The following is a 69,743-nucleotide window of genomic DNA, read 5'->3' as shown; positions in this document are numbered from 1 at the left end:
TGGTGATAATGTGTGGTGGTGGTGATATTGTGTGTTGTTGGTGATATTGTGTGGTGATGATATTGTGTGGTGGTGATAATGTGTGGTGGTGTTGTTGGCCTGTTGCAGGTTGTTCGGGGGCTCTGGCCAGGGAGCTGTCCAAGGCCTACCCCTCCTCCTCTGTCACTGTGCTGGACCTTCCTACAGTCATCCAGACAGCCAGACAGCACTTCTCTGAACAGGATGATACCTTCGTGTTTCAGGAGGGTGAGCATCGTTAACCCTCCTAACCTCAACACCTCAGATCATCAGTCTGTATAAATGAATGATGGTGTTTTGTAGGAGACTTCTTTGGTGGAGACATCCCTCCAGCTGATCTGTACATCTTGGCCAGAATCCTCCATGACTGGAAGGAAGAGAAATGTGTTCAGCTGCTGAAGAAGATCCATGCATGTTGTCAACCAGGTGAGTGTTTTATGTTGTCAACCAGGTGAGTGTTTTATGTTGTCAACCAGGTGAGTGTTTTATGTTGTCAACCAGGTGAGTGTTTTATGTTGTCAACCAGGCGAGTGTTTTATGTTGTCAACCAGGCGAGTGTTTTATGTTGTCAACCAGGTGAGTGTTTTATGTTGTCAACCAGGTGAGTGTTTCATAATGTCAACCAGGTGAGTTCCATGTTCAAATAAAATAAAATTCATATCAAATTGTATTGGTCACATACACATGGGTAGCAGATTTTAATGCGAGTGTAGCGAAATGCTTGTGCTTCTGGTTCCGACAGCGCAGAAATATCTAACAACAATTCCCCAACAACTACCTAATACACACAAATCTAAAAAGGGGGAATGAAAATATGTACATATAAATATATGGATGAGCGATGTCCGAGTGGCATAGGCAAGATGCAACAAGATGGTATAGAGTACAGTATTTACATATGAGATGAGTAATGTAAGATATGTAAACATTATTAAAGTGGTATTATTTAAAGTGGCTAGTGATCCATTTGTTAAAGTGGCCAGTGTTTGGGTCTCCATGTAGGCAGCAGCCTCTCTGAGTTAGTGATGGCTGTTTAACAGTCTGATGGCCTTGAGATAGAAGCTGTTTCTCAATCTCTCGGTCCCAGCTTTGATGCACTTGTACTGACCTCGCCTTCTGGATGATAGCGCTGTGAACAGGCAGTGGTTTGAGTGGTTGTTGTCCTTGATGATCTTTTCGGCCGTTCTGTGACATCGGGTGCTGTAGGTGTCATGGAGGGCAGGTAGTTTGTTCTCAAATTTGCTTTATTAAAATCTCCAGCTATGATAAATGCAGCCTCAGGATATATGGTTTCCAGTTTACATAGAGTCCAGTGAAGTTACTTTAGGGCCATCTTGGTGTCTGCTTTAGGGGGAATGTACACAGCTGTGATTATAAATTACGAGAATTCTCTTAGAAGGTAATATGGCCGGCATTTGATTGTGAGGAATTCGAGGCCGGGTGAGCAGAAGAACTTGAATTCCTGTCTGTTGTTATGATTACACCATGAGTTGTTTAGCATGGACAGGAAGGGGAACTCTGTTGTCCTGGAAAGGAATAGCAAGAGGGCCATGCGACATGTTTCTTTTGTGAAACTGTGGATACAACCACAGTCAGGACAATGGACTATAAATGACAGACACTGACCTGGCAAAGCCTGACACACTGCCTAGAACCTGACGAGGCCATTCAACCACAGCCTCGACCTCTAGAGACTCAGACAACAAGTTGTGCATCTGAAGGACTATGTTAGATAGACGTGTTGCCATAATGGATCAGAATAATCTTCGGCACAGTCTGAATCTCAGGGCAGTCTACCCCATCACAGAAACGTTCCAGAAATGTAACCAGTGTTATCAAATCAAATTATATTGGTCACATACACATATTTAGCAGATGTTATTTAGCAGGTGTATTGAAATGCTTGTGTTCATAGCTCCAACAGTGCAGTAGTATCTAAAAATTCACAACAACACACATCTAAAAATAAAAGAATGGAATGAAGAAATTTATAAATATTAGGAGGAGCAATGTCGGAATGGCATTGACTAAAATGCAGTAGATTAGAACACAGTATATACATGTGAAATGAGTAAAGCAGTATGTAAACATTTTTAAAGTGGCCAGTGATTCCATGTATACTGGGCAGCAGCCTCTCCAGTGCAGGATTGAGTAAACCCAGCTTTGATGTCCCTGTACTGACCTCGCCTTCTCGTCTAGTACTTCCGGGTTGGAGCGAGCGGTCGCATCCGCACTTTGCTCCGCAGGTAGTATAACTTTTCATTACATTTCATTACATTTCATTATAGTACAACGGTTTGATTTGTCTAATCTTAGCAATTTCTTCTTAGCTAGCTACATAGCCGTCTTTGTATCAAAGATAATTGCGTAATTATCGTATTTCGTCGTCCTAACGTAGTCTACACTGCTATCTGCCCAGCAGCTAGCCAGCTAGCAAACGTCCACCGTCTACCGAATAGCAGCACTGTAGAAACTATTACACTCAACTGAACAACTTGATTAGTGTAGTGTTAGCTAGCTACATAGTTGTCTTTGCTGTCTTCGTATCCAAGATAATTGTGTAGTTTAGAGTGTGTAGTCTTAGAGTGATTATCTTAATTTACCGAGGTTAGCTAGCCAGCTATTTGTCGTCCTTAACGTAGGAGACACTGCTAGCTAGCCAACAGCTAGCCAACGTCTACCGAATAGAACTTCCGCACTCAACAATCCGGTCGCATTCCGCTTCGCTCCACAGGTAGTATCACATTTTCATTTCATTTCATTACAGCACAACGGTTTGATTTGTTTGATCGTAGCTAGCTACATAGCTAGCTACATAGCCGTCTTTGTATCAATAGCTAGCCAGCTATTGTCGTTCTTTTAACGCAACGTAACGTAATCAACACAACATAGCTAGCCAGCTAGCCCACGAATAGCAGCACTGTAGAAACTATTACACTCAACGGAACGACTTGATTAGTGTAGTGTCAACAATGCAGCCACTGCCAGCTAGCCTGCAAAGTCAACAACGCAGCCACTGCCAGCTAGCCTACTTCAGCAGTACTGTATCATTTTAATCATTTTAGTCAATAAGATTCTTGCTACGTAAGCTTAACTTTCTGAACATTCGAGACGTGTAGTCCACTTGTCATTCCAATCTCCTTGCATTAGCGTAGCCTCTTCTGTAGCCTGTCAACTATGTGTCTGTCTATCCCAGTTCTCTCCTCTCTGCACAGACCATACCAACGCTCCACACCGCGTGGCCGCGGCCACCCTAATCTGGTGGTCCCAGCGCGCACGACCCACGTGGAGCTCCAGGTCTCCGGTAGCCTCTGGAACTGCCGATCTGCGGCCAACAAGGCAGAGTTCATCTCAGCCTATGCCTCCCTCCAGTCCCTCGACTTCTTGGCACTGACGGAAACATGGATCACCACAGATAACACTGCTACTCCTACTGCTCTCTCTTCGTCCGCCCACGTGTTCTCGCACACCCCGAGAGCTTCTGGTCAGCGTGGTTGGTGGCACCGGGATCCTCATCTCTCCCAAGTGGTCATTCTCTCTCTTTCTCCTTACCCATCTGTCTATCGCCCTCCTTGAATTCCATGCTGTCACAGTTACCAGCCCTTTCGCTTAACATCCTTATCATTTATCGCCCTCCAGGTCCCCGGAGAGTTCATCAATGAGCTTGATGCCTTGATTAGCTCCTCCTGAGGACGGCTCACCTCTCACACAGTTCTGGGCGACTTTAACCTCCCCCCGTCTACCTTTGACTCATTCCTCTCTGCCTCTTCTTTTCCACTCCTCTCCTCTTTTGACTCACCCTCTACACTTCCCCCCCTACTCACAAGGCAGGCAATACGCTCGACCTCATCTTTACTAGATGCTGTTCTTCCACTAACCTCATTGCAACTCCCCTCCAAGTCTCCGACCACTACCTTGTATCCTTTTCCCTCTCGCTCTCATCCAACACTTCCCACACTGCCCTACTCGGATGGTATCGCGCCGTCCCAACCTTCGCTCTCTCTCCCCGCTTCTCCCTCTTCCATCCTATCATCTCTTCCCTCTGCTCAAACCTTCTCCAACCCTATCTCCTGATTCTGCCTCCTCAACCCTCCTCTCCTCCCCTTTCTGCATCCTTTGACTCTCTATGTCCCTATCCTCCAGGCCGGCTCGGTCCTCCCCTCCCGCTCCGGGCTCGGGACGACTCCACAGCAGCTCACAGAACAGGGCTCCGGGCAGCCGGCGGAAATGGAGGAAAATCCGCCTCCCTGCGGACCTGGCATCCTTTCACTCCTCCCCTCTCTACATTTTCCTCCTCTGTCTCTGCTGCTTAAGCCACTTTCTACCACTCTAAATTCCAAGCATCTGCCTCTAACCCTAGGAAGCTCTTTTGCCACCTTCTCTCCCTCCTGAATCCTCCTCCCCCTCCCTCCTCCCTCTCTGCAGATGACTTCGTCAACCATTTTGAAAAGAAGGTCGACGACATCCGATCCTCGTTTGCTAAGTCAAACGACACCGCTGGTTCTGCTCACACTGCCCTATGCTCTGACCTCTTTCTCCCTCTCTCTCCAGATGAAATCTCGCGTTTTGTGACGGCCGTCGCCCCAACAACCTGCCCGCTTGACCCTATCCCTCCTCTCTTCTCCAGACCATTTGCGGAGACCTCTCCCTACCTCACCTCGCTCATCAACTCATCCCCTGACCGCTGGCTACGTCTCTTCCGTCTTCAAGAGCGAGAGTTGCACCCCTTCTGAAAAAAACCTACACTCGATCCCTCCGATGTCAACAACTACAGACCAGTATCCCTTCTTTCTTTTCTCTCCAAAACTCTTGAACGTGCCGTCCTTGGCCAGCTCTCCCCGCTATCTCTCTCTGAATGACCTTCTTGATCCAAATCAGTCAGGTTTCAAGACTAGTCATTCAACTGAAACTGCTCTTCTCTGTATCACGGAGGCGCTCCGCACTGCTAAAGCTAACTCTCTCTCTCTGCTCTCATCCTTCTAGACCTATCGGCTGCCTTCGATACTGTGAACCATCAGATCCTCCTCTCCCACCCTCTCCGAGTTGGGCATCTCCGGCGCGGCCCACGCTTGGTTGCGTCCTACCTGACAGGTCGCTCCTACCAGGTGGCGTGGCGAGATCTGTCTCCTCACCACGCGCTCTCACCACTGGTGTCCCCCAGGGCTCTGTTCTAGGCCCTCTCCTATTCTCGCTATACACCAAGTCACTTGGCTCTGTCATAACCTCACATGGTCTCTCCTATCATTGCTATGCAGACGACACACAATTAATCTTCTCCTTTCCCCCTTCTGATGACCAGGTGGCGAATCGCATCTCTGCATGTCTGGCAGACATATCAGTGTGGATGACGGATCACCACCTCAAGCTGAACCTCGGCAAGACGGAGCTGCTCTTCCTCCCGGGGGAAGGACTCCCCGTTCCATGATCTCGCCATCACGGTTGACAACTCCATTGTGTCCTCCTCCCAGAGCGCTAAGAACCTTGGCGTGATCCTGGACAACACCCTGTCGTTCTCAACTAACATCAAGGCGGTGGCCCGTTCCTGTAGGTTCATGCTCTACAACATCCGCAGAGTGCGACCCTGCCTCACACAGGAAGCGGCGCAGGTCCTAATCCAGGCACTTGTCATCTCCCGTCTGGTTACTGCAACTCGCTCTTGGCTGGGCTCCCTGCCTGTGCCATTAAACCCCTACAACTCATCCAGAACGCTGCAGCCCGTCTGGTGTTCAACCTTCCCAAGTTCTCTCACGTCACCCCGCTCCTCCGCTCTCTCCACTGGCTTCCAGTTGGCTTCTCGCATCCGCTACAAGACCATGGTGCTTGCCTACGGAGCTGTGAGGGAACGGCACCTCAGTACCTCCAGGCTCTGATCCAGGCCCTACACCCAAACAAGGGCACTGCGTTCATCCACCTCTGGCCTGCTCGCCTCCCTACCACTGAGGAAGTACAGTTCCCGCTCAGCCCAGTCAAAACTGTTCGCTGCTCTGGCCCCCAATGGTGGAACAAACGCCCTCACGACGCCAGGACAGCGGAGTCAATCACCACCTTCCCGGAGACACCTGAAACCCCACCTCTTTAAGGAATACCTAGGATAGGATAAGTAATCCTTCTCACCCCCCTAAAAGATTTAGATGCACTATTGTAAAGTGGCTGTTCCACTGGATGTCATAAGGTGAATGCACCAATTTGTAAGTCGCTCTGGATAAGAGCGTCTGCTAAATGACTTAAATGTAAATGTATTTGATTTGTATCTGCTTCTTAAATTCCATTTGTTTGGCAGCGCTCTCCTTCTTTTTGTGTGAGGCATGTTGGGTTATGTGGCCCCTCAGGCAGACCTTGAAAGCCTCCCAGGCCACTCCAGATGATGGGGGGAAGGGTAGATTTTCTTTGTACAAGTCAATTTGAGCATTCAAAGAACCTGAAGTAAACATCCAATAATTAACTGCAATTAAGGATCCTCCTACGAAAATTACTTAATTTACTAAAGGGGACAAAGCAGAGATTCACATCAGACCTCAGATATCAGATTCACATCAGATATCAGTATGCTCCCAATTGTGCATGAGAGGGGGGAGACACCACAAGTTGTTGACAGGGCGCACAACAATCAAAACCCCAAAATGCACAACCGGTAGCAATGTTAATCAATCTCTCTCTCTCTCTCTCTCTCTCTCTCTCTCTCTCTCTCTCTCTCTCTGTCTCTGTCTCTCTCTCTCTCTCTCTCTCTCTCTGTCTCTCTCTCTCTCTCTCTCTGTCTCTGTCTCTCTCTCTCTCTCTCTGTCTCTCTGTCTCTGTCTCTGTCTCTCTGTCTCTCTGTCTCTCTCTCTCTCTCTCTCTCTCTCTCTCTCTCTCTCTCTCTCTGTCTCTCTCTCTCTCTCTCTCTCTCTCTCTCTCTCTCTCTCTCTCTGTCTCTCTGTCTCTCTCTCTCTCTCTCTCTCTCTCTCTCTCTCTCTCTCTCTCTGTCTCTGTCTCTGTCTCTCTCTCTGTCTCTCTCTCTCAATTCAATTTAAATTCAATTCAATGACTTTATTGGCATGGGAAACATGTGTTAACATTGCCAAAGCAAGTGAGGTAGATAATATATAAATTGAATATATAAAGTGAAATAAACAATAAAAATTAACAGTAAACATTACACATACAGAAGTTTCAAAACAATAAAGACATTACAAATGTCATATTATATATAAACAGTGTTTTAACAATGTACAAATGGTTAAAGGACACAAGATAAAATAAATAAGCATAAATATGGGTTGTATTCACAATGGTGTTTGTTCTTCACTGGTTGCCCTTTTCTCATGTGTGGGCAGTGAGCACATAGATATGCAAAATCTTTGTTTTCGAATTCTTTGTGGATCTGCCTGAAATATGTCTCTCTAATATGGTCATACATTGGGCAGGAGGTTAAGAAGTGCAAAACAGTTTCCACCTCATGTGTGGGCTGAGAGCCTGTTTTCTCTTGAGCCATGTCTGCCTACGGCGGCCTTTCTCAATAGCAAGGCTATGCTCACTGAGTCTGTACATAGTCAAAGCTTTCCTTAATTTTGGGTCAGTCACAGTGGTCAGGTATTCTGCCGCTCTGTACTCTCTGTGTAGGGCCAAATAGCATTCTAGTTTGCTCTGTTTTTTTGTTAATTCTTTCCAATGTGTCAAGTAATTATCTTTTGTTTTCTCATGATTTGGTTGGGTCTAATTGTACTGCTGTCCTGGGGCTCTGTAGGCCCTACACCCAAACAAGTGTGTTTGTGAACAGAGCCCCAGGACCAGCTCCCTGCTTAGGGACTCTTCTCCAGGTTCATCTCTCTGTAGGTGATGGCTTTGTTATGGAAGGTTTGGGAATCGCTTCCTTTTAGGTGGTTATAGAATTTAACGGCTCTTTTCTGGATTTTGATAATTAGTGGGTATCGGTCTAATTCTGCTCTGCATGCATTATTTGGTGTTCTACGTTGTACACAGAGGATATTTTTGCAGAATTCTGCATGCAGAGTCTCAATTTGGTGTTTGTCCCATTTTGTGAAGTCTTGGTTGGTGAGCGGACCCCAGACCTCACAACCATAAAGGGCAATGGGCTCTATGACTGATTCAAGTATTTTTTGCCAAATCCTAATTGGTATGTTGAAATTTCTGTTCCTTTTGATGGCATAGAATGCCCTTCTTGCCTTGTCTCTCAGATTGTTCACAGCTTTGTGGAAGTTACCTGTGGCACTGATGTTTAGGCCAAGGTATGTATAGTTTTTTTGTGTGCTCTAGGGCAACAGTGTCTAGATGAAATTTGTATTTGTGGCCCTGGTGACTGGACCTTTTTTGGAACACCATTATTTTGGTCTTACTGAGATTTACTGCCAGGGCCCAGGTCTGACAGAATCTGTGCATAAGATCTAGGTGCTGCTGTAGGCCCTCCTTGGTTGGTGACAGAAGCACCAGATCATCAGCAAACAACAGACATTTGACTTGATTCTAGTAGGGTGAGGCCGGGTGCTGCAGACTTTTCTAGTGCCCCGCCAATTCGTTGATATATATGTTGAAGAGGGTGGGGCTTAAGCTGCATCCCTGTTTCACCCCACGACCCTGTGTGAAGAAATGTGTGTTTTTTGCCCATTTTAACCGCACACTTGTTGTTTGTGTACATGGATTTTATAATATCGTATGTTTTACCCCCAACACCACTTTCCATCAGTTTGTATAGCAGACCCTCATGCCAAATTGAGTCAAATGCTTTTTTAAAAATCAACAAAGCATGAGAAGACTTTGCCTTTGTTTTGGTTTGTTTGGTTGTCAATTAGGGTGCGCAGGGTGAATACATGGTCTGTTGTACGGTAATTTGGTAAAAAGCCAATTTGACATTTGTTCAGTACATTGTTTGGAAATGCAGAGTCTGCTGTTAATAATAATGCAGAGGATTTTCCCAAGGTTACTGTTGACTATATTCCACGGTAGTTATTGGGGTCAAATTTGTCTCCCACTTTTGTGGATTGGGGTGATCAGTCCTTGGTTCCAAATATTGGGGAAGTTGCCAGAGCTGTATTTGATCATGTATGATGTTAAAAGAGTTTTAATCTTCTCCTTTCCCCCTTCTGTATAGCCAATTGGAATTTGTTGTCTGTATATTTGATCATTTCATTGAGGATACCATCAACACCACAGGCCTTTTGGGTTGGAGGGTTTTATTTTGTCCTGTAACTCATTCATTGTAATTGGAGCTACAAGACCATCCAGTGGGTTCTGGTAGTCTTTAATAGTTGATTCTAAGATCTGTATTTGATCATGTATATGTTTTTGCTCTTTATTTTTTGTTATAGAGCCAAAAAGATTGGAGAAGTGGTTTACCCATACATCTCCATTTTGGATAGATCATTCTTTGTGTTGTTGTTTGTTTAGTGTTTTCCAATTTTCCCAGAAGTGGTTAGAGTCTATGGATTCTTCAATTACATTGAGCTGATTTCTGACATGCTGTTCCTTCTTTTTCCGTAGTGTATTTCTGTATTGTTTTAGTGATTCACCATAGTGAATGCGTAGACTCAGGTTTTCCGGGTCTCTATGTTTTTGGTTGGACAGGTTTCTCCATTTCTTTCTTAGATTTTTGCATTCTTCATCAAACCATTTGTCATTATTGTTAATTTTCTTCGGTTCTCTATTTGAGATTTTTAGATTTGATAGGGAAGCTGAGAGGTCAAATATACTGTTAAGATGTTCTACTGCCAAGATTACACCTTCACTCTCTCTCTCTCTCTCTCTCTCTCTCTCTCTCTCTCTCTGTCTCTCTCGCTCTCGCTCTCTCTCTCTCTCTGTCTCTCTCGCTCTCTCTCTATAGGTGGTGGGGTTCTGTTAGTGGAGGCTCTACTGTTTGAGAACCGTCGAGGTCCGGTCATGGCTCAGATCTTCTCCCTCAACATGTTGGTCCAGACGGAGGGAAAGGAGCATCCTCCCTCTCAGTACTCTAACATGCTCTCCTTCGCTGGTTTCCACAACGTCCAGGTCTGTCGGACAGGGAAATCCTACGATGCCATCCTGGCCATCAAATGAACCTGTCAGGCTGTTTAGACCATGAAATATCTATGGTTTTAGACAATGACATCTCTATGGTTCAGACTGGATATCTTAGGAAGTATCTATCTTGTGTGAAGCCTCCATATTAGCAGTCTGTCTGCATGAACCTCACCCTTCAGATGCAGCCGACCCGATAGTCTCCTGGTGACTCTGTTATTGGCTAGCTAAGATGACATCACAGTGTTATTCTTTTTATTATTTTTTTTCAGGGTCATGTCTTCTCCCTCAAATGCAAATATTTTGTTTTTCCGTGCATAGAGTCTGTATATTATCTGAGATGTGATAGTGATGTTATTCTCACTTCAAAGACGAGGGAAAATGTGGGCATAACTGTAATGTTCGACCTGTAACCTGTTAGTAATATCCTATTAAAGGAGTTTCCTCAGCAACAACCCATCGTACAGTTATGTTTCTACGGGATACAGTGAGTACACTGGTACCAGAGGTCTGATCCACACACTAGACACAGATGTCAGAATGTCTATTCCACGTTGATTCAACCAGTGTGTGGCCTGTGGGCAGTCTCTGCTGTTGCTCTCTTAACAGCTCTCCTGCTCTATCTAGTGTCACATCTGTGCATCTATTCCTGAAGAACAATTATTTAAGTAGGGTACTGTTCAATGTCCAGGGAGAAGAGAAGGAGTTTTTGCAAGTTAAAAAATATATATTTCCGGACCCATATCTAACCCCCTTTTTTTCTGTGTCGGCACAAAACTACCTCCATACTTCCATTGATTTTTTAAAACCGGTGACACTTGTGGGGGTCGTAGTGAGAGTCTCGTGTTCATGAAAGTAGTTTGATGGCCAAACCGTTCGGGCGCTACAGCCATATTCGTGAGAAGACCGATTTCCGTGATGTCTCATGCTCTGACCAACACAGCTGTAGCTCGGCCTCCTTCCACAGCAGATGTATATATATATATGCTACAGACGGATGTGGTGGATTGTATTGTAAACAATGTATACGAAATGCTTCAGTCTGGTTGTAGACCCCATCATAGCACTGAGACTGCACTTGTGAAGGTGGTAAATGACCTTTTAATGGCATCAGACCGAGGCTCTGCATCTGTCCTCGTGCTCCTTGACCTTAGTGCTGCTTTTGATACCATCGATCACTACATTCTTTTGGAGAGATTGGAAACTCAAATTGGTCTACACGGACAAGTTCTGGCCTGGTTTAGATCTTATCTGTCGGAAAGATATCAGTTTGTCTCTGTGAATGGTTTGTCCTCTGACAAATCAACTGTAAATTTCGGTGTTCCTCAAGGTTCCATTTTAGGACCACTATTGTTTTCAATTATATATTTTACCTCTTGGGGATGTCATTCGAAAACATAATGTTAACTTTCACTGCTATGCGGATGACACACAGCTGTACATTTCAATGAAACATGGTGAAGCCCCAAAATTGCCCTCGCTAGAAGCATGTGTTTCAGACATAAGGAAGTGGATGGCTGTAAACGTTCTACTTTTAAACTCGGACAAAACAGAGATGCTTGTTCTAGGTCCCAAGAAACAAAGAGATCTTCTGTTGAATCTGACAATTAATCTTAATGGTTGTACAGTCGTCTCAAATAAAACTGGTAAGGACCTCGGCGTTACTCTGGACCCTGATCTCTCTTTTGAAGAACATATCAGGACCATTTCAAGGACAGCTTTTTTCCATCTACGTAACATTGCAAAAATCAGAAACTTTCTGTCCAAAAATGATGCAGAAAAATTAATCCATGCTTTTGTCACTTCTAAGTTAGACTACTGCAATGCTCTACTCTACCGGCTACCCGGATAAAGCACTAAATAAACTTCAGTTAGTGCTAAATACGGCTGCTAGAATCCTGACTAGAACCCAAAAATTTGATCATATTACTCCAGTGCTAGCCTCCCTACACTGGCTTCCTGTCAAAGCAAGGGCTGATTTCAAGGTTTTACTGCTAACCTACAAAGCATTACATGGGCTTGCTCCTACCTATCTCTCTGATTTGGTCCTGCCGTACATACCTACATGTACGCTAAGGTCACAAGACGCAGGCCTCCTAATTGTCCCTAGAATTTCTCAGCAAACAGCTGGAGGCAGGGCTTTCTCCCATAGAGCTACATTTTTATGGAAAGGTCTGCCTACCCATGTCAGAGACGCAAACTCGGTCTCAACCTTTACAGTTTTTCTCAGTGCATTTCTTAGATCAAAAGTGCAATTCTTGATACTACTTGTACAAATTCCAAATCATCTAGTCACTTGTGCACATCATTAAAGCAATTTCTTATTCCTTTTGAGCAAATTGCAATTGATAATGTACAAGTGTCAGCTTTTTTCCACATTATCAATTGCTCATGTCATGTTGATCAAAATGTAGTAGATGGTTCTCTGTTGAATAGTCTTACCCCTCAAAACATCTAGGCATTAGTTCCTTGCATAAGCCATTACATGCAAAATTGTTGAACTATTTGTCATAAACTGTCAAGCATAGTTTTACACATTTCTATTAGACCTTTTGTACAAAAACATGAATTGATGAATCGTGCAGGTGAAATTGACCCTCACTCATGAAGGAATGTAAAGTGTTAGTTCAACCAACAATCAACCAGTTGTCTAAATTTCTCAAAAGTGCATCTCATGAAGAATCAATTGGCAAGCATACATAGACAGACCACAACACAGAGTTGCAATTTTCCAATAATGGATGGACCAGGAAATGAACAGGGTCAACAGCCAAGAGGAGGAGGAAGAAGAGGAGCAAGGATGCATGGTGGAAGGCAAAACAGAGGCTCCACCCGGCACAGCCAGAAAAGGACTAGCCATCCCTCATAGCCTGGTTCCTCTCTAGGTTTCTTCCTAGGTATTGGCCTTTCTAGGGAGTTTTTCCTAGCCACCGTGCTTCTACACCTGCATTGCTTGCTGTTTGGGGTTTAAGGCTGGGTTTCTGTACAGCACTTTGAGATATCAGCTGATGTACGAAGGGCTATATTAATACATTTGATTTGATTTGATGAATAATTTCAAATTCCTTATATTAGGCAAATACAGATTGCCAGAGATAGACTTCTACACAATTTACAAACAAAACACTTGTGTTTAGTGAGTCTGCCAGATCAGATGCAGTAGGGATGACCAGGGATTTTCTCTTAGGTAAAAATACTTTAAAGTACTACTGAAGTACTTTACTCCACTGTGTGTGCATGTCTTTTGGGGGGTAAAAAGCATGAACGTGGCATTGCTAGCTGGCTTCTGACTTAACCAACCTACTTTACTAGCAAACTGTATCAGGCAGCTTTAGATGCGAGTGGAAAACAAATGTTCTTGCTGGCTATCTATCTGATTTGATAAAGTAGCAAGCTAGCTAGCTAAGTGGACTGTAGCTATGTTTCTAGAAAAATAACTATATATATACTAGTTATATATTATTTTATTTTTGAGACTTAGATTTTTTGGTTTTGGTCAATATTTTCAAAGTGTAATTAAGAGACTTTACAATAATAGTAACAGCTCTGTTAAATTATCCCATAGAACTTCACAGATTCAACATTAGACGCTGAATTAAACAAAGATGCCCAATTTCTCATTTTTTGGGGGGGGCTCGGCTAACCGGATGTTCGTTCCTGATTCGGCCCGGCCTCAGGTCCTGGAATGGGCTTACTCCTTCTATAAGGGCTCAGGGCCAGTCCCAGATGCAGACACGGGAGGCGGATGGTTTGAGCATTTGATATTTATTAGTTCCAAAAGGGGTAGGCAAAGAATAGTGGTGGACAGGCAGAAGGTCAAAACCAGATCAGAGTTCAGGAGGTACAGAGTGGCAGGCAGGCTTGAGGTCAGGGCAGGCAGACTGGTCAGCAGGCAGGTACAGAGTGGCAGGCAGGCTTGAGGTCAGGGCAGGCAGACTGGTCAGCAGGCAGGTACAGAGTGGCAGACAGGCTTGAGATCAGGGCAGGCAGACTGGTCAGCAGGCAGGTACAGAGTGGCAGGCAGGCTTGAGGTCAGGGCAGGCAGACTGGTCAGCAGGCAGGTACAGAGTGGCAGACAGGCTTGAGGTCAGGGCAGGCAGACTGGTCAGCAGGCAGGTACAGAGTGGCAGACAGGCTTGAGGTCAGGGCAGGCAGACTGGTCAGCAGGCAGGTACAGAGTGGCAGGCAGGCTTGAGGTCAGGGCAGGCAGACTGGTCAGCAGGCAGGTACAGAGTGGCAGGCAGGCTTGAGGTCAGGGCAGGCAGACTGGTCAGCAGGCAGGTACAGAGTGGCAGACAGGCTTGAGGTCAGGGCAGGCAGACTGGTCAGCAGGCAGGTACAGAGTGGCAGACAGGCTTGAGGTCAGGGCAGGCAGACTGATCAGCAGGCAGGTACAGAGTGGCAGGCAGGCTTGAGGTCAGGGCAGGCAGACTGGTCAGCAGGCAGGTACAGAGTGGCAGGCAGGCTTGAGGTCAGGGCAGGCAGACTGGTCAGCAGGCAGGTACAGAGTGGCAGACAGGCTTGAGGTCAGGGCAGGCAGACTGGTCAGCAGGCAGGTACAGAGTGGCAGGCAGGCTTGAGGTCAGGGCAGGCAGACTGGTGAGCAGGCAGGTACAGAGTCCAGAAAACAGGCAAGGGTCAAAACTGGGAGAGAGAGAGAATATGGGCCTAGAAACCAAAGACAGAGGACTGTGAGACAAGGGCTTAATCCTGGACACATGAAAAGTGGGGTGAACATGGAGGGTACGGGGCAACAACAGACGAACAGCAGTGGGACTATGGACTCTAGAAATGGGGAAAGGACCAATGCAACGGGGGGAGAGTTTACCGGATTCTACCCGGAGGGTCCCGAGTGGATAACACCCTCTGCCCGACCCGATAGTGAGGAGCCAGAGTCCGGTGGCATTCCGCTTGTTGACGATACCTGGAGAACCACCCGAGCAATTCTCCAGGTAACCTAACCAATGATATGATGATAACTACAGGTCAATGTAGCAGTAGGTCTATAACTCAGAGATAACCTATAGACCAATGTAGCAGTAGGTCTATAACTCAGAGATAGCCTATAGGTCAATGTAGCAGTAGGTCTATAACTCAGAGATAACCCATAGACCAATGTAGCAGTAGGTATATAACTCAGAGATAGCCTATAGGTCAATGTAGCAGTAGATCTATAACTCAGAGATAACCTATATACCAATGTAGCAGTAGGTCTATAACTCAGAGATAGCCTATAGGTCAATGTAGCAGTAGGTCTATAACTCAGAGATAACCTATAGACCAATGTAGCAGTAGGTCTATAACTCAGAGATAGCCTATAGGTCAATGTAGCAGTAGATCTATAACTCAGAGATAGTCTATAGACCAATGCAACAGTAGGTCTATAACTCAGAGATAACCTATATACCAATGTAGCAGTAGGTCTATAACTCAGAGATAGCCTATAGGTCAATGTAGCAGTAGGTCTATAACTCAGAGATAGCCTATAGGTCAATGTAGCAGTAGGTCTATAACTCAGAGATAGCCTATAGGGCAATGCAGCAGTAGGTCTATAACTCCAAGACCAAAGAGCTGTCAAAGGACACTAGAAACAAAATTGTAGACCTGCACCAGGCTGGGAAGACTGAATCTGCAATAGGTAAGCAGCTTGGTTTGAAGAAATCAACTGTGGGAGCAATTATTAGGAAATGGAAGACATACAAGACCACTGATAATCTCCCTCGATCTGGGGCTCCACGCAAGATCTCACCCCGTGGGGTCAAAATGATCACAAGAACAGTGAGCAAAAATCCCAGAACCACACGGGGGGACCTAGTGAATGACCTGCAGAGAGCTGGGACCAAAGTAACAAAGCCTACCATCAGTGACACACTCCGCCACCAGGGACTCAAATCCTGCAGTGCCAGACGTGTCCCCCTGCTTAAGCCAGTACATGTCCAGGCCCGTCTGAAGTTTGCTAGAAAGCATTTGGATGATCCAGAAGAAGATTGGGAGAATGTCATATGGTCAGATGAAACCAAAATATAAGTTTTTGGTAAAAACTCAACTCGTCGTGTTTGGATGACAAAGAATGCTGAGTTGCATCCAAAGAACACCATACCTACTGTGAAGCATGGGGGTGGAAACATCATGCTTTGGGGCTGTTTTTCTGCAAAGGGACCAGGACGACTGATCCGTGTAAAGGAAAGAATGAATGGGGCCATGTATCGTGAGATTTTGAGTGAAAACCTCCTTCCATCAGCAAGGGCATTGAAGATGAAACGTGGCTGGGTCTTTCAGCATGACAATGATCCCAAACACAAGAAGCATTTCAAGGTCCTGGAGTGGCCTAGCCAGTCTCCAGATCTCAACCCCATAGAAAATCTTTGGAGGGAGTTGAAAGTCCGTGTTGCCCAGCAACAGCCCCAAAACATCACTGTTCCAGAGGAGATCTGCATGGAGGAATGGGCCAAAATACCAGCAACAGTGTGTGAAAACCTTGTGAAGACTTACAGAAAAAGTTTGACCTCTGTCATTGCCAACAAAGGGTACAAAGTATTGAGAAACTTTTGTTATTGACCAAATACTTATTTTCCACCATAATTTGCATTTTTTAAAATTAAAAGTCCTACAATGTGATTTTCTGGATTTTTTTTCTCATTTTGTCTGTCATAGTTTAAGTGTACCTATGATGAAAATTACAGGCCTCTCTCATCTTTTTAAGTGGGAGAACTTGCACAATTGGTGGCTGACTAAATACTTTTTTGCCCCACTGTATATACAGCAGTATGTGGACACCTCTTCAAATCACTGAATTCAGCTATTTCAGTCACACCCGTTGCTGACAGGTGTATAAAATTAAGCACACCGCCATATAATCTCCATAGACAAACATTGGCAGTAGAATTGCCTTAATGAAGAGCTCAGTGACTTTCAACTTGGCACCGTCACAGGATGCCACCTTTCCAACAAGTCATTTCACCAAATTTCAGTCAACTGTAAGTGCTGTCATTGTGAAGTGGAAACATCGAGAAGAAACAATTGCTCAGCCACGAAGTGGTAGGCCACACAATTACACAGAATGGGACCACCGAGTGCTGAAGTGAGTATAAATTGTCTGTCCTCGGTTGCAACACTCACTACTGAGTTCCAAACTGCCTCTGGAAGCAACATCAGCACGATAACTGTTCATCGGGAGCTTCCTGAAATGGGTTTCCATGGTCGAGCAGCCACACACAAGTCCAAGATCACCATGCACAATGCCAAGCATCGGCTGGAGTGGTGTAAAGCTTGCCGCCATTGGACTCTGGAGCAGTGGAAACGTGTTCTCTGGAGTGATGAATCACGCTTCATCATCTGTCAGTCCGATGGATGAATCTGGGTTTGCCGGATGCCAGGAGAACGTTACCTGCCCGAATGCAAAGTGGAACTAACGCTACAGCAATGACTTTGTAGACGATTCTGTGCTTCCAACTTTTAGGGAAAGTCCTTTCCTGTTTCAGCATGACAATACCCCTGTGCTAAAAAGCGAGGTCCTGACCACAACCCCATCGAACACATTTGGGATGAACTGGAACACCGACTGTGAGCCAGGCCTAATCACCCAACATCAATGCCCGACCTCACAAATGCTCTTGTGGCTGAATGGAAGTAAGTCCCTGCAGTAATGTACCAACATCTAGTGGAAAGCCTACCCAAAATATAGCAGCAAATGTGGGAACCAACTCCATGTTAATGCCCATGATACTGGAATGAGATGCTCGACCAGCAGGTGTCCACATACTTTTGTTCATGTGTTTGCAATGGGGAATTGATAACAAATAAACCTTCAAAGGGCAAACAATTGACATGAAACAATGAATGAGCAGGAATTCTGGAGAGACACACCATATCTTCACCACACCCCTCCCCATTCTGGAGACACACACCATATCTTCCCCACCCCTCCCCATTCTGGAGAGATGCACCATATCTTCACCACACCCCTCCCCATTCTGGAGAGACACCCCATATCTTCACCACACCCCTCCCCATTCTGGAGAGACACACCATATCTTCACCCCATTCTGGACACCCCACCCCTCCCCATTCTGGAGAGACACACCATATCTTCACCACACCCCTCCCCATTCTGGAGAGACACACCATATCTTCACCACACCCCTCCCCATTCTGGAGAGACACACCATATCTTCACCACACCCCTCCCCATTCTGGAGAGACACACCATATCTTCACCACACCCCTCCCCATTCTGGAGAGACGCACCATATCTTCACCACACCCCTCCCCATTCTGGAGAGACACACCATATCTTCACCACACCCCTCCCCATTCTGGAGAGACGCACCATATCTTCACCACACCCCTCCCCATTCTGCACACCCATATCTTCCCCACCCCTCCCCATTCTGGAGAGACACATATCTTCACCACACCCCTCCCCATTCTGGAGAGACACACCATATCTTCACCACACCCTCCCCATTCTGGAGAGACACATATCTTCACCACACCCCTCCCCATTCTGGAGAGACACACCATATCTTCACCACACCCCTCCCCATTCTGGAGAGACACACCATATCTTCACCACACCCCTCCCCATTCTGGAGAGACACACCATATCTTCACCACCCCTCCCCATTCCCCTCCCCATCCCCATCTGGAGAGACGCACCATATCTTCACCACACCCCTCCCCATTCTGGAGTGATGCACCATATCTTCACCACACCCCTCCCCATTCTGGAGAGACGCCATATCTTCACCACACCCCTCCCCATTCTGGAGAGACGCACCATATCTTCACCACACACCCCTCCCCTTCTTCTTGTCTCAACATTTTAAATTATACTCTAGACACATTATCTTCATATTTTAGATGCTTTTCACTGACAGCAGCAACTCAATCAGCTAGACATATTGCCACGCATGCTGGCCAAATTGTGGGATTCCCAAATAGGCATAGGCGTACAAGCTTGTGATTGAAACAATCCACAGCTATTTCTAAAAGGAAGCTAATGATCCTCTTTGGCTGAGTCATGCTCTCTGGTGAAGTATTTTTTATGTTTTTATTTAGACAGGAGTAAGTATATATAATTTTGGCAAAACATGTGTATTTGTATTTACTATGGATCCCCATTAGTTCCTGCCAGGGACGCAGCTACTCGTCATGGGGTTTACTATGGATCCCCATTAGTTCCTGCCAAGGCAGCAGCTACTCTTCCAAGGGTTTATTATGGATCCTCATTGGTTCCTGCCAAGGCAGCAGCTACTCTTCCTGGGGTTTATTATGGATCCCCATTAGTTCCTGCCAAGGCAGCAGCTACTCTTCCTGGGGGTTTATTATGGATCCCCATTAGTTCCTGCCAGGGAAGCAGCTACTCTTCCTGGGGTTTATTATGGATCTCCATTAGTTCCTGCCAAGGCAGCAGCTACTCTTCCTGGGGTTTATTATGGATCTCCATTAGTTCCTGCCAAGGCAGCAGCTACTCTTCCTGGGGGTTTATTATGGATCCCCATTAGTTCCTGCCAAGGCAGCAGCTACTCTTCCTGGGGTTTATTATGGATCCCCATTCGTTCCTGCCAAGGCAGCAGCTATTCTTCATGGGGTCCAATTTTATTTTATTTTACCTTTATTTAACTAGGCAAGTCAGTTAAGAACAAATTCTTATTTTCAATGACTGCCTAGGAACAGTGGGTTAACTGCCTGTTCAGGGGCAGAACGACAGATTTGTACCTTGTCAGCTCGGGGATTTGAACTTGCAACCTTTCGGTTACTAGTCCAACGCTCTAACCACTAGGCTACCCTGCCGCCCCGATATGAAAGAAGCTTGTTCTTGCTGTATTTTTCTTTATGCGGATGACTCTACACTTCTGTTGTCTCACAACAGTAATACTATGTTGGAGAGCATACTTAGCACATGGTTTACTAAAGTTAGCAAATGGCTTGGAGATAATAAGCTATGTCTGCACTTAGGGAAAACTGAAGCAAATATTTTTGGATCCAGACCTAAATTGTGTAGGTCGTCTGAAATCAGAGTGGAGTTAGGAGGTGAGGTGCTGACTACTAAAACCTCTGTTAGCTACTTGGGATGTATCCTTGATGGAAGCTTGGGAGGTGTGAGCATGGCAAATAAGGTGCTAGGGAAGGTTAATGCCAGGACTAAGTTTTTGGCTAGAAAGTCCAAGCTGCTTGATAAGGACTCCATGAAAGTGCTAGCTACTGCCCTCATTCAATGCCATTTTGACTATGCTAGTACTTCCTGGTTTGGGGGCTTATCTAAATGTATGAAGGGGAAGCTGCAGATAGCCCCGAATAAGCTGATCATGGTAGTATTGAAGGTGAGTCCACATACTCACATAGGCAGGAGCTGCTATCAGGAACTAAACTGGTTGCCTGTTGAGGCTACGGTGTCCCAGATTAGACTATGTTTGGTTTACAGGAGTATTTATGGTCCTGCGCCTAGATATCTAAGTGATTACTTTCCTCGTGTTAGGGATGCACACAATCACAGCACCAGATCAGGTGTTGTTGATGTGTGCTTACAGGTTCAGGAGTAATACTGGGAAAGGTACTTTCTTGTATACTGGAGCCTCAGAAAGGAATGAGTTGCCTCTGCCTATAAAAACAACGTGCTCTCTGGGCAGCTTTAAAAATAAAGTAAAAATATGTTTGATGTCCTCTGAGCCCATATGATAATAATAATAATAATATATGCCATTTAGCAGACGCTTTTATCCAAAGCGACTTACAGTCATGTGTGCATACATTCTACGTATGGGTGGTCCCGGGGATCGAACCCACTACCCTGGCGTTACAAGCGCCATGCTCTACCAACTGAGCTACAGAAGGAATGAATAATGATGTAACTGGAATGATGAGATAGATGTTCTTCTTCTATGTTATTGTTTGAATATTTAACTGCCATACTGTGTTCCATCTTGTCTAGCCATCTTGTGTCAAGAGGACCACAATGGAAATAAGTCCCAGACTTTATTATGTGTTATCCTCAATGATTTTAATCATGTGCAAGTATGAATTTTAAGTTTTATGTGTGCTTGTTTTTGTACATTTTCTAAATAATAAATAAATAATAAATAATAAATTAAACTAAACTAAACTTTTGCTGAGAGCTCAGATAAAGACAGTCCTAGATTGCGTAGCAGAGAAGATACGGTGGGATTCAAAATGGTCGGTGATCTGTTTTTTAACTTGGCTTTCGAAGACCTTAGAAAGGCAGGGTAGGATAGATATAGGTCTGTAGCAGTTTGGGTCTAGAGTGTCTCCCCCTTTGAAGAGGGGGATGACCGCGGCAGCTTTCCAATCTTTGGGGATCTCAGACGATATGAAAGAGGTTGAACAGGCTAGTAATAGGGGTTGCAACAATTTCGGTGGATCATTTTAGAAAGAGAGGGTCCAGATTGTCTAGCCCGGCTGATTTGTAGGGGGGTGCAGAGGTGTTGACCGGGGTAGGGGTAGCCAGGTGGAAAGCATTGCCAGCTGGAAAAAAAATGCTTATTGAAATTCTCAATTATAGTGGATTTATCGGTGGTGACAGTGTTTCCTTGCTTCAGTGCAGTGGGCAGCTGGGAGGGGGTGTTCTTATTCTCCATGGACTTTACAGTGTCCCAGAACGTTTTGGAGTTTGTGCCACAGGAATCAAATTTCTGCTTGAAAAAATCTAGCATTTGCCTTCCTAACTGCCTGTGTATATTGGTTCCTAACTTCCCTGAAAAGTTGCATATTGTGGGGGCTATTCGATGCTAATTCAGTACGCCACAGGATATTTTTTTGCTGGTCAAGGGCAGTCAGGTCTGGAGTGAACCAATGGCTATATCTGTTCCTGGTTCTACATTTTTTGAATGGAGCATGCTTATTTAAGATGGTGAGGAAAGGACTTTTAAAGAATAACCAGGCATCCTCAACTGACGGAATGAGGTCAATATCCTGCCAGGATACCCAGGCCAGGTCGACTAGAAAGTCCTACTTGCTGAAGTGTTTTAGGGAGTGTTTGACTGTGATGAGGGGTGGTCGTTTGACCGCAGACCCATTACAGACGCAGTCAATGAGGCAGTGATCACTGAGATCCTGGTTGAAGACAGCAGAGGTGTATTTGGAGGGTACGTTGGTTCGGAAGATATCTATGAGGGTGCCTGTGTTTACGGATTTTGGGTTGTACCTGGTAGGTTCATTGGTAATTTGTGTGAGATTGAGAGCATCAAGCTTAGATTGTAGGATGGCCAGGGTGTTAAGCATGTCCCAGTTTAGGTCACCTAACAGCATGAGCTTTGAAGATAGATGGGGGGGAAATAAATTCCCTTATCGTGTCCAGGGCACAGCTGGGGTCAGAAAGTGGTCTATAGCAAGCAGTAACGGCGAGAGACTTGTTTCTGGAAAGGTGGATTTTTAAAAGTAGAAGCTCAAATTGTTTGTCTCAGACCAGGATAGTATGACTGCAGGCTATCTCTGCAGTAGATTGCAACTCCGCCCCCTTTGGCAGTTCTATTTTTTTGTAAAATGTTATAGTTAGGGATGGCAATTTCAGGGTTTTTGGTGATCTTCCTAAGCCAGGATTCAGACACGGCTAGGACATCCGGGTTGGCAGAGTTTGCTAAAGCATTGAAAAAAGCAAACTTAGGAAAAAAGCAAACTTAGGAAGGAGGCTTCTAATGCATGTATGAAACCAAGGCTTTTACGGTTACAGAAGTCAACAAATGAGAGCACCTGTGGAAGGGGAGTGGAGCTAGGCACTGCAGGGCCTGGGTTAACCTCTACATCACCAGAGGGACAGAAGAGGAGTAGGATAAGGGTACGGCTAAAGGCTATAAGAACTGGTCATCTAGTACGTTCGGAACAGAGAGTAAAAGGAGCAGGTTTCTGGGCACGTTAGAACAGACTTCAAGAGATAATGTACAGACAAAGGTATGGTAGGATGTGAATACAGTGGAGGTATACCTATGTATTGAGTGACGATGAGAGAGATTTTGTCTCTATAAACATAATTTAAACCAGGTGAGGTGACCGCATGTGTGGGAGGTGGAACTAAAGGGTTAGCTAAGGCGTATTGAGCAGGGCTAGAGGCTGTACAATGAGATAAGGCAAAAAATACTAACCAAAACAGCAATGGACAAGGCATATTGACATTAGGGAGAGGCATGCGTAGCTGAGTGATTATTGGGTCCAGTGAGTAGCTGGGCGAGCTGGAGACACGGCGATTCAGACAGCTACCGGGGCGGGGCTAGCAGTCTAGCAGAAGGGCCTTAGAGGGACGTCGCAACGGAAGAAATCAGTTGTAGCCCCTTCGTGCGGTTAGATTAGTTGTGATGGATCAGCAGGGCTCCATGTAGTAAAAGGATCCCCCAAGTAACCCCCAAAAATTGGCTGATGGACATCTTCAGCTAACTGGCCGGTGTGCTCTAGACAGCTAGCGGGCCGTGGCTAGCAGGCTAGCAGATGGGCATTCAGGGGAGGTCGCGATGGGGGAGCCAGTTGAAAAAAACCCTCGGGCGGATTACGTCGGTAGTCCAGTCGTGAAGGATCGGCGGGGTTCTGCATCAGCAGTAAAAGGGGTCCAGGCCAATTGACAAAATAAGAATTGTAGCGCATGGAGTTGCTGATGGACATCTTCAGCTAGCCGGGAGATGGGCCTAGCATAGGTTAGCTCCAGGCTAATTGGTGTTTGCTTCGGGACAGAGACGCTAGCCAGGAGAAGCCAATCAGATAGCAGCTAGCTAGCTGCGATGATCCAGGTGAAGAGGTTCAGAGCTTGCGTTAGGAATCCGGGGATGAGGAGAAGAAGAAGTCCGGCACTCTCTGGGTTGAATCACGTTGTGCAGACTGGCAGGAGTTGTTCTGGCTAAAGGTTAGCTGATGACCACTAGCAGTGGTTAGCTGACTAGTAGCTAGTTAGCTGGCTAGCTTCTGTAGGGGGTTCCGGTACAGAAGTAAAACAAATAGCATATACATACCACATTGGGTGATGCGTGTTGCAGGACAGTATGTTGAAGTTGGGGTTAAGAAAAATATACAAAATATGTGAAGGAAAAATATATATACACGACAAGACGAAGACAAAAATATCTACTAGGCTTGAGGTGGCTTCCTTGATCACGCAGACACTGGGGAGAACGCAGAGTGGAATGTTTACTCGTTTGTCGTTATCTGACTTGCTGGTGTTGCCTGGAGCTACCCCATCTGATAGAGGAGTCGAAGGAGCTCAACAAGAGGAGCATGGTGTCATGACTTTGCCCTGTTGGTGAGGTTTATGACCCCCATAAATACCTGTCCCCCTTTTCTCTCGCCACTCTACAGATTTCACTATTGGAAAAACCTTTGTTGACATAGAGAGAGTCTGGTAACATCAAAAGGTTGGGAACGGTGCCATATTTCAGGAAATCCAACCAGTTGAAAATATCCGTTGGTACTTAAAGAATATGATGTCAGATCAGTTGTTGTCTGAGACATTATTACCGATGATAGGATGACAGTCTTCACTCCCAACGAGAGGCCAAGAGCGGATACAAACAACTAATAGTTTTGCCGTCCTGTGGTCTGATCTTCCTGCACCTTCGTCGCTGGGGGTACCTGTATTTGCGGCCTCAGTGCCTACTCCTACGATTTAGAAGTTGACGTCGGCAACCTTCTGTCCCTGCTCTGGATCGAGCGGGGCTTCTCCATCTGTCAGAGGCACCTGGAGCAACAGGCTTAAGTTGTCCTGTCTCTCACCCGTCCATAAAGGGTTCTCCGAATCCTGTGAAGCATGGGGGTGGGCAGATATCCTCGTCCTTCTTGCCAGCTGTGATTTTGGGCAGCTCCATTGTAAGAAATGTGACCTATCCCGGAGCTCGAGTAAATTACATTACTAAGCTGCTCCCGTATGTACTACGTCAGGACATGGAAATCAATTCTATCCTAGTCCATGTGGGGTTTAATGGCATTATGAAGGGCAGCTCTGAACAGTTGAAACTGGATTTTAAAGAGCTGATTGACGCTCTGCTAAACACTAATAAAAGACCCATCATATCTGTCCCTGTGTCCTCTCTGAAGTGTGGCATTGAACGCTTATTTCTCTTCACAACTGGCTACGTGATTATTGCAGCTCAATAGGTGTAACTTTTGTTGGCAATTTCGACACCTTTCGGAAACAAAACAGGTTTTATAAGGAGATTTTAGGATGGGATCCACCCAAATAATTTGGGTCCCTGGATCCTTTAACATTATTATAAGGATGGACTCCCGAGTGGCACAGCAGTCTAAGGCACTGCTTGTGGAAGTTGTCATTAATTACTGTAATTACTGTGTAAGTCCATGGAAGGGGTGAGAACCATGAGTCCCCTAGATTTTGTATTGAAGCCAATGTACTCAGAGGAGCACGGAAGATGTCCTCCGGCTACAGTATGGTGCTACTCTACAGAGTGCTGTTGAGGCTACTGTAGACATTCTTTGCAAAATAGTGTGTTTTAATCAACTATTTGGTGACGTGATTATATTTAGTATAGCAAAGCAAAAGTAATTCCGCTCCACTTTAGTGCGGCTTTTGACATTATTGATAGTCTGCTGCTGGAAAACCTTGTTATGGCTTTACACACCCTGCTATACTGTGAATAAAGAGTTACCTGTCTAATAGAACACAGAGGGTGTCCAGCATAATGCAGGGAGAATCGGGCATTCCCCGGGGCATCTGTCTAGGCCCCTTACCCCTTTTCAATCTTTACTAATGACATGAGTAAAGCCAGTGTGGCTATGTATGCGGATCGGATGACACAACACTATAAACGTCAGCTACTACAGCGACTGAAATGACTGCAACACTTAAAACTTCTTCAGGATTGGTGGGTCCCTTGCGGGACGGTTGAGATAACATTGGCTAATGCAATTAGCATGAGGTTGTAAGTATCATGACGTTGCCCTCTTTGGGTGTGGCGAGCCCCATCCCCCTCTCCCTGCCTCCCCCTTTCCTCCTTCAACTAGGCTGCTGTGGTCAGAGAGACATCGTAAATTCCTGAGGATCTCCTCATGAACACACAGTATAGAGAGAGTAAATGTTCCCCTATCCACATCGATGGGACAGCAGTGGAGAAGGTGGAAAGTTTTAAGATCCTCAGCGTACACATCACTGACAAACTGAAATGGTCCACCCACACAGACAGCATGGTGAGGAAGGCGCAACAGCTCTTCAACCTCAGGAGACTGAAGAAATTTAAAACACTCACAAACTTTTACAGATGCACAATCGAGAGCATCCTGTCGGGATGTATCACTGCCTGGTATGGCAATTGCACCGCCCGCAACCGTAAGGCTCTCCAGACGGTAATGTGGTCTGCACAACGCATCACCGGGGCAAACTACCTGCACTCCAGGACACCTACAACACCTGATGTCACAGGATGGCCAAAAATATCATCAAGGACAACAACCACCCGAGCCACTGCCTGTTCACCCCGCTATCATCCAGAAGGCGAGGTCAGTACAGGTGCATCAAAGCTGGGACCGAGAGACTGAAAAACAGATTCTATCTCAAGGCCATCAGACTGTTAAACAGCCATCACTAACATTGAGTGTCTGCTGCCAACATACTGACTCAAATCTCCATCCACTTTAATCATAAAAAATTGGTTGTAATAAATGTATCACTAGTCACTTTAAACAATGCCACATAATGTATAATGTTTACATACCCAACATTACTCATCTCATATGTAAATACTGTCCTCTATACCATCTACTGCATCTTGCCTATGCCACACGGCCATCGCTCATCCATATATTTATATGTACATATTCTTATTCATTCCTTTACACTTGAGTGTATACAGTAGTTGTTGTGAAATTGTTAGATTACATGTTAGATATTACTGCCTGGTCAGAACTAGAAGCACAAGCATTTCGCTACACTCGCATTAACATCTGCTAACCATGTGTATGTGACCAATAACATTTGTTTTGATTTGATGAGCGTGTCGAATTTGCTCTTCCAAAAAATGTACGAGTTTATTTGATCGAATAGAAGTTTCCTAATGCTTAAGTTGTTACGAGAGTACTGATATAAGTAGGACACGTGACATCCGGGCAACTTTGAGGAAAAACACTTTATATTGGAGTTGTCTCGAGATGGCTATGTATATTCATGTCATGAGGCTAGTAGTAGTGGAACCGATGTGAATTGGCTAGCTAGTTAGCGAGGTGCACGGTAATAGTGTTTCAATCGGTGACATCACTCGCTCTGAGACCTTGAAGTAGTTGATCCCCTTGCTCTACAAGGGCTGTGGCTTTTGTAGAGCAATGGGTAACAATGCTTTGAGAGTGGCTGTTGTCGATGTGTGCAGAGAGTCCCTGGTTCGGGGGGGGCGAGGAGAGGGACAGAAGCTATACTATTACAGTAGCATAGCATTTCTCTCCATTGAATACCGGAAGTTGATGTCAACAACCCTCATCGAATATTCAAAAATAGATTACAATAATGAGATGTATCCACCAATCCAAAGAAATTATAGGTGGGAGCTAGAAAGCCCGCCGTGCCGCTTTGCGGACAATTACTCCCATTGTCAGGGCGGAGACGTGTATCTTATCAGTATGTCCATAATCTTTGGTTGTACTCTACGTATGTTGTAGACTGTAGAGCATGAACCTGCAGGAGCAAGTCACTTCTTTGAAGTTTGCAGAAAACGTCATGTTGTTGTCCAGGGTCAGCCAAGGTTCTTTGCACTCTGGGAGGGGGACAACATGGAGTTGTCAACCATGATGGAGAGGTCTTTGAGTGGCAGGCCTTACCCGTGAGGAAGAGCATCTTGTCAAGGTTGAGCTTGAGGTGGTGGGCTAACATCCAAGCTGAGATATTTGCCAGGCACCCAGAGATGCGTGTGGCCACCTGGGTGTCAGACGGGGAAAGGAGAAAAATGGTTGTCATCCGCATAACAATGATAGGAGAGACCATGTATCCAATAGTACCAGATTTGAAACGATCCCATGTTTTAGTGGATGTGTAAAGTAAAGTAATGGGTTTGTGCTACGATTGACCCATATTATTAGGCGAATTGACCAGGAATTATTGTTCGTGAGAAAGATTCTCAGCATATGCACCTTATTAAAGGCCATGGGCACAAACTGGGCTATTGTTGTCATATTATTTCACAATAACTTAATCCTTACTCTAAATGGCTATGCCGTTAAGAAACCGCGCATTGCTTTCTCCGTGCAACTAATCTCTGGCCGAGAAACACACGACTTTTCGCTATCATTTCAACAAAAGCCCATTGTTGTCTTGCTGGTGTTATTGTGCTGCTCCTTGAATGATTGACTCCGGCCAATCATATGTGACGAGGAGCCCCAGGTGGGCGGGTCTTTGTGTTCGGCTCTATCGACAGTATGGCGGACGACGGCGACAGGTCGACTGGAGCTGTTGATACTAGTGGCGGGCAGACAACTTCAGATGAGTCGGACGGGTTCAGTCTTGGCGGGATGTTGTTAAATTTAAGTATTTTAGTTGTAGTGGTTACCATCTGCTATGTTATTTATCGGCGATGGGGTAAACGGATTGGTGCTGACGAGGCCCAGGGAAGCGAGGCCTCGTCTCTGCCGAAGATGAGAAGACGTGATTTCACTTTGGAGCAACTTGGGGAATACGATGGACTGCAAAACCCCCGGATCATGATGGCAGTCAATATGAAAGTGTTCGATGTTACCACCGGAAAAAAGTTTTATGGTCGAGGTAGGAATCGGTGAATGGGAAAGAGCACACTAGTTAGCGAGGCATTGTAGCTTAGCAACTGTGTCTGGCACCAGTCTAGACCAACACACATGACGATGGCATCGGTTATTTGGGCGCAATAGCCAGCTTCGGCTAGCTAACTAACTCAGTTACAGCAAGTTATTTTAGTGATTTAATTTTGCACGGTAGTTAATCTGGCACTTTTCATTTACATGGTTTTTGTCTGTGCAAGCAGTGTCTTCTAGTTTGTAGCAGTATGTTAACGTTAGACACGCTTGTTTACAAGGTGGTTAAGCTAACTAGCTATCTACGCTACCTGTTATGTAGTTACATCTAAACTAGGTTGTTAGCTAGACAGACTGATCGGCGTTAGCTGAAGTGGGGACCACGAAAACAAGCTAGTTAACTAGTTATCCCCAAAGGCGTGCGGAAAAACCAAGCCCCTGTGCTAGATAGCGCTAAACCACGTCCGTTTTTAAAGCCAGGTTGCTAGGTAGCAAACAACTTTGCCAGTTAGCTAAATTATTATACTGCTAAATATCAGAACTGTTTTTGAGATCATATCAAGTTACACAGCTAGTTAACTAACGTTGTTAGGTTGTCCTATACGAGCCATATTCTGAAGATTAATGCTGTGGACTAGGCCTAGCTGATCAGCTGTAGAAGATTGCTAGCTAACATTAGCTCGGCTCGTAGCTGTTGGCCACTGAAGGACCCTTTAACTTGGCTGGCGGACCCACCCATCAACCCCACTTATGTAATCATGATCATAAATCCATTTACATCATCCATCTAGCGAGCTAGTCTCGTAGGAGTGGAAAGGTAACCAAACATGTATCTAACAATGCAGTTTTAAGAAAAATAAGTGTTATGGTCGATAACAAATAATTAAAGAGCAGCAGAAAAATAACAAAAGTGAGGCTTTATACAGGGGTAACAGCACAGAATCAATGTGCGGGGCACTGGTTAGTCGAGGTAATTGAGGTTATATGTACATGAAGCTAGAGTTATAGTGACTGTATAGCTTCCGTCCCTCTCCTCACCCCTACCTGGGCTTGAACCAGGGACCCTCTGCACACATCAACAACTGACACCCTCAAAGCATCGTTACCTATCTATCGCTCCACAAAACTTGCTGAGCTAAGAACAAATTCTTATTTTCAATGACGGCCTAGGAACAGTGGGTTAACTGCCTGTTCAGGGGCAGAACGACAGATTTGTACCTTGTCAGCTCGGGGGTTTGAACTCGCAACCTTCCGGTTACTAGTCCAAAGCTCTAACCACTAGGCTACGCTGCCGCCCCATGAGTGTGCTGTCTTTCATCCCTCTAGCCTGGTGCAGTGGGACAATTCTTGTTCAGCCTCATAGTAGCATGTTTATGGATAGTTCAACTCCTGTAAATAGTGAACATATTTTTTTTGATGTCCATGGGACAGTTTTCCAACCGTAACATTGTAAAACACTCACAGTCAGTGGGCTATGAGCTTTTCCAACTTGAGACCCTCCTTTAGGAAAATGTGGTGCCGGACAATGTGACCGGGAAGATTTTAATTTACCAGCCATTTGAGAAATTTACCGGACTCCTATGCATTGGCTGTGTAACCAAATCAGGTTACTCTGAGCACCATGGGTGGACGCCAGAGTAACCCATTAGGGTGTGTAACCAATGGTGCTCAGAGTAACCCATTAGGGCGTGTAACCAATGGTGCTCAGAGTAACCCATTAGGGCGTGTAACCAATGGTGCTCAGAGTAACCCATTAGGGCGTGTAACCAATGGTGCTCAGAGTAACCCATTAGGGCGTGTAACCAATGGTGCTCAGAGTAACCCATTAGGCGTGAAACCAATGGTGCTCAGAGTAACCTGATTAGGGCGTCCATCCATGGTGCTCAGAGTAACCTGATTAGGGCGTCCACCCATGGTGCTCAGAGTAACCTGATTAGGGCGTCCACCCATGGTGCTCAGAGTAACCTGATTAGGGCGTCCACCCATGGTGCTCAGAGTAACCTGATTAGGGCGTCCACCCATGGTGCTCAGAGTAACCCATTAGGGCGTCCACCCATGGTGCTCAGAGTAACCCATTAGGGCGTCCACCCATGGTGCTCAGAGTAACCCATTAGGGTGTCCACCCATGGTGCTCAGAATGACAGAAATCACATCAGAGTATGAAATCAGAGTGTGAAATCAGAGTATAGTAATGTATCTTAACAGAACATGCAACTCCTGTAATGAAGCGATTCTTAATGAAAGCGATTTGAGGCAAAGCTCCATTCTAAACAGCGCATATAGTGTCTCTCCAGAATGGGGAGGGGTGTGGTGAAGATATGGTGTGTGTCTCCAGATTGGGGAGGGGTGTGGTAAAAATATGGTGCATCTCTCCAGATTGGGGAGGGGTGTGGTGAAGATATATAGTGTCTCTCCAGAATGGGGAGGGGTGTGGTGAAGATATGGTGCATCTCTCCAGAATGGGGAGGGGTGTGGTGAAGATATGGTGCGTCTCTCCAGATTGGGGAGGGGTGTGGTGAAGATATGGTGCGTCTCTCCAGATTGGGGAGGGGTGTGGTGAAGATATATTGTGTCTCTCCAGAATGGGGAGGGGTGTGGTGAAGATATGGTGCATCTCTCCAGAATGGGGAGGGGTGTGGTGAAGATATATAGTGTCTCTCCAGATTGGGGAGGGGTGTGGTGAAGATATGGTGTCTCTCCAGAATGGGGAGGGGTGTGGTGAAGATATGGTGCGTCTCTCCATATTGGGGAGGGGTGTGGTGAAGATATGGTGCGTCTCTCCAGAATGGGGAGGGGTGTGGTAAAGATATGGTGCATCTCTCCATATTGGGGAGGGGTGTGGTGAAGATATGGGGTGTCTCTCCAGAATGGGGAGGGGTGTGGTGAAGATATGGTGCATCTCTCCAGAATGGGGAGGGGTGTGGTAAAGATATGGTGCATCTCTCCATATTGGGGAGGGGTGTGGTGAAGATATGGTGTGTCTCCAGAATGGGGAGGGGTGTGGTGAAGATATGGTGCATCTCTCCAGAATGGGGAGGGGTGTGGTGAAGATATGGTGCGTCTCTCCAGATTGGGGAGGGGTGTGGTGAAGATATGGTGCGTCTCTCCATATTGGGGAGGGGTGTGGTGAAGATATGGTGCGTCTCTCCAGAATGGGGAGGGGTGTGGTGAAGATATGGTGTGTCTCTCCAGAATGGGGAGGGGTGTGGTGAAGATATGGTGTGTCTCTCCAGAATGGGGAGGGGTGTGGTGAAGATATGGTGCGTCTCTCCAGAATGGGGAGGGGTGTGGTGAAGATATGGTGTGTCTCTCCAGAATGGGGAGGGGTGTGGTGAAGATATGGTGTGTCTCTCCAGAATGGGGAGGGGTGTGGTGAAGATATGGTGCGTCTCTCCAGAATGGGGAGGGGTGTGGTGAAGATATGGTGCGTCTCTCCAGAATAGGGAGGGGTGTGGTGAAGATATGGTGTGTGTCTCCAGAATGATGGCTCAGCAGTATTTATGCGCTCATTTCTTTAGCCTCCAGTGAATCACAGTGTGTCTATATGGCAGAGGCTGATCTCACATTAGTTGATTTTTTTATCTTTTGGATTTTATTTTACTTCTGATTTTTATGATTAACCACGTGACATTGATTTTGAAAAATGATAACGTTATCATTGAAATGAAACTTCCACGAAAATGCTAATTTGAAAATCGTAACTACAGATCGATAGAAATGGTAGGATAAATTGTAAGCTTCCCCAAACTTTAAGTGTTTATAATATAATTACCTCCACGTTTCCATGGTGGGATTTGCCTATAGGCTACTTTGAAGCAAGGCAAGACATGCCTCGTAATATGAAGTAAAACATTCAGGTTTCAAACAATTAAGTAGGCCTATGTTTTTGAAATGCATACTGCCTCCAGCTCACATTGTAAAGTGGTGGGGACGCGCTGATAGCCTATTGCATTCACGTGAATGTGAGGCACACTTCAATTAGGCTACCAGTTGACAAATAGAAATAGCAGGAGTAGCTCCTTTAATTGTGCACCAAAACTGTTTTTAACACACGATTACGTTTAGCATTGTTGTGCAATGAATGGGCTGAAACAAGGAAATTGGCTCCAGCAGCAACCAGCTGAGGAGCTGCAGGAGAAATCCCTCTCAAAATAGGCTGTGTGATGTGTTAGTCATTATGTAGACTCATCAAAATACACACACGCCAAGTTAATTCCACTACATTATGCAAATCAACCTATAGACTGATAAGCGTGGCGGTGACGTCATGGACGAGTATTTCCATCAATTAATCCTTGAGTCTATTGACGCACCTAAGTAACATTTAAAAATCAATCCATCCTTTTAAACTAGAGATCTTCATGGGCTGCGTGTCAATCCACCCCATCCGCCAATGTCGGCCTTCCACATCTGTGGTGAAAGGTAGCAGAGCTAAAGCGGTGTTTGTCAGACCAAGAGACATCATTTTCTCACAAAAATGTCTGTTGCATATGAGTGGTTTGACCGACAAACTGTTGTGACCACTCTCTGGAAAGGGGAGACTCTGACGAACATGATGTTCTCTGTTTAGCTTTACGAGTGTCACGGGACCTGTATGAGGGTAACCCACACAAACTAATGGAAGTAGTTTTGTGCCAGCAAAAATAAGGGGTTAATTGTGTCTAGAAAACGCATATTTCCTGAGCTTTCCGATCTCCTATATATAGGACAGACAGTTAACCTTATTTTTTGACTCTTTTTTGCCATTTCTGAATGTGTTGTTCAATTAGTTTCTATGGGATATTGTAGTAAAGGCCAAATTCAATATGTTATATGTCGTCACTATGTTAGGTTAATTTCAGTCAATAATGGAATGAAAAGGTCTAGGTAGCCTAGCCAGCCAAGCCATTTGTGGCACACCTGTTATGTTAGTGGCGGCTGGCTTGGGTCCCACAACATCCTCTTGCAGAAACTACCTTCATATTCTCTGTGTCCTACAGCAGGACAAGTGGAGAGAAGAGCGAGAGAGGGGTGTTTCAATGTACAGGCCGTGCTGGGGGTCATGATGCCTGTGCTGAAGGGCAAGTGGGCAGACATCGCCACAGACACCTACAGGAGCTTCTGATGTTAAGTCAAACCAAACCACCTCTGGCACTACTTCTTGCAGTACTTGAAGAAAACCTATAGACATTCCCTTCCTGAACCAGACTATTCTTATCACTCTCTCTGGATGTGTCCGAATACCCATACTTGCGTTCTAAATAGTAGGTTGTTAGAGTATGCAAAATAATTTTGTTTAAATGTGACCTTTTAAAAATCAAATATACTTTAAATGCCTGATGCCAAAGCCTAAATGTGTATGACAACAGCTGATGGATCAGATATGAGGAGGATCAACCAATAGCGGGAAACAACGCAATTGCGCATGACACATTCTCAGTATGCCAAAATAAATGTTTTATAGTATGCAACATTTCATCTAGTATGGTTTAAATGCCAGGATGTTGTGCTTATCTCCGCTCTTCATCGAGTAGGATTAGATGTGCACTTTCCCACAATATATTGGAAGAGGTGGGCTGCGAGTGATGTAGCCAACAACAAAACTAGGCTACTTAACTGGGAAGATACCCAAAGCTACTGTGGTGGTGTTCAAATGTAGGCTAAGTAGTTTTTGTTCTCCTTACAATGTTCATGAATATTGCATCTTTGAAAATGATATTTAGATTTCTGAATGTGTCGGCACCGGGAACGGGGATGTGGCTGCGTTACTAATGTCATTATTAATCAGGACTTTTGATTTGAACAGAGTTAGTTTCATAGGCTATGCTACCTTCTTGAATTATTACAGTTATGGATCAAAGCAGTTATTCTGATCTCGTTCCCAATGATCAATGCTTTAGTTTATTATGTTGCTGTCCAGTGGTTCTGAAGTTTGGTTCGGGTCCACGTTTTCTGTGCCTTTTGATTTGAACATTTGAAATGTTTTGGTTTGTGTACTATGCTATTTGATTTATATACAGTACCAGTCAACAGTTTGTACACCTACTCATTCAGGGGTTTTATGTTGCACTTCTATCACTGTATTTAGTCTACGTAATGGTCCATCACTGTATTTAGTCTACTTAATGGTCCATCACTGTATTTAGTCTACTTAATGGTCCATCACTGTATTTAGTCTACTTAATGGTCCATCACTGTATATAGTCTACTTTAATGGTCCATCACTGTATTTAGTCTACTTAATGGTCCATCACTGTATTAGGCTACTTAATGGTCCATCACTGTATTTACTGTATTTAGTCTACTTAATGCTACTTAATGGTCCATCACTGTATTTAGTCGACTTAATGGTCCATCACTGTATTTAGTCTACTTAATGGTCCATCACTGTATTTAGTCTACTTAATGGTCCATCACTGTATTTAGTCTACTTAATGGTCCATCACTGTATTTACTCTACTTAATGGTCCATCACTGTATTTACTCTACTTAATGGTCCATCACTGTATTTAGTCTACTTAATGGTCCATCACTGTATTTAGTCTACTTAATGGTCCATCACTGTATTTACTCTACTTAATGGTCCATCACTGTATTTAGTCTACTTAATGGTCCATCACTGTATTTAGTCTACTTAATGGTCCATCACTGTATTTAGTCTACTTAATGGTCCATCACTGTATTTAGTCTACTTAATGGTCCATCACTGTATTTAGTCTACTTAATGGTCCATCACTGTATTTAGTCTACTTAATGGTCCATCACTGTATTTAGTCTACTTAATGGTCCATCACTGTATTTAGTCTACTTAATGGTCCATCACTGTATTTAGTCTACTTAATGGTCCATCACTGTATTTAGTCTACTTAATGGTCCATCACTGTATTTAGTCTACTTAATGGTCCATCACTGTATTTAGTCTACTTAATGGTCCATCACTGTATTTGGTCTACTTAATGGTCCATCACTGTATTTAGTCGACTTAATGGTCCATCACTGTATTTGGTCTACTTAATGGTCCATCACTGTATTTACTCTACTTAATGGTCCATCACTGTATTTAGTCTACTTAATGGTCCATCACTGTATTTAGTCTACTTAATGGTCCATCACTGTATTTAGTCTACTTAATGGTCCATCACTGTATTTAGTCTACTTAATGGTCCATCACTGTATTTAGTCTACTTAATGTCTTATAGGCCTATCATGCACACACACCTCTTACTCATTTACAGTTGTAAATTACTTCCAATCTGCTGTCATTGGTGTGTCATCACTATAATTTCCATTCCGACATTACATATATCCATCACTGTGCCATTCTATATTGTTGAGGTACAGTTCAAGGTCATTGTTCATACCATATGTAGGTCATATGAACTTCATCCACAACGATTCAGATGATTTTGGAGCTGTATAGGACTGAGGTCAACACATCTCTCCCTGTCTTCCCCAACCAGCTCTCCGGACTTCCGAAGACAAGGTCTCATGCACCCTCCCATATAGTGTTCTTGTCTTTCTCCACAACCACCGATCTGAGACCCAGGGCTGTTGCATCGCGGATTTGGTCGACCATAGACTTTAACAGGGATGCGAAGGCCAGAATTTGAGGCTTTTTACCTAGCCTCTTGAAGATTAAAACTAGCTAGCTAACTGGTGAAGGAGGCTTTTGGCAAGTCTGCCAATACATCCTCCCCTCGCACAAAGGCTTGAAATGCTACTATTTGAATTCAACCCCTAAATTGGTTGTTACTATGTGGCAGTGGTCTCGATCCCCTTTCCAGAAGGCTCCATCACTGAGTTTTCCCCCAGCAGTTTTAGTTAGACTAGCTAGTCTAGCTAACTTTAGCTCTCTAGTGGGGGTGTAGCAAATTCACGAGGAAGCATGTGGGACGTTGCACATACAAATAGCGTGTTTTTGAAAACGAATAAACGTGCATTTTTTTTTAGCTAACCTCTTGTAACCAGCGTTTCTAGCCACGTGGGTCGCCGCCGCCTCCGTGGAGTCACGTGGGTCGCCTCCGTGGAGTCACGTGGGTCGCCTCCGTGGAGTCACGTGGGTCGCCGCCGCCTCCGTGGAGTCACGTGGGCGCCGCCGCCTCCGTGGAGTCACGTGGGCCGCCTCCGTGGAGTCACGTGGGCCGCCTCCGTGGAGTCACGTGGGCCGCCTCCGTGGAGTCACGTGGGCCGCCTCCGCGGAGTCACGTGGGCCGCCTCCGCGGAGTCACGTGGGCCGCCGCCTCCGCGGGAGTCACGTGGGCCGCCGCCTCCGCGGAGTCACGTGGGCCGCCGCCTCCGCGGAGTCACGTGGGCCGCCGCCTCCGCGGAGTCACGTGGGCCGCCGCCTCCGCGGAGTCACGTGGGCCGCCTCCGCGGAGTCACGTGGGCCGCCCGCGGAGTCACGTGGCCGCTCCGCGGAGTCACGTGGGCCGCCGCCCGCGGAGTCACGTGGGCCGCCTCCGCGGAGTCACGTGGGCCGCCTCCGCGGAGTCACGTGGGCCCGCGGAGTCACGTGGGTCGCCGCCGCTTCCGCGGAGTCGCGTGGGTCGCCGCCTCCGCGGAGTCGCGTGGGTCGCCGCCTCCGCGGGGTCGCGTGGGTCGCCGCCTCCGCGGAGTCGCGTGGGCCGCCGCCTCCGCGGAGTCGCGTGGGTCGCCGCCGCGGAGTCGCGTGGGTCGCCGCCTCCGCGGAGTCGCGTGGGTCGCCGCCTCCGCGGAGTCGCGTGGGTCGCCTCGTGTCATTTCTTTAATAGAACCGTATTCTGTTTACTGCACTGCTTCTCCCTACAGATGGTCTTTCTAGAACTGAACCATACAGTTAGGTGTAGATTCTGTTTACTGAACCGTCTCTCTCCCTACAGACGGTCCTTATAGAACTGATCCGTAGTTAAATTCAGTAGGTATATATTCTGTTTAATATACTGTCTCTCTCCCTACAGACGGTCCTTATGGTATCTTTGCGGGCCGGGATGCATCGAGGGGTCTGGCCACGTTCTGTTTGGAGAAAGATGCCTTGAGGGAGGACTATGATGACCTGTCAGACCTCAACGCTGTTCAGATGGAGTCAGTCAGAGAGTGGGAGATGCAGTTCATGGGTATGTTATAAAAGATATGAAACATACAGTACCAGTCAAAAGTTTGGACACCTACTCATTTGAGGGTTTATCTTAATTTTTTTACATTGTAGAATAATAGTGAAGACAAAACTATTAAATTACACATGGAATCATGTATTAACCAGAAAAGTGTTATACAATTCAAAATATATTTTATGTGAGATTCTTCAAACTAGCCACCCTTTGCCTAGATGACAGTTTTGCACACTCTTGGCATTCTCTCAACCAGCTTCATGAGGTAGTCACCTGGAATGTATTTCAATTAACAGGTGTGCCTTGTTAATTTGTGGAATTTCTTTCCTTCATAATGTGTTTGAGCCAATCAGTTGTGTTGTGACAAGGTAGGGGTGGTATATATAAGATAGCCCTATTGGGTAAAAGACCAAGTCCATATATTGGCAAGAACAGCTCAAATAAGCAAAGAGAAACGACAGTCCATCATTACTTTAAGACATGAAGGTCAGTCAATCTAGAAAATGTCAAGAACTTTGACAGTTTCTTCAAGTCCGGTTGCAAAAACCATGAAGCTCTATGATGAAACTGGCTCTAGTAAGGACCGCCACAGGAAAGGAAGACCCAGAGTTACCTCTGATGCAGAGTTACTAGCCTCTGATTGCAGCCCAAAGAAATGCTTCAGATTTCAAGTAACAGACACATCTCTACCGCAACTGTTCAGAGGAGACTGCGTGAATCCGGCCTTCATGGTCAAATTGCTGCAAAGAAACCCCTACTAAAGAACACCAATAAGAAGAAGAGACATGCTTGGGCCAAGAAACACAAGCAATGGACATTAGACCGGTGGAAATGTCCTATGGTCTAAATTTGAGATGTTTGGTTCCAACTGCCGTGTCTTTGAGACGCATAGTAGGTGAACAGATGATCTCCGCATGTGTGAATTCCACCGTGAAGCATGGAGGAGGAGGTGTGATGGTGCTTTGCTGGTGACACTGTGATTTATTTAGAATTCAAGGCACACTTAACCAGTATGGCTACCACAGCATTCTGCAGCGATACGCCATCCCGTCTGGTTTGTGCTTAGTGGGACTATCATTGTTTTTTATCATGGAAAAAAAACACCACTACTCCAGGCTGTGTAAGGGCTAATTGACCAAGAAGGAGAGTGATGGGAGTGCTGCATCAGATGACCCAGCCTCCACAATCGGCCAACCTCAACCCAATTGAAATGGTTTGGGATGGGATGAGTTGGACCGCAGAGTGAAGAAAAATCAGCCAACAAGTGCTCAGCATATATGGGAACTCAAGACTGTTGGAAAAGCAATCCAGGTAAAGCTGGTTGAGAGAATGCCATGTTTGTGGTTACTACATGATTCCATGTGTTATTTCATAGTTTGATGTCTTCACTATTATTCTACAATGTTGAAAAACCCTTGAATGAGTAGGTGCATCCAAACGTTTGACTGGTACTGTATGTTTGGATATGAAGACATGTAGGCTATAAAGGTACTGTATGTTTGGATATGAAGACATGTAGGCTATAAAGATGTATATGTATGGCTATATTGAAGCCCATTGAAGATGAGAATTCAGAGTGCAGTTTGATTTGACCCTTGTGATCTCTCATTTCAGAAAAATATGATTATGTTGGTCGACTGTTAAAGCCTGGGGATGAGCCTTCAGAATACACAGATGAAGAGGACATCAAGGACCACCTGAAACATGACTGAACTGTTGTTCTGTTCTGCTCTGTTCACACCACCAACCAAAGCCCCAAACAGCTGCCAGCGCCCGCCTGCCCCTCTCTCCCCCGCCCCTCTCTCCCCCGCCCCCTCTCCCCCGCCCCCTCTCCCCAGCCATTCGTCCTCCTCTGATTGGATGGTCCGGTGGGCGGGCTCTGAACTGACTCCTCCATCATACAGATCACCACCAACAGAAACCAATGTTGACAAACTGTTTCAGGTGGGATTTGAAGGACATTAACTTGGTTTTGTGCTGTTTCAATATCTGAGAAAGGAAAAGAAACAAAACATTGCTAGAATGCTAGAATTTTCCTTGTGATGTCACGGTTCTCTTCATGTAAACAGAAGCAGAGTGGTTGTCAAGCTGAGAGGTTGTGATGGTCAGAGAAGACTGGGTGGAAAGGGAGAGCTTTTAGTTTTGTTCTTCTCCCTCTCAACTGCTTTAGCATTCGATTTGAACCTTATCAATCAATTAATCGATTGCCTGTGAGACTTTTGTTGAAGAAAACAACATTTGTTTAACTTTCCCCAATTGAAAAGGCAGTGCTGTGGCCTAACCAAAGGCAATGGGAGGGGAGTTATATGTTCGTGTGTTGGTAGTGTGTACACTACTAGGTTCTCTCTGTCAACATGTCGTTCTGTTTGTGGGTTTCCATGTGATTCTATTTGTGTGTGTGGGGGGGGGTAGTAACACATTTAGAATCACTCAGATTGATTGATTGGGTAATACAAAGGGAAGGTCAGCTGACAGACAGTTCTAATCAATCAACCATTTCCAAGCCACACTACTAGATGTCTGTACAATCCCCAGGACATGAAATGGTCAAAGTATTAATTGTGCCTTATTTTGTTTTATACTACTAAAATCCTGACCAGTCTAAAAAAGAAAAAAAAAGAAAAAAACAAGTGGGAGATTTGTAAAACTATTGTACCCTTCCTGTTTATTATATCTTTATCTTTGAGGTGTTCTGAAGAGCAGTCTGCTTTAGAGGTATCAGATGAAGGCATGCTCTGGTCTGAGAGAGACTCCCCACATCACAACCTTGTATGTATATATATATATATATATATAGACCTCCGTGTTACTGCCATATTTATGTAGTTAATGTTGAATTCCATATATTTCTGTGTTGTATTGGCCAAAAGCCCCATGTTTTTTTTGTTTTTTAATGTGGGTGAATTTCAAAAGGAACATTGAAAGTGCTGTGGGGTGGGATCGGGGTATGTTCAAATTTGGGAAAGAAGTCGCTTGTAAATATATCTATCATTTTATTAAAGCATGTGCAACAATGATGAACTATGCTGAATTCCTGCCACGTCATGTATTTAATGTTGGGTATGTGTCTGCAGAGAGAGACCGAGGCAAGGGATTCCTTCATGCATAATAAACTGATTTGGTTAATAATTAATGTCTGATTTATGTTAAATCATTGTCTGTGTAAGACAGAAATGTAGAATGTTACCATACATAGTCAAATACCCATCTCTACTTTACAGAAGGAAAACTATAGGTGACATTCAAAAGGCCACTGATACTACACTGAACAAAAATATCAACGAGTTTAAGGAAATCTGTCCATTGAAATAAGTTCATCAGGCCCTAATCTTTGTATTTTGCATAACTGGGAATACAGATATGAGTCTGTTGGTCACAGATACCTTTTTTAAAAAAAATTAAGAAAAAAGGGCTTGGATCAGAAAACCAGTCAGTATCTGGGTGTGACCATTTACCTCATGCAGCATGACACCTCCTTCGCATAGACTTGATCGGTCCATAAGACTCATATCGGCCCCTGAGTCGATGAGTACCTGGAGAGACTTGGACTGGTCCCCCCCCACAGCATGGAGACGGGTGAGAAGCAAAATTGTCCTTAAGATTCACCAGAGTACTCATTCCTACAAATGAGCTAGGTCTCTTGAAGGGGCAGGTAGACACAAAATGACCGGAAGTAGCGCAATACAGACAACTCAGGGTGTTAAGTCTGCGTACACGTTCGGCTGGAGACAGCCTCGGGAAGAGGTAAAACGGCAGTCTTCGGAGGCTCTTTGAGGAACTTGGGTAAGCCCGGATCCTCTCTGGGACTTCCGGAGTCCTTGAGTGAGCGATTGGGACTGCAATCAAACTTCTTCTCCCTCCTAAGTTCCTGTAGCCGTCCATTGATACGGATGGATAAGGTGATGAGTGAGTCGAGATCTGTTGGCAGTTCCCAGGCTGCAAGCTCGTCATTTACTTCCTCCGATAATCCGTGCAGGAACGTGTAGAACAGTGCTTCCGGGTTCCATGCACCCTCCTTCTCTAGCGTGCGGAAATCCACTGCATAGTCTGCCACACTGAGGGAGTCCTGCTGAAGCTGGAGTAACTTCTGGGTTCATAGTCTGCCACACTGAGGGAGTCCTGCTGAAGCTGGAGTAACTTCTGGGTTCATAGTCTGCCACACTGGGGGAGTCCTGCTGAAGCTGGAGTAACTTCTGGGTTCATAGTCTGCCACACTGAGGGAGTCCTGCTGGAGTAACTTCTGGGTTCATAGTCTGCCACACTGAGGGAGTCCTGCTGAAGCTGGAGTAACTTCTGGGTTCATAGTCTGCTACACTGGGGGAGTCCTGCTGAAGCTGGAGTAACTTCTGGGTTCATAGTCTGCCACACTGGGGGAGTCCTGCTGAAGCTGGAGTAACTTCTGGGTTCATAGTCTGCCACACTGAGGGAGTCCTGCTGGAGTAACTTCTGGGTTCATAGTCTGCCACACTGAGGGAGTCCTGCTGAAGCTGGAGTAACTTCTGGGTTCATAGTCTGCCACACTGGGGGAGTCCTGCTGAAGCTGGAGTAACTTCTGGGTTCATAGTCTGCCACACTGAGGGAGTCCTGCTGGAGTAGCTTCTGGGTTCATAGTCTGCCACACTGAGGGAGTCCTGCTGGAGTAGCTTCCAGGTTCATAGTCTGCCACACTGAGGGAGTCCTGCTGGAGTAGCTTCCAGGTTCATAGTCTGCCACACTGAGGGAGTCCTGCTGGAGTAGCTTCTGGGTTCATAGTCTGCCACACTGAGGGAGTCCTGCTGGAGTAGCTTCTAGGTTCATAGTCTGCCACACTGAGTCCTGCTGGAGTAGCTTCCAGGTTCATAGTCTGCCACACTGAGGGAGTCCTGCTGGAGTAGCTTCTGGGTTCATAGTCTGCCACACTGAGGGAGTCCTGCTGGAGTAACTTCTGGGTTCATAGTCTGCCACACTGAGAGAGTCCTGCTGGAGTAGCTTCTGGGTTCATAGTCTGCCACACTGAGAGAGTCCTGCTGGAGTAGCTTCTGGGTTCATAGTCTGCCACACCGAGGGAGTCCTGCTGGAGTAGCTTCTGGGTTCATAGTCTGCCACACTGAGGGAGTCCTGCTGGAGTAGCTTCCAGGTTCATAGTCTGCCACACTGAGGGAGTCCTGCTGGAGTAGCTTCTGGGTTCATAGTCTGCCACACTGAGGGAGTCCTGCTGGAGTAGCTTCTGGGTTCATAGTCTGCCACACTGAGGGAGTCCTGCTGGAGTAGCTTCTGGGTTCATAGTCTGCCACACTGAGGGAGTCCTGCTGGAGTAGCTTCTGGGTTCATAGTCTGCCACACCGAGGGAGTCCTGCTGGAGTAACTTCTGGGTTCATAGTCTGCCACACCGAGGAGTCCTGCTGGAGTAACTTCTGGGTTCATAGTCTGCCACACTGAGAGAGTCCGGCTGAAGCTGGAGTAACCTCCTGGCAGCCTTTCTCCCGGACACCGGAGCCGCAAAAACTTTTTCACTTCCGCCATGAAACCCTCCAGACTGAAGCAAATGGCCGTAGCCCAGGCGAAGGCCCTCCCGGACATTTCAGTAAGGTAAATGGTTAATATTCATCTATGCATGTGATGTCATCTAGTAACATCCCTATGATATTGATGTGTACAAGTCCATACCATACTCCTTTCCTACCTCTATCCTTCCTTCATTCCCTCTCGCTCTCATTTGTTTTGAAGTGTGCATTGTGAGGTTACAGTGGATGGTTGTTTCTACTGTCTCTATTGTATTATGACAGACCAGCTAGATCTACTGTCTGTATTGTATTTTGACAGACCAGCTTGATCTACTGTCTTTATTACATTATGACAGACCAGCGAGATCTACTGTCTCTATTATATTATGACAGACCAGCTAGATCTACTGTCTCTATTGTATTTTGACAGACCAGCTATATCTACTGTCTCTATATTATGACAGACCTGCTAGATCTACTGTCTCTATTATATTAAGAAAGACAGGCCAGATCTACTGTCTCTATTATAATTTGGCAGACCAGCTAGATCTACTGTCTCTATTATAACATTGCAGACCAGCTAGATCTATTGTCTCTATTATACCATGACAGACCAGCTTGATCTACTGTCTCTATTATATTATGACAGACCAGCTAGATCTACTGTCTATTATATTATGACAGACCAGCTACATCTACTGTCTCCATTATATTATGGCAGACCAGCTACATCTACTGTCTCCATTATATTATGACAGACCAGCAAGATCTACTGTCTCTATTATAGTATGACAGACCAGCCAGATGTACCGTCTCTTTCTCTATTATATTATGACAGACCAGCTAGATCTAATGTCTCTATTACATTATGACAGACCAGCTCGATCTACTGTCTGTATTGTATTTTGACAGACCAGCTCGATCTACTGTCTCTATTATATTATGACAGACCAGCTAGATCTACTGTCTCTATTATATTATGACAGACCACCTCGATCTACTGTCTCTATTATAATATGGCAGACCAGCTAGATCGACTGTCTCTATTATACTATGACAGACCAGCTCGATCTACTGTCTCTATTAAATTATGTCAAACCAGCTAGATCTACTGTCTCTATTATCTTATGACAGACCAGCTAGCTCTACTGTCTCTATTATAATATGACAGACCAGCTAGATGTACTGTCTATTATATTATGACAGACCAGTTAGATCTACTGTCTCTATTATATTATGACAGACCAGCTAGATCTACTGTCTCTATTATATTAAGAAAGACAGGCCAGATCTACTGTCTCTATTATAATTTGGCAGACCAGCTAGATCTACTGTCTCTATTATAACATTGCAGACCAGCTAGATCTATTGTCTCTATTATACCATGACAGACCAGCTTGATCTACTGTCTCTATTATATTATGACAGACCAGCTAGATCTACTGTCTATTATATTATGACAGACCAGCTACATCTACTGTCTCCATTATATTATGGCAGACCAGCTACATCTACTGTCTCCATTATATTATGACAGACCAGCAAGATCTACTGTCTCTATTATAGTATGACAGACCAGCCAGATGTACCGTCTCTTTCTCTATTATATTATGACAGACCAGCTAGATCTAATGTCTCTATTACATTATGACAGACCAGCTCGATCTACTGTCTGTATTGTATTTTGACAGACCAGCTCGATCTACTGTCTCTATTATATTATGACAGACCAGCTAGATCTACTGTCTCTATTATAATATGACAGACCAGCTAGATCTACTGTCTCTATTATAATATGACAGACCAGCTAGATCGACTGTCTCTATTATACTATGACAGACCAGCTAGATCTACTGTCTCTATTAAATTATGACAGACCAGCTAGATCTACTGTCTCTATTATAATATGACAGACCAGCTAGATGTACTGTCTATTATATTATGACAGACCAGCTAGATCTACTGTCTCTATTATATTATGACAGACCAGCTAGATCTACTGTCTCTATTATATTTTGACAGACCGGCTAGATCTACTGTCTCTATTATAATTTGACAGACCAGCTAGATCTACTGTCTCTATTATAACATTGCAGACCAGCTAGATCTATTGTCTCTATTATACCATGACAGACCAGCTTGATCTACTGTCTCTATTATATTATGACAGACCAGCTAGATCTACTGTCTCTATTATATTATGACAGACCAGCTAGATCTACTGTCTCTATTATAACATGACAGACCAGCTAGATCTACTGTCTCCATTATATTATGACAGACCAGCTAGATCTACTGTCTCTATTATACCATGACAGACCAGCTTGATCTACCGTCTCTTTCTCTATTATATTATGACAGACCAGCTAGATCTACTGTCTCTATTATATTATGACAGACCAGCTAGATCTACTGTCTCTATTATATTATGACAGACCAGCTAGATCTACTGTCTCTATTATATTATGACAGACCAGCTAGATCTACTGTCTCTATTATATTATGACAGACCAGCTCGATCTACTGTCTCTATTATAATATGACAGACCAGCTAGATCTACTGTCTCTATTATACTATGACAGACCAGCTCGATCTACTGTCTCTATTATAATTATGTCAGACCAGCTAGATCTACTGTCTCTATTATATTATGACAGACCAGCTAGATCTACTGTCTCTATTATAATATGACAGACCAGCTAGATCTACTGTCTCTATTATAACATGACAGACCAGCTAGATCTACTGTCTCTATTATATTATGACAGACCAGCTAGATCTACTGTCTCTATTATATTATGACAGACCAGCCAGATCTACTGTCTCTATTATAATTTGACAGACCAGCTAGATCTACTGTCTCTATTATAACATGACAGACCAGCTAGATCTACTGTCTCTATTATATTATGACAGACCAGCTAGATCTACTGTCTCTATTATATTATGACAGACCAGCTAGATCTACTGTCTCCATTATATTATGACAGACCAGCTACATCTACTGTCTCCATTATATTATGACAGACCAGCTAGATCTACTGTCTCTATTATATTATGACAGACCAGCCAGATCTACTGTCTCTTTCTCTATTATATTATGACAGACCAGCTAGATCTACTGTCTCTATTATATTATGACAGACCAGCTAGATCTACTGTCTCTATTATATTATGACAGACCAGCTACATCTACTGTCTCTATTATATTATGACAGACCAGCTAGATCTACTGTCTCTATTATATTATGACAGACCAGCTAGATCTACTGTCTCTATTATATTATGACAGACCAGCTAGATCTACTGTCTCTATTATATTATGACAGACCAGCTATATCTACTGTCTCTATTATAATATGACAGACCAGCTAGATCTACTGTCTCTATTATATTATGACAGACCAGCTAGATCTACTGTCTCTATTATATTATGACAGACCAGCTAGATCTACTGTCTCTATTATATTATGACAGACCAGCAAGATCTACTGTCTCTATTATATTATGACAGACCAGCTAGATCTCCTGTCTCTATTATATTATGACAGACCAGATAGATCTACTGTCTCTATTATAATTTGGACAGACCAGCTAGATCTACTGTCTCTATTATATTATATTGACAGACCAGCTAGATCTACTGTCTCTATTATAACATGACAGACCAGCTAGATCTACTGTCTCTATTATAACATGACAGACCAGCTAGATCTACTGTCTCTATTATAACATGACAGACCAGCTAGATCTACTGTCTCTATTATATTATGACAGACCAGCTAGATCTACTGTCTCTATTATAACATGACAGACCAGCTAGCTCTACTGTCTCTATTATAATATGACAGACCAGCTAGATGTACTGTCTATTATATTATGACAGACCAGCTAGATCTACTGTCTCTATTATATTATGACAGACCAGCTAGATCTACTGTCTCTATTGTATTTTGACAGACCGGCTATATCTACTGTCTCTATATTATGACAGACCTGCTAGATCTACTGTCTCTATTATCTTAAGAAAGACAGGCCAGATCTACTGTCTATTATAATATGGCAGACCAGCTAGATCTACTGTCTCTATTATATTATGACAGACCAGCTAGATCTACTGTCTCTATTATAACATGACAGACCAGCTAGATCTACTGTCTCTATTATAACATTACAGACCAGCTAGATCTATTGTCTCTATTATACCATGACAGACCAGCTTGATCTACTGTCTCTATTATAACATGACAGACCAGCTAGATCTACTGTCTCTATTATATTATGACAGACCAGCTAGATCTACTGTCTCTATTATATTATGACAGACCAGCTACATCTACTGTCTCCATTATATTATGACAGACCAGCAAGATCTACTGTCTCTATTATAGCCTGACAGACCAGCCAGATGTACCGTCTCTTTCTCCATTATATTATGACAGACCAGCTAGATCTACTGTCTCTATTATATTATGACAGACCAGCTAGATCTACTGTCTCTATTATAACATGACAGACCAGCTACATCTACTGTCTCCATTATATTATGGCAGACCAGCTAGATCTACTGTCTCTATTATATTATGACAGACCAGCTAGATCTACTGTCTCTATTATATTATGACAGACCAGCTAGATCTACTGTCTCTATTATATTATGACAGACCAGCTAGATCTACTGTCTCTATTATATTATGACAGACCAGCTAGCTCTACTGTCTCTATTATATTATGACAGACCAGCTAGATCTACTGTCTCTATTATATTATGACAGACCAGCTAGATCTACTGTCTCTATTATATTAAGACAGACCAGCCAGATCTACTGTCTCTATTATATATTATGACAGACCAGCTAGATCTACTGTCTCTATTATATTATGACAGACCAGCTAGATCTACTGTCTCTATTATATTATGACAGACCAGCTAGATCTACTGTCTCTATTATATTATGACAGACCAGCTAGATCTACTGTCTCTATTATATTATGACAGACCAGCTAATCTACTGTCTCCATTATATTATGACAGACCAGCTAGATCTACTGTCTCTATTATATTATGACAGACCAGCAAGATCTACTGTCTCTATTATATTATGACAGACCAGCCAGATCTACTTTCTCTTTCTCTATTATATTATGACAGACCAGCTAGATCTACTGTCTCTATTATATTATGACAGACCAGCTCGATCTACTGTCTGTATTATATTATGACAGACCAGCTAGATCTACTGTCTCTATTATTATATGACAGACCAGCTAGATCTACTGTCTCTATTGTATTATGACAGACCAGCTAGATCTACAGTCTCTATTATTATATGACAGACCAGCGATCTACTGTCTCTATTATATTATGACAGACCAGCAAGATCTAATGTCTCTAATATATTTTGACAGACCAGCTCGATCTACTGTCTGTATTATATTATGACAGACCAGCAAGATCTACTGTCTCTATTAGTATATGACAGACCAGCTAGATCTACTGTCTCTATTATATTATGACAGACCAGCAAGATCTACTGTCTCTATTATATTATGACAGACCAGCTAGATCTACTGTCTCTATTATATTATGACAAACCAGCTAGATCTACTGTCTCTATTATAATTATGACAGACCAGCTAGATCTACTGTCTCTATTATAACATGACAGACCAGCTAGATCTATTGTCTCTATTATACCATGACAGACCAGCTAGATCTACTGTCTCTATTATATTATGACAGACCAGCTAGATCTACTGTCTCTATTATATTATGACAGACCAGCTAGATCTACTGTCTCCATTATATTATGATAGACCAGCTAGATCTACTGTCTCTATTATATTATGACAGACCAGATAGATCTACTGTCTCTATTATAGTATGACAGACCAGCCAGATCAACCGTCTCTTTCTCTATTATATTATGACAGACCAGCTAGATCTACTGTCTCTATTATAACATGACAGACCAGCTAGATCTACTGTCTCTATTATATTATGACAGACCAGCTAGATCTACTGTCTCTATTATATTATGACAGACCAGCTAGATCTACTGTCTCTATTATATTATGACAGACCAGCTAGATCTACTGTCTCTATTATAACATGACAGACCAGCTAGATCTACTGTCTCTATTATAATTATGACAGACCAGCTAGATCTACTGTCTCTATTATATTATGACAGACCAGCTAGATCTACTGTCTCTATTATATATGACAGACCAGCTAGATCTACTGTCTCTATTATATTATGACAGACCAGTTAGATCTACTGTCTCTATTATATTATGACAGACCAGCTAGATCTACTGTCTCTATTATATTAAGAAAGACAGGCCAGATCTACTGTCTCTATTATAATTTGGCAGACCAGCTAGATCTACTGTCTCTATTATATTATGACAGACCAGCTAGATCTACTGTCTCTATTATAACATGACAGACCAGCTAGATCTACTGTCTCTATTATATTATGACAGACCAGCTAGATCTACTGTCTCTATTATATTATGACAGACCAGCTAGATCTACTGTCTCTATTATATTATGACAGACCAGCTAGATCTACTGTCTCTATTATATTATGACAGACCAGCTAGATCTACTGTCTCCATTATATTATGACAGACCAGCTAGATCTACTGTCTCTATTATATTATGACAGACCAGCTCGATCTACTGTCTCTATTATAGCCTGACAGACCAGCTCGATCTACTGTCTCTATTATATTATGACAGACCAGCTAGATCTACTGTCTCTATTATATTATGACAGACCAGCTAGATCTACTGTCTCTATTATAATATGACAGACCAGCTAGATCTACTGTCTCTATTATATTATGACAGACCAGCTAGATCTACTGTCTCTATTATATTATGACAGACCAGCTAGATCTACTGTCTCTATTATATTATGACAGACCAGCTAGATCTACTGTCTCTATTATATTATGACAGACCAGCTAGATGTACTGTCTCCATTATATTATGACAGACCAGCTAGATCTACTGTCTCTATTATATTATGACAGACCAGCTAGATCTACTGTCTCTATTATATTATGACAGACCAGCCAGATCTACTGTCTCTATTATATTTGACAGACCAGCTAGATCTACTGTCTCTATTATAACATGACAGACCAGCTAGATCTACTGTCTCTATTATATTATGACAGACCAGCTTGATCTACTGTCTCTATTATATTATGACAGACCAGCTAGATCTACTGTCTCTATTGTATTTTGACAGACCAGCTATATCTACTGTCTCTATTATATTATGACACACCAGCTAGATCTACTGCCTCTATTATAATTTGACAGACCAGCTAGATATACTGTCTCTATTATATTATGACAGACCAGCTAGATCTCCTGTCTCTATTATATTTTGACAGACCGGCTAGATCTACTGTCTCTGTTAAATTATGACACACCAGCTAGATCTAATGTCTCTATTATATTTTGACAGACCAGCTATTTCTACTGTCTCTATTATATTATGAAGGACCTGCTATATCTACAGTCTCTATTATATTATGACAGACCAGCTAGATCTACTGTCTCTATTATATTTTGACAGACCAGCTAGATCTACTATAATATGACAGACCAGCTAGATCTACTGTCTCTATTATAACATGACAGACCAGCTAGATCTACTGTCTCTATTATAACATGACAGACCAGCTAGATCTATTGTCTCTATTATACCATGACAGACCAGCTTGATCTACTGTCTCTATTATAACATGACAGACCAGCTAGATCTACTGTCTCTATTATATTATGACAGACCAGCTACATCTACTGTCTCTATTATATTATGACAGACCAGCTACATCTACTGTCTCCATTATATTATGACAGACCAGCAAGATCTACTGTCTCTATTATATTATGACAGACCAGCCAGATGTACTCTCTCTATTATATTATGACAGACCAGCTAGATCTACTGTCTCTATTATATTATGACAGACCAGCTAGATCTACTGTCTATTATAATATGACAGACCAGCTAGATCTACTGTCTCTATTATATTATGACAGACCAGCTAGATCTACTGTCTCTATTATAACATGACAGACCAGCTAGATCTACTGTCTCTATTATAACATGACAGACCAGCTAGATCTACTGTCTCTATTATAACATGACAGACCAGCTAGATCTATTGTCTCTATTATATCATGACAGACCAGCTAGATCTACTGTCTCTATTATAACATGACAGACCAGCTAGATCTACTGTCTCTATTATATTATGACAGACCAGCTAGATCTACTGTCTCCATTATATTATGACAGACCAGCTAGATCTACTGTCTCTATTATATTATGACAGACCAGCTAGATCTACTGTCTCTATTATATTATGACAGACCAGCTAGATCTACTGTCTCTATTATAACATGACAGACCAGCTAGATCTACTGTCTCTATTATATTATGACAGACCAGCTAGATCTACTTTCTCTATTATATTATGACAGACCAGCTACATCTACTGTCTCCAATATATTATGGCAGACCAGCTACATCTACTGTCTCCATTATATTATGACAGACCAGCAAGATCTACTGTCTCTATTATATTATGACAGACCAGCAAGATCTACTGTCGCTATTGTATTTTGACAGACCGGCTATATCTACTGTCTCTATATTATGACAGACCTGCTAGATCTACTGTCTCCAATATATTATGACAGACCAGCCAGATGTACCGTCTCTTTCTCTATTATATTATGACAGACCAGCTAGATCTACTGTCTCTATTGTATTATGACAGACCAGCAAGATCTACTGTCTATATTATATTATGATAGACCGGCTAGATCTACTTTCTCTATGTCTCTATTATATTATGACAGACCAGATAGATCTACTGTCTCTATTATAGTATGACAGACCAGCCAGATCAACCGTCTCTTTCTCTATTATATTATGACACACCAGCTAGATCTACTGTCTCTATTATAACATGACAGACCAGCTAGATCTACTGTCTCTATTATAACATGACAGACCAGCTAGATCTACTGTCTCTATTATAACATGACAGACCAGCTAGATCTACTGTCTCTATTATATTATGACAGACCAGCTAGATCTACTGTCTCTATTATAACATGACAGACCAGCTAGATCTACTGTCTCTATTATAATATGACAGACCAGCTAGATCTACTGTCTCTATTATATTATGACAGACCAGCTAGATCTACTGTCTCTATTATATTATGACAGACCAGCTAGATCTACTGTCTCTATTATATTGACAGACCAGCTAGATCTACTGTCTCTATATTATGACAGACCAGCTAGATCTACTGTCTCTATTATCTTAAGACAGACAGCCAGATCTACTGTCTCTATTATAATATGGCAGACCAGCTAGATCTACTGTCTCTATTATATTATGACAGACCAGCTAGATCTACTGTCTCTATTATAACATGACAGACCAGCTAGATCTACTGTCTCTATTATAACATTACAGACCAGCTAGATCTACTGTCTCTATTATACCATGACAGACCAGCTTCATCTACTGTCTCTATTATATTATGACAGACCAGCTAGATCTACTGTCTCTATTATATTATGACAGACCAGCTAGATCTACTGTCTCTATTATATTATGACAGACCAGCTAGATCTACTGTCTCTATTATATTATGACAGACCAGCTAGATCTACTGTCTCTATTATATTATGACAGACCAGCTAGATCTACTGTCTCTATTATATTATGACAGACCAGCTAGATCTACTGTCTCTATTATATTATGACAGACCAGCTAGATCTACTGTCTCTATTATATTATGACAGACCAGCTAGATCTACTGTCTCTATTATATTATGACAGACCAGCTAGATCTACTGTCTCTATTATATTATGACAGACCAGCTAGATCTACTGTCTCTATTATAACATGACAGACCAGCTAGATCTACTGTCTCTATTATAATATGACAGACCAGCTAGATCTACTGTCTCTATTATATTATGACAGACCAGCTAGATCTACTGTCTCTATTATATTATGACAGACCAGCTAGATCTACTGTCTCTATTATAACATGACAGACCAGCTAGATCTACTGTCTCTATTATATTATGACAGACCAGCTAGATCTACTGTCTCTATTATATTATGACAGACCAGCTAGATCTACTGTCTCTATTATATTATGACAGACCAGCTAGATCTACTGTCTCTATTGTATTATGACAGACCAGCTAGATCTACTGTCTCTATTATAATTTGACAGACCAGCTAGATCTACTGTCTCTATTATATTATGACAGACCAGCTAGATCTACTGTCTCTATTATATTATGACAGACCAGCTAGATCTACTGTCTCTATTACATTATGACAGACCAGCTGGATCTACTGTCTCTATTATAACATGACAGACCAGCTATATCTACAGTCTCTATTATATTATGACAGACCAGCTAGATCTACTGTCTCTATTATATTATGACAGACCAGCTTCATCTACTGTTTCTATTATATTATGACAGACCAGCTAGATCTACTGTCTCTATTATATTATGACAGACCAGCTAGATCTACTGTCTCTATTATATTATGACAGACCAGCTAGATCTACTGTCTCTATTATATTATGACAGACCAGCTAGATCTACTGTCTCTATTATATTATGACAGACCAGCTAGATCTACTGTCTCTATTATATTATGACAGACCAGCTAGATCTACTGTCTCTATTATAATATGTCAGACCAGCTAGATCTACTGTCTCTATTATATTATGACAGACCAGCTAGATCTACTGTCTCTATTATATTTGACAGACCAGCTAGATCTACTGTCTCTATTATATTATGACAGACCAGCTAGATCTACTGTCTCTATTATATTATGACAGACCAGCTAGATCTACCGTCTCTTTCTCTATTATATTATGACAGACCAGCTAGGTCTACTGTCTCTATTATATTTTGACAGACCAGCTAGATCTACTGTCTCTATTATATTATGACAGACCAGCTAGATCTACTGTCTCTATTATATTATGACAGACCAGCTAGATCTACTGTCTCTATTATATTATGACAGACCAGCTAGATCTACTGTCTCTATTATATTATGACAGACCAGCTCGATCTACTGTCTCTATTATATTATGACAGACCAGCTAGATCTACTGTCTCTATTATATTATGACAGACCAGCTAGATCTACTGTCTCTATTATAATATGACAGACCAGCTAGATCTACTGTCTCTATTATATTATGACAGACCAGCTAGATCTACTGTCTCTATTATATTATGACAGACCAGCTAGATCTACTGTCTCTATTATATTATGACAGACCAGCTAGATCTACTGTCTCTATTATAATTGATGACAGACCAGCTAGATCTACTGTCTCTATTATAACATGACAGACCAGCTAGATCTACTGTCTCTATTATTATGACAGACCAGCTAGATCTACTGTCTCTATTATATTATGACAGACCAGCTAGATCTACTGTCTCTATTATATTATGACAGACCAGCTAGATCTACTGTCTCCATTATATTATGACAGACCAGCTAGATCTACTGTCTCTATTATATTATGACAGACCAGCTAGATCTACTGTCTCTATTATATTATGACAGACCAGCTAGATCTACTGTCTCTATTATATTATGACAGACCAGCTAGATCTACTGTCTCTATTATATTATGACAGACCAGCTAGATCTACTGTCTCTATTATATTATGACAGACCAGCTAGATCTACTGTCTCTATTATATTATGACAGACCAGCTACATCTACTGTCTCTATTATAATATGACAGACCAGCTAGATCTACTGTCTCTATTATAATATGACAGACCAGCTAGATCTACTGTCTCTATTATATTATGACAGACCAGCTAGATCTACTGTCTCTATTATATTATGACAGACCAGCTAGATCTACTGTCTCTATTATATTATGACAGACCAGCTAGATCTACTGTCTATTATATTATGACAGACCAGCTAGATCTACTGTCTCTATTATATTATGACAGACCAGCTAGATCTACTGTCTCTATTATATTATGACAGACCAGATAGATCTACTGTCTCTATTATATTTGACAGACCAGCTAGATCTACTGTCTCTATTATATTATGACAGACCAGCTAGATCTACTGTCTCTATTATACCATGACAGACCAGCTAGATCTACTGTCTCTATTATATTTTGACAGACCAGCTAGATCTACTGTCTCTATTATATTTTGACAGACCAGCTAGATCTACTGTCTCTATTATATTATGACAGACCAGCTAGATCTACTGTCTCTATTATATTATGACAGACCAGCTAGATCTACTGTCTCTATTATATTATGACAGACCAGCTAGATCTACTGTCTCTATTATATTATGACAGACCAGCTAGATCTACTGTCTCTATTATATTATGACAGACCAGCTAGATCTACTGTCTCTATTATATTTTGACAGACCAGCTAGATCTACTGTCTCTATTATATTATGACAGACCAGCTAGATCTACTGTCTCTATTATATTATGACAGACCAGCTAGATCTACTGTCTCTATTATAATATGACAGACCAGCTAGATCTACTGTCTCTATTATATTATGACAGACCAGCTAGATCTACTGTCTCTATTATAACATGACAGACCAGCTAGATCTACTGTCTCTATTATAACATGACAGACCAGCTAGATCTACTGTCTCTATTATATTATGACAGACCAGCTAGATCTACTGTCTCTATTATAACATGACAGACCAGCTAGATCTACTGTCTCTATTATATTATGACAGACCAGCTAGATCTACTGTCTCTATTATATTATGACAGACCAGCTAGATCTACTGTCTCTATTATAATATGACAGACCAGCTAGATCTACTGTCTCTATTATATTTGACAGACCAGCTAGATCTACTGTCTCTATTATATTATGACAGACCAGCTAGATCTACTGTCTCTATTATATTATGACAGACCAGCTAGATCTACTGTCTATTATAATATGACAGACCAGCTAGATCTACTGTCTCTATTATATTATGACAGACCAGCTAGATCTACTGTCTCTATTATATTTTGACAGACCAGCTAGATCTACTGTCTCTATTATATTATGACAGACCAGCTAGATCTACTGTCTCTATTATAATATGACAGACCAGCTAGATCTACTGTCTCTATTACATTATGACAGACCAGCTAGATCTACTGTCTCTATTATATTATGACAGACCAGCTAGATCTACTGTCTCTATTATAACATTGACAGACCAGCTAGATCTACTGTCTCTATTATACCATGACAGACCAGCTTCATCTACTGTCTCTATTATATTATGACAGACCAGCTAGATCTACTGTCTCTATTATATTATGACAGACCAGCTAGATCTACTGTCTCTATTATATTATGACAGACCAGCTAGATCTACTGTCTCTATTATATTATGACAGACCAGCTAGATCTACTGTCTCTATTATATTATGACAGACCAGCTAGATCTACTGTCTCTATTATATTATGACAGACCAGCTAGATCTACTGTCTCTATTATAACATGACAGACCAGCTACATCTACTGTCTCTATTATATTATGACAGACCAGCTAGATCTACTGTCTCTATTATATTATGACAGACCAGCTAGATCTACTGTCTCTATTATATTATGACAGACCAGCTAGATCTACTGTCTCTATTATATTATGACAGACCAGCTAGATCTACTGTCTCTATTATATTATGACAGACCAGCTAGATCTACTGTCTCTATTATATGACAGACCAGCTAGATCTACTGTCTCTATTGTATTATGACAGACCAGCTAGATCTACTGTCTCTATTATATTTTGACAGACCAGCTAGATCTACTGTCTCTATTATATTATGACAAAACAGCTAGATCTACTGTCTATTAAATTATGACAGACCAGCGAGATCTACTGTCTCTTATTATATTATGACAGACCAGCTAGATCTACTGTCTCTATTGTATTTTGACAGACCAGCTAGATCTACTGTCTCTATTATATTATGACAGACCAGCTAGATCTACTGTCTCTATTATCTTATGAAAGACAGGCCAGATCTACTGTCTATTATAATATGGCAGACCAGCTAGATCTACTGTCTCTATTATATTATGACAGACCAGCTAGATCTACTGTCTCTATTATAACATGACAGACCAGCTAGATCTACTGTCTCTATTATAACATGACAGACCAGCTAGATCTATTGTCTCTATTATACCATGACAGACCAGCTTGATCTACTGTCTCTATTATAACATGACAGACCAGCTAGATCTACTGTCTCTATTATATTATGACAGACCAGCTAGATCTACTGTCTCCATTATATTATGGCAGACCAGCTACATCTACTGTCTCCATTATATTATGACAGACCAGCAAGATCTACTGTCTCTATTATATTATGACAGACCAGCAAGATCTACTGTCTCTATTGTATTTTGACAGACCGGCTATATCTACTGTCTCTATTATATGACAGACCAGCTAGATCTACTGTCTCCATTATATTATGGCAGACCAGCTAGATCTACTGTCTCTATTATATTATGACAGACCAGCTAGATCTACTGTCTCTATTATATTATGACAGACCAGCTAGATCTACTGTCTCTATTATATTATGACAGACCAGCTATATCTACTGTCTCCATTATATTATGGCAGACCAGCTACATCTACTGTCTCCATTATATTATGACAGACCAGCAAGATCTACTGTCTCTATTATAGCCTGACAGACCAGCTAGATCTACTGTCTCTATTATAGCCTGACAGACCAGCCAGATGTACCGTCTCTTTCTCTATTATATTATGACAGACCAGCTAGATCTACTGTCTCTATTGTATTATGACAGACCAGCAAGATCTACTGTCTATATTATATTATGACAGACCAGCTAGATCTACTTTCTCTATGTCTCTATTATATTATGACAGACCAGATAGATCTACTGTCTCTATTATAGTATGATTGACCAGCCAGATCAACCGTCTCTTTCTCTATTATATTATGACAGACCAGCTAGATCTACTGTCTCTATTGTATTATGACAGACCAGCAAGATCTACTGTCTATATTATATTATGATAGACCAGCTAGATCTACTTTCTCTATGTCTCTATTATATTATGACAGACCAGATAGATCTACTGTCTCTATTATAGTATGACAGACCAGCCAGATCAACCGTCTCTTTCTCTATTATATTATGACAGACCAGCTAGATCTACTGTCTCTATTATATTATGACAGACCAGCTAGATCTACTGTCTCTATTATATTATGACAGACCAGCTACATCTACTGTCTCCATTATATTATGGCAGACCAGCTACATCTACTGTCTCCATTATATTATGACAGACCAGCAAGATCTACTGTCTCTATTATAACATGACAGACCAGCTAGATCTATTGTCTCTATTATACCATGACAGACCAGCTTGATCTACTGTCTCTATTATAACATGACAGACCAGCTAGACCTACTGTCTCTATTATATTATGACAGACCAGCTACATCTACTGTCTCCATTATATTATGGTAGACCAGCTACATCTACTGTCTCCATTATATTATGACAGACCAGCTAGATCTACTGTCTCTATTATATTATGACAGACCAGCCAGATGTACCGTCTCTTTCTCTATTATATTATGACAGACCAGCTAGATCTACTGTCTCTATTATATTAAGAAAGACAGGCCAGATCTACTGTCTATTATAATATGGCAGACCAGCTAGATCTACTGTCTCTATTATATTATGACAGACCAGCTAGATCTACTGTCTCTATTATAACATGACAGACCAGCTAGATCTACTGTCTCTATTATAACATGACAGACCAGCTAGATCTACTGTCTCTATTATAACATGACAGACCAGCTAGATCTATTGTCTCTATTATACCATGACAGACCAGCTTGATCTACTGTCTCTATTATAACATGACAGACCAGCTAGACCTACTGTCTCTATTATATTATGACAGACCAGCTACATCTACTGTCTCCATTATATTATGGCAGACCAGCTACATCTACTGTCTCCATTATATTATGACAGACCAGCTAGATCTACTGTCTCTATTATATTATGACAGACCAGCTAGATCTACTGTCTCTATTATAACATGACAGACCAGCTAGATCTACTGTCTCTATTATATTATGACAGACCAGCTAGATCTACTGTCTCTATTATATTATGACAGACCAGCTAGATCTACTGTCTCCATTATATTATGACAGACCAGCAAGATCTACTGTCTCTATTATAGCCTGACAGACCAGCCAGATGTACCGTCTCTTTCTCTATTATATTATGACAGACCAGCTAGATCTACTGTCTCTATTTTATTATGACAGACCAGCAAGATCTACTGTCTATATTATATTATGATAGACCAGCTAGATCTACTTTCTCTATGTCTCTATTATATTATGACAGACCAGATAGATCTACTGTCTCTATTGTAGTATGACAGAACAGCTAGATCTACTGTCTTTATTACATTATGACAGACCAGCTTGATCTACTGTCTGTATTGGATTTTGACAGACCAGCAAGGTCTACTGTCTCTATTACATTATGACAGACCAGCTTGATCTACTGTCTCTATTGTATTTTGACAGACCAGCTTGATCTACTGTCTCTGTCTCTATTATATTATGACAGACCAGCTAGATCTACTGTCTCTATTATATTATGACAGACCAGCTAGATCTACTGTCTCTATTATATTTTGACAGACCAGCTAGATCTACTGTCTCTATTATATTATGACAGACCAGCTAGATCTACTGTCTCTATTGTATTTTGACAGACCAGCTAGATCTACTGTCTCTATTGTATTATGACAGACCAGCTAGATCTACTGTCTCTATTGTATTTTGACAGACCAGCTCGATCTACTGTCTCTATTATATTATGACAGACCAGCTAGATCTACTGTCTCTATTATATTATGACAGACCAGCTAGATCTACTGTCTCTATTATATTTTGACAGACCAGCTAGATCTACTGTCTCTATTATATTATGACAGACCAGCTAGATCTACTGTCTCTATTGTATTATGACAGACCAGCTAGATCTACGGTCTCTATTATAATATGACAGACCAGCTAGATCTTCTGTCTCTATGTCTCTATTATATTATGACAGACCATCTATATCTACTGTCTCTATTATATTATGACAGACCAGCTCGATCTACTGTCTCTTTTATATTATGACAGACCAGCTAGATCTACTGTCTCTATTATAACATGACAGACCAGCTAGATCTACTGTCTCTATTATAACATGACAGACCAGCTAGATCTACTGTCTCTATTATGTTTTGACAGACCAGCTCGATCTACGGTCTCTATTACATTATGACAGACCAGCTAGATCTACTGTCTCTATTGTATTATGACAGACCAGCTAGATCTACTGTCTTTATTACATTATGACAGACCAGCTTGATCTACTGTCTGTATTGGATTTTGACAGACCAGCAAGGTCTACTGTCTCTATTACATTATGACAGACCAGCTTGATCTACTGTCTCTATTGTATTTTGACAGACCAGCCTAGTCTTGATTATGACAGTCTATGTCTCTATTATATTATGACAGACCAGCTAGATCTACTGTCTCTATTGTATTATGACAGACCAGCTAGATCTACTGTCTCTATTATATTTTGACAGACCAGCTAGATCTACTGTCTCTATTATATTATGACAGACCAGCTAGATCTACTGTCTCTATTATATTATGACAGACCAGCTAGATCTACTGTCTCTATTATGTTTTGACAGACCAGCTCGATCTACTGTCTCTATTACATTATGACAGACCAGCTAGATCTACTGTCTCTATTGTATTATGACAGACCAGCTAGATCTACGGTCTCTATTGTATTTTGACAGACCAGCTCGATCTACTGTCTCTATTGTATTATGACAGACCAGCTAGATCTACTGTCTCTATTATATTATGACAGACCAGCTAGATCTACTGTCTGTATTGTATTTTGACAGACCAGCTAGATCTACTGTCTCTATTGTATTATGACAGACCAGCTAGATCTGCTGTCTTTATTATATTATGACAGACCAGCTAGATCTACTGTCTGTATTGTATTTTGACAGACCAGCTAGATCTACTGTCTCTATTATGTTTTGACAGACCAGCTCGATCTACTGTCTCTATTACATTTTGACAGACCAGCTTGATCTACTGTCTGTATTGTATTTTGACAGACCAGCTAGATCTACTGTCTCTATTATATTTTGACAGACCAGCTTGATCTACTGTCTCTATTGTATTTTGACAGACCAGCTTGATCTACTGTCTCTGTCTCTATTATATTATGACAGACCAGCTAGATCTACTGTCTCTATTGTATTATGACAGACCAGCTAGATCTACTGTCTCTATTGTATTTTGACAGACCAGCGAGATCTACTGTCGCTTTTATAACATGACAGTCCAGCTAGATCTACTGTCTCTATTATGTTTTGACAGACCAGCTAGATCTACTGTCTCTATTACATTATGACAGACCAGCTCGATCTACTGTCTGTATTGTATTTTGACAGACCAGCTCGATCTACTGTCTCTATTGTATTATGACAGACGAGCTAGATCTACTGTCTCTATTGTATTTTGACAGACCAGCTCGATCTACTGTCTCTATTACATTATGACAGACCAGCTAGATCTACTGTCTCTATTGTATTATGACAGACCAGCTAGATCTACTGTCTGTATTGTATTTTGACAGACCAGCTAGATCTACTGTCTCTATTATGTTTTGACAGACCAGCTCGATCTACTGTCTCTATTACATTTTGACAGACCAGCTTGATCTACTGTCTGTATTGTATTTTGACAGACCAGCTTGATCTACTGTCTGTATTGTATTTTGACAGACCAGCTAGATCTACTGTCTCTATAGTATTTTGACAGACCAGCTTGATCTACTGTCTCTATTGTAGTTTGACAGACCAGCTAGGTCTACTGTCTCTATTACATTATGACAGACCAGCTAGATCTACTGTCTGTAATGTATTTTGACAGACCAGCTAGATCTACTGTCTTTATTACATTATGACAGACCAGCGAGATCTACTGTCTGTATTGTATTTTGACAGACCAGCTAGATCTACTGTCTCTATTGTATTATGACAGACCAGCTAGATCTACGGTCTCTATTATATTATGACAGACCAGCTAGATCTACTGTCTGTATTGTATTTTGACAGACCAGCTAGATCTACTGTCTCTATTATGTTTTGACAGACCAGCTCGATCTACTGTCTCTATTACATTTTGACAGACCAGCTTGATCTACTGTCTGTATTGTATTTTGACAGACCAGCTTGATCTACTGTCTTTATTACATTATGACAGACCAGCGAGATCTACTGTCTGTATTGTATTTTGACAGACCAGCTAGATCTACTGTCTCTATTGTATTATGACAGACCAGCTAGATCTACGGTCTCTATTATAATATGACAGACCAGCTAGATCTTCTGTCTCTATGTCTCTATTATATTATGACAGACCATCTATATCTACTGTCTCTATTATATTATGACAGACCAGCTCGATCTACTGTCTCTTTTATATTATGACAGACCAGCTAGATCTACTGTCTCTATTATAACATGACAGACCAGCTAGATCTACTGTCTCTATTATAACATGACAGACCAGCTAGATCTACTGTCTCTATTATGTTTTGACAGACCAGCTCGATCTACTGTCTCTATTACATTATGACAGACCAGCTAGATCTACTGTCTCTATTGTATTATGACAGACCAGCTAGATCTACTGTCTTTATTATATTATGACAGACCAGATCTACTGTCTGTATTGATTTTGACAGACCAGCAAGGTCTACTGTCTCTATTACATTATGACAGACCAGCTTGATCTACTGTCTCTATTGTATTTTGACAGACCAGCTTGATCTACTGTCTCTATTATATTATGACAGACCAGCTAGATCTACTGTCTCTATTGTATTATGACAGACCAGCTAGATCTACTGTCTCTATTGTATTTTGACAGACCAGCTAGATCTACTGTCTCTATTATAACATGACAGACCAGCTAGATCTACTGTCTCTATTATGTTTTGACAGACCAGCTAGATCTACTGTCTCTATTACATTTTGACAGACCAGCTAGATCTACTGTCTGTATTGAATTATGACAGACCAGCTAGATCTACTGTCGCTTTTATAATATGACAGTCCAGCTAGATCTACTGTCTCTATTGTATTTTGACAGACCAGCTAGGTCTACTGTCTCTATTGTATTTTGACAGACCAGCTAGATCTACTGTCTCTATTGTATTTTGACAGACCAGCTAGATCTACTGTCTGTATTGAATTTTGACAGACCAGCTAGATCTACTGTCTCTATTGTATTTTGACAGACCAGCTTGATCTACTGTCTCTATTGTATTTTGACAGACCAGCTAGATCTACTGTCTCTATTACATTATGACAGACCAGCTAGATCTACTGTCTCTATTGTATTTTGACAGACCAGCTAGATCTACTGTCTCTATTACATTATGACAGACCAGCTAGATCTACTGTCTCTATTGTATTATGACAGACCAGCTAGATCTACTGTCTCTATTGTATTATGACAGACCAGCTAGATCTACTGGTCTCTATTATATTATGACAGACCAGCTAGATCTACTGTCTGTCTTTATCTCTATGTCTCTATTATATTATGACAGACCAGCTATATCTACTGTCTCTATTATATTATGACAGACCAGCTAGATCTACTGTCTCTATTGTATTATGACAGACCAGCTAGATCTACTGTCTCTATTATATTTTGACAGACCAGCTAGATCTACTGTCTCTATTATTATGACAGACCAGCTAGATCTACTGTCTCTATTGTATTTGACAGACCAGCTAGATCTACTGTCTCTATTGTATTATGACAGACCAGCTAGATCTACTGTCTCTATTATATTATGACAGACCAGCTAGATCTACTGTCTCTATTATATTTTGACAGACCAGCTAGATCTACTGTCTCTATTGTATTATGACAGACCAGCTAGATCTACTGTCTCTATTGTATTATGACAGACCAGCTAGATCTACGGTCTCTATTATAATATGACAGACCAGCTAGATCTTCTGTCTCTATGTCTCTATTATATTATGACAGACCATCTATATCTACTGTCTCTATTATATTATGACAGACCAGCTCGATCTACTGTCTCTTTTATATTATGACAGACCAGCTAGATCTACTGTCTCTATTATATTATGACAGACCAGCTAGATCTACTGTCTCTATTGTATTATGACAGACCAGCTAGATCTACTGTCTCTATTGTATTTTGACAGACCAGCTCGATCTACTGTCTCTATTACATTATGACAGACCAGCTAGATCTACTGTCTCTATTGTATTATGACAGACCAGCTAGATCTACTGTCTTTATTACATTATGACAGACCAGCTTGATCTACTGTCTGTATTATGTTTTGACAGACCAGCTAGATCTACTGTCTCTATTACATTATGACAGACCAGCTTGATCTACTGTCTCTATTGTATTTTGACAGACCAGCTTGATCTACTGTCTCTATTGTTATATTATGACAGACCAGCTAGATCTACTGTCTCTATTATATTATGACAGACCAGCTAGATCTACTGTCTCTATTGTATTTTGACAGACCAGCTAGATCTACTGTCTCTTTATTAATTATGACAGACCAGCTAGATCTACTGTCTCTATTATATTTTGACAGACCAGCTAGATCTACTGTCTCTATTATATTATGACAGACCAGCTCGATCTACTGTCTGTATTATATTTTGACAGACCAGCTAGATCTACTGTCTCTATTGTATTTGACAGACGAGCTAGATCTACTGTCTCTATTGTATTTTGACAGACCAGCTCGATCTACTGTCTCTATTGTATTATGACAGACCAGCTAGATCTACTGTCTCTATTATATTATGACAGACCAGCTAGATCTACTGTCTGTATTGTATTTTGACAGACCAGCTAGATCTACTGTCTCTATTGTATTATGACAGACCAGCTAGATCTGCTGTCTTTATTATATTATGACAGACCAGCTAGATCTACTGTCTCTATTGTATTATGACAGACCAGCTAGATCTACTGTCTCTATTATGTTTTGACAGACCAGCTAGATCTACTGTCTCTATTACATTTTGACAGACCAGCTTGATCTACTGTCTGTATTGTATTTTGACAGACCAGCTAGATCTACTGTCTCTATTGTATTTTGACAGACCAGCTTGATCTACTGTCTCTATTGTATTTTGACAGACCAGCTTGATCTACTGTCTCTGTCTCTATTATATTATGACAGACCAGCTAGATCTACTGTCTCTATTGTATTATGACAGACCAGCTAGATCTACTGTCTCTATTGTATTTTGACAGACCAGCGAGATCTACTGTCGCTTTTATAACATGACAGTCCAGCTAGATCTACTGTCTCTATTATGTTTTGACAGACCAGCTAGATCTACTGTCTCTATTACATTATGACAGACCAGCTCGATCTACTGTCTGTATTGTATTTTGACAGACCAGCTCGATCTACTGTCTCTATTATATTATGACAGACCAGCTAGATCTACTGTCTGTATTGTATTTTGACAGACCAGCTTGATCTACTGTCTCTATTGTATTATGACAGACCAGCTTGATCTACTGTCTCTATTGTATTATGACAGACCAGCTAGATCTACTGTCTGTATTGTATTTTGACAGACCAGCTAGATCTACTGTCTCTATTATGTTTTGACAGACCAGCTCGATCTACTGTCTCTATTACATTTTGACAGACCAGCTTGATCTACTGTCTGTATTGTATTTTGACAGACCAGCTTGATCTACTGTCTGTATTGTATTTTGACAGACCAGCTAGATCTACTGTCTCTATAGTATTTTGACAGACCAGCTTGATCTACTGTCTCTATTGTAGTTTGACAGACCAGCTAGATCTACTGTCTCTATTACATTATGACAGACCAGCTAGATCTACTGTCTGTAATGTATTTTGACAGACCAGCTAGATCTACTGTCTTTATTACATTATGACAGACCAGCTAGATCTACTGTCTGTATTGTATTTTGACAGACCAGCTAGATCTACTGTCTCTATTGTATTATGACAGACCAGCTAGATCTACTGTCTCTATTATATTATGACAGACCAGCTAGATCTACTGTCTGTATTGTATTTTGACAGACCAGCTAGATCTACTGTCTCTATTATGTTTTGACAGACCAGCTCGATCTACTGTCTCTATTACATTTTGACAGACCAGCTAGATCTACTGTCTGTAATGTATTTTGACAGACCAGCTAGATCTACTGTCTTTATTACATTATGACAGACCAGCGAGATCTACTGTCTGTATTGTATTTTGACAGACCAGCTAGATCTACTGTCTCTATTGTATTATGACAGACCAGCTAGATCTACGGTCTCTATTATAATATGACAGACCAGCTAGATCTTCTGTCTCTATGTCTCTATTATATTATGACAGACCATCTATATCTACTGTCTCTATTATATTATGACAGACCAGCTCGATCTACTGTCTCTTTTATATTATGACAGACCAGCTAGATCTACTGTCTCTATTATAACATGACAGACCAGCTAGATCTACTGTCTCTATTATAACATGACAGACCAGCTAGATCTACTGTCTCTATTATGTTTTGACAGACCAGCTCGATCTACGGTCTCTATTACATTATGACAGACCAGCTAGATCTACTGTCTCTATTGTATTATGACAGACCAGCTAGATCTACTGTCTTTATTACATTATGACAGACCAGCTTGATCTACTGTCTGTATTGGATTTTGACAGACCAGCAAGGTCTACTGTCTCTATTACATTATGACAGACCAGCTTGATCTACTGTCTCTATTGTATTTTGACAGACCAGCTTGATCTACTGTCTCTGTCTCTATTATATTATGACAGACCAGCTAGATCTACTGTCTCTATTGTATTATGACAGACCAGCAAGATCTACTGTCTCTATTGTATTTTGACAGACCAGCTTGATCTACTGTCGCTTTTATAACATGACAGTCCAGCTAGATCTACTGTCTCTATTATGTTTTGACAGACCAGCTAGATCTACTGTCTCTATTACATTATGACAGACCAGCTCGATCTACTGTCTGTATTGTATTTTGACAGACCAGCTCGATCTACTGTCTCTATTGTATTATGACAGACCAGCTAGATCTACTGTCTCTATTGTATTTTGACAGACCAGCTCGATCTACTGTCTCTATTGTATTATGACAGACCAGCTAGATCTACTGTCTCTATTATATTATGACAGACCAGCTAGATCTACTGTCTGTATTGTATTTTGACAGACCAGCTAGATCTACTGTCTCTATTATGTTTTGACAGACCAGCTCGATCTACTGTCTCTATTACATTTTGACAGACCAGCTTGATCTACTGTCTGTATTGTATTTTGACAGACCAGCTTGATCTACTGTCTGTATTGTATTTTGACAGACCAGCTAGATCTACTGTCTCTATAGTATTTTGACAGACCAGCTTGATCTACTGTCTCTATTGTAGTTTGACAGACCAGCTAGATCTACTGTCTCTATTACATTATGACAGACCAGCTAGATCTACTGTCTGTATTGTATTTTGACAGACCAGCTAGATCTACTGTCTTTATTACATTATGACAGACCAGCGAGATCTACTGTCTGTATTGTATTTTGACAGACCAGCTAGATCTACTGTCTCTATTGTATTATGACAGACCAGCTAGATCTACGGTCTCTATTATAATATGACAGACCAGCTAGATCTTCTGTCTCTATGTCTCTATTATATTATGACAGACCATCTATATCTACTGTCTCTATTATATTATGACAGACCAGCTCGATCTACTGTCTCTATTGTATTATGACAGACCAGCTAGATCTACTGTCTCTATTGTATTATGACAGACCAGCAAGATCTACTGTCTCTATTGTATTTTGACAGACCAGCTAGATCTACTGTCTCTATTATATTTTGACAGACCAGCTCTGTCTCTACTGTCTCTATTATATTATGACAGACCAGCTAGATCTACTGTCTCTATTATATTATGACAGACCAGCTAGATCTACTGTCTCTATTGTATTTTGACAGACCAGCTAGATCTACTGTCTCTATTATATTATGACAGACCAGCTAGATCTACTGTCTCTATTATATTATGACAGACCAGCTAGATCTACTGTCTCTATTGTATTATGACAGACCAGCTAGATCTACTGTCTCTATTATATTATGACAGACCAGCTCGATCTACTGTCTCTATTACATTTTGACAGACCAGCTTGATCTACTGTCTGTATTGTATTTTGACAGACCAGCTAGATCTACTGTCTCTATTATATTTTGACAGACCAGCTTGATCTACTGTCTCTATTGTATTTTGACAGACCAGCTTGATCTACTGTCTCTATTCTATTATATTATGACAGACCAGCTAGATCTACTGTCTCTATTACATTATGACAGACCAGCTAGATCTACTGTCTCTATTGTATTTTGACAGACCAGCTAGATCTACTGTCTCTTTTATAACATGACAGACCAGCTAGATCTACTGTCTCTATTATGTTTTGACAGACCAGCTAGATCTACTGTCTCTATTATATTATGACAGACCAGCTAGATCTACTGTCTCTATTGTATTATGACAGACCAGCTAGATCTACTGTCTCTATTGTATTTGACAGACCAGCTAGATCTACTGTCTCTATTGTATTTTGACAGACCAGCTAGATCTACTGTCTCTATTATGTTTTGACAGACCAGCTAGATCTACTGTCTCTATTACATTATGACAGACCAGCTAGATCTACTGTCTGTATTGTATTTTGACAGACCAGCTAGATCTACTGTCTCTATTGTATTACAGACAGACGAGCTAGATCTACTGTCTCTATTGTATTTTGACAGACCAGCTCGATCTACTGTCTCTATTGTATTATGACAGACCAGCTAGATCTACTGTCTCTATTATATTATGACAGACCAGCTAGATCTACTGTCTGTATTGTATTTTGACAGACCAGCTAGATCTACTGTCTCTATTATGTTTTGACAGACCAGCTCGATCTACTGTCTCTATTACATTTTGACAGACCAGCTTGATCTACTGTCTGTATTGTATTTTGACAGACCAGCTTGATCTACTGTCTGTATTGTATTTTGACAGACCAGCTAGATCTACTGTCTCTATAGTATTTTGACAGACCAGCTTGATCTACTGTCTCTATTGTAGTT

General features: G+C 42.3%; 2 protein-coding genes across 2 annotated transcripts; both read left to right on the top strand.

The window, feature by feature from the left end:
* Nucleotides 1-75: 75 nt before the first annotated feature.
* On the top strand, nt 76-10,460 carry asmt2 (acetylserotonin O-methyltransferase 2; the record flags this gene model as incomplete). The annotated part of the gene is made up of 3 exons (XM_052506549.1): nt 76-246; nt 322-444; nt 9,833-10,460. Coding segments are annotated over 3 exons (506 nt in total), but the record flags the coding sequence as incomplete, so codon positions are not given.
* Nucleotides 10,461-28,279: 17,819 nt separating this feature from the next.
* LOC118368014 (membrane-associated progesterone receptor component 2) lies at nt 28,280-40,899 on the top strand. The gene is made up of 3 exons (XM_035751709.2): nt 28,280-28,696; nt 37,617-37,772; nt 39,381-40,899. The coding sequence occupies exons 1-3, from the start codon at nt 28,354-28,356 to the stop codon at nt 39,476-39,478; spliced, it is 597 nt and encodes a 198-aa protein (XP_035607602.1). The 5' UTR covers nt 28,280-28,353; the 3' UTR covers nt 39,479-40,899.
* Nucleotides 40,900-69,743: the final 28,844 nt, after the last annotated feature.

Source organism: Oncorhynchus keta, unplaced genomic scaffold (assembly GCF_023373465.1).
Source record: "Oncorhynchus keta strain PuntledgeMale-10-30-2019 unplaced genomic scaffold, Oket_V2 Un_contig_26638_pilon_pilon, whole genome shotgun sequence".
Taxonomy (NCBI): Eukaryota; Metazoa; Chordata; class Actinopteri; order Salmoniformes; family Salmonidae; genus Oncorhynchus; species Oncorhynchus keta.
Note: the sequence above shows the minus strand (reverse complement) of the source record. Positions and strands in the feature narration are given on the sequence as shown.

Bases quoted from the DNA above. Each gene is read 5' to 3' on its own strand.
- LOC118368014 (XM_035751709.2), top strand. From the start codon at position 28,354: ATGGCGGACGACGGCGACAGGTCGACTGGAGCTGTTGATACTAGTGGC. The intron at 28,697-37,616 runs GTAGGAATCGGT...CTCTCCCTACAG, and splicing joins AAAAAAGTTTTATGGTCGAG to ACGGTCCTTATGGTATCTTT. The intron at 37,773-39,380 runs GTATGTTATAAA...CTCTCATTTCAG, and splicing joins GTGGGAGATGCAGTTCATGG to AAAAATATGATTATGTTGGT.